The sequence below is a fragment of the Phragmites australis genome, chromosome 17 (genome assembly GCF_958298935.1).
Source record: "Phragmites australis chromosome 17, lpPhrAust1.1, whole genome shotgun sequence".
NCBI classification, from domain to species: domain Eukaryota; kingdom Viridiplantae; phylum Streptophyta; class Magnoliopsida; order Poales; family Poaceae; genus Phragmites; species Phragmites australis.
This window is the reverse complement of record NC_084937.1, coordinates 20819457-20889445: the sequence shown is the minus strand read 5'-3', so window position 1 is coordinate 20889445 and position 69989 is coordinate 20819457. Positions and strand designations below refer to the sequence as shown.

The window sequence follows — 69989 nt, the reverse complement described above, 5'->3', positions numbered from 1 at the left end:
GTTTACTTTTGAGGAAAATAAACTAAACTGATAAACTCGCTGAAAGACGTTTTTCTGATAAGTTATATACTGAAAAGCCAAAAAATATTGTAGAAATCAACAATCTATTTCAAAAATAGTTATTTTCAGACAAACCAAAGCATAGTTTTTTCAGAAAAACCTAAAAATAGAAATCTAAACAAACAAACTCTTAACTTATTTTTCTCAAAAACAAATTTCTAGCTTCTTCAAAAACTACTTCTTCAAAAATCCATTTATTCCGATTTCTGACAGTAAAAAAAGCAAACTAAAAATAAGAAACAAACATAGCCTTAGCTAGTTAAAAACAAAAAGGGTCTAACAGTTCGATGTGTTCTCCTGTACGTTCAACGTTTCAAGAGCATCTCGACGAGTTCATGTACTAACATTTGATGCATCAAAAAACTACAAAGCTTCTTCGTCGAGGAGGATATTGGCTTTAAGGTGCACGCTCGGTGTGTTCTCCTTCCAGTGACGGCGGTCCGTCGGCTGGCTGCTCCGTTTGCCGGGAGAACCTTGTAAGGACCGTGTTGTAATTGTTATATTCCTTAAGGGTGTCTTTGTAAGGAATGCGTTGTAATCCTTTGTAAAAAAGCAAGAATAAAAAAAGGAAGGACAACCTTATAATGGTTTTAAGGAATACATGAAATACAACCCGGTTTCTAAAAAAACAAAAAAACAAAAAGGGTCTGAATCTGAGCTACCGCTCCAGCTTATGCATCTCTTTTTCTTGCAAACCATTGACAGTGAAGCATGCATCGCTCATCTAAGCTAGATTAGTGCCTCAACATCTACTCTTCATAGGGAAGAATATAATTCATCAAGCCCTCTTCAAAGTCCCCTCAACAATCTCTTTTAACGAGAGAGTGATTGACATCAACCCATCATTGTTATCCAGACATCCATGTTTTTTGCAGAATTAGACACCTCGAATCCGAGTTAAATTCCAACACCAATATTGCGATTTTCGCAAACCAAAGTGGGTGGGGGGAGGGGGCCTTCAGTGCAAATCCTTCGGTTTAAATTGACAATGTGATCCCAACCTCCACTCCGAGAGCAATTCAAAATACCATCAGCCCATTGTTAGCGCTCCGTGACAGCCTACCAAGAGCTGCACACAGCACACTGTTTCGCTCAAGGCGAGCCCCCACTGCATTGTCATTGTTTAAGCAGGCCTTAACCACCAGCCTGAACCACTCAACAAGACAACTACTGACAGCCACAATCCCAGCGAAGCATCAGCATGTGAACGTCGCAATCCAAACAACCCGGCTTTTGCCATCTATCAGCACATGATTGGGGATCAAATTTGGCGTCGTCATAATAGCCGAACAATCCAATCTTTTCAGCAAGTGGCCCAGGAGACAAGGGAAACAAAGCGCAGCAGCTGGTTGTTTTAAGTGAAGAGATCAAGTCATAACCACTAGGCCTGAATGTCTGATCACTTAGCTCTATATTAAGATCCAATTGAAAGTCCACAATGCGCTACCAAATGAAGGAAATGAGCATGATTTGTAGAATTTAGCGATTCGCCGCCTAATTCCGAGAGACCATGGATCAGAATATGGTTTATCTAGCTATTCATTTCTTTGGTGGTCAATGTAGTTGTAAAAATGATTTGGTCAGTTGAGCACCCAAAACTGCACAAGAACATTGCTCGGTGAACAATTGCAACTTACAACAATTGGAAGAGAAATCCTCACTGAATTGAGAACCAATCATCAATCGAAACAATGCCGGCGAGCCGCTTCCGCCGCCGCCATTAGCCCATCAGGCCATCACACTAGTTCTTCCAGGCGTAGACGAGAAGGGAGAAGCCGTCGCCGCGCTGCAGCTCGGCCTCCTCGGGGCTAGCCCAGTCCATGATCGTCGAGCTACTCGCCCAGGACGCGGAGGATGAGGACGCCGACGACGAGGAGCTCGCCTTCGCCAACCTCCGCGCTTGCCCTCTCTTCCTCCGGTTCTCGCCATTGCTGCTGCTCTCGCTCCAGTCCCCTCTGCCCCACCTACCAACGTAGCCGGCCCAGCCACCGCCTCTCCCGGCCTTGTCGAGCAGCTCCTTCTCCTTGACCTCAGACGAGTCAGGCTCTTCGCCGCCGCCGCTGCCGAGCTCGAAGCGGAAGATGAACACGGCGTGCGCGGGCGGGGGAGCGACCGCGGCGGCGGCGTCTGGGGGCGACGTCTCGCGCGCGGGGAAGAGCCAGTTGTGGAGGTCCCAGGAGACCTGGACGCGGTCGCCGCCGCCGAGGTCCACCTTCTCGCTGCCGCGGAACTTCCAGCGCAGCCGGCGGACGTGGAGCACGCGCTCGCCGTCGACGGAGACTGACATGCCGACATCGACCTTGTCCCTCTCCTTCCCCTGACCCTGCCCCTGCCCCTGCCCGCGCGACACGAGATCCACCGAGATCTCCCGCTCCTTGCCGCGGACGGTGACGCAGGTCCTGTGCCCGCGGCCGTTGTTCCCGTCGCGCATGGACACATGCTCGCGGCGGGAGATGAGGATGGGGCACGGGCCAGGCGGCCGCCGCGCCTTCGTCTTCCTGTACGCCTCCTCCACCATGTCCCCCGCGACGACTGCCATCTCGCCGTCCACCACGACGGCGACGAAGTACCCAGACGACGGCTCCGGCGAGCCCGAGGACGGGAACCGCGCACGGGAGAGGTCCCACGCGAGATCCACCCGGCGGTCGCGCACGTGGAACCGCTTCGACCCGCGCCGCCGCCAGAGCAGCCACGGCCGTACGCGCACGGCTACGGTCGCCTCCTCCTCCTCCCCGTCGTACTCCACCTCGCCGTCGTCGTAGTCGGACGCCGCGGAGGGGGACGGCGCGGAGACGCGGAGCACGGCGCGGAGGGCGAGCCCGAGCGCGGCGCGCGACCAGGACAGCGCGGCCAGGCCTAGGCGCGTCTCGTAGACCGACGTGGCGAGGCTGGTCCCCGCCCCGGAGCCGGACCCCGACGACGCCGCGGCCGACGCCCGGCCACCGGGCGCCACCGCCGCCGCGCGGAAACAGGCCGGTATCGCGTCGGGCATCGCTTCGCGTTCTCCCTCCCCTTGCTGGGACGAATCGCAACGAAAACCACGAGATTTTGGGCTAAAACGCAGGCTTTTGGGGGGGGGGGGGGGGGGGTTCGGGTGCGGTTCGTTCGGCGTTGCGCGGCCTGGACTTGGACCAGAGCCGGAGGGTACTTATAGCTCTGACGCGGTGGGGTGGGGGTCGCTGCGAAGGGGCTCGGCTCGGGCGCGGCGGACGTCTGGACCCAGCTGGGGTGCGAGCGCGACACCTGCGGTGCGACTGCCGGCGCTCTGCGGCTTGGACCGGGTTCCGACGCTGGCGTGGGTGGGGTTCTCTTTCCGTGGCCTTTGAGCTCGTTTTTTTCGTTGTAAAAAAATTATTTTGACGAGGGAACGGGTAAAGCCGTGTTCATATTACTGGTGTGTGTGTGTGAGATTGGCGTTAAACGCATTCTTCAGGGGCGCAGGCCTCGTCGGTTAGTGCTGTGTTCGTTGTGGTATTAGCTACTCGTGCGCCCGGGTAGGAGGCTCCCCTCCCCCGGTGGATCCGCTCCTGTGCGAGGCAATGTTTTCCCAATCATAGATGGCACTCTTGTAAGAGTTCAGAGTCTAAACCTAGTTTAGATCTACTCATACACTAGGTAAACCATACACTTCACGAACTCGCTTATATTTTTTCATCCAGCTGCTAGCCCGGTTGGTAAGGACAGCGCTCGCACAGGCATGTATGGAACGGACGCGCACGAAGCGATCTCACTCGAAGGCGGTAGAAATAGATCCCACTGGTAAAAAAACTCGCTTACATTTTTGTCATTGTTTCGTATAAAAAGATTAACTCGAGATTGATAATATGAAATCTAGTAGCTTTATAAGTTGATTACATCCTTTCTCAACTAGCAATATGGTATTATTAGCTCAATTGAGCCGGATGTCACAACTCTTATCATTGTTTGCTTGGGATGGGATAATTATTCAATCTGTTGATTTAGCCTAGAGCTGAACATAAAAAAAATATATGTAAAACTGAATCTTGAAATTTCAAATGGAGGTTGATAAGCATAGCTTGCATGTAGACTTGTCATGTTTTGTGATATTACAATAGTCCCTTTTCTATATAAGAGCAGATATCTAGCGCCTCACCAGAAAAGATTGAATGTAATCCCTTTTCTAGTGTCATGTCAATAACTTGGCAAGAAGTCAACACTAAAGAAACGGAGTCATAACCGAACATATTAGCTATCAAATAACGTCAAAACCCCGCTAGAGATTTTTCAAAAACATACAAATGTCCGTTTCTTCCCTAACTGTGGCTAGGCCACCGAGGCGGCGAAGGAGCTGTAGCTGTGGCATGAAGATGTCATGGAGAAACTGCGGGGCAGCATGATAACGGTGGGATAGAGCAAGGCGGGAGCCATACTCATAAGTAGATCGTCATGTTACCTAGAAGTGTCATTTTCCATTATTTCAATTGTTTTTTTGTGTCAATAGGAAGCCAGACATGGATTTTATTTTATTTATCTGAACTTGTGCGAACCAGTAGCCTACCAAAAAGAATACAGTGCAATAGTCCATTGTATATACGCCGCTACAAAGTTCTGTTTTGATATGCACCATCTGGGTGGTGTCTTTGGAAAATGCCGTTGCGAAGTTACTGGAGTTTGTGAGTATCTGGCGCCTTGCATTGTAAAGACTATTGTAATGCTCTATTTCTTTATAATGTAGAAGCACAATTCTCCGGCGTATTATCACTGGGGTGCAGGAAGGCGAGAGACTGGCGGGAAGATGATTATAGATGAGCATGGATCGATCTGTAAGTGTCCGTTGATACACTCTAATTTAATTTAATTAATTAACTAGTTAGTTTAGTCAATTTAGTTCAACTTAATCCACGGATGCACCCATCCCTAGAGTCTAGAGATGATAAAATCTACAACGACATCCGTTAACCGTGGCGATGATCTCTTGGGGTGTGACCGTGGTGACAAGTGAGAAAAGGCCATGATTGAAACGGGGATGAGACAGGGAGGTCTCTAACTCTAACAGGGAGGCGCTCACGCCTGTCATGCTGGCGCAGTTGGTCGTCAAGGAGGCACAATGCTTGTTCGAAGTAGGTGTTAGTTGTCTAGGAGGAGAATACTTTGTATATTTCCTTTGTAAGTAGGTCCTGGCTTGTTTGATCGTGTATTTGGCTATGTAACTTGTATTTTTTTTATGTGTATTGCGCATTCTAAAAAAAACGACTCGCCGATGCCTGGCGTTTCCCGTTGCTGCCACTGAAACTCCATTTATTGGTCACAATACCAGCGACGAAGCTACGGTACCTCACCCAAGTGCACTAACATTAGCGAAGAAATTAAATCTCAATTATCAGTAATTCAATTTCACATCTTATGGATCACATTAGCTCCAACGGGGGTATGTCAGCTAGCTTGACATCGGATTTGGGCGGATGTGGAAGTGAGAGAAACGAAAAAGTAGCAAGTACTAGTGTGTGCAAGCCAGATAGGCTTAGAGCTAGTACCTTAGCAATCTGTGAACACCTGAGCTAGCACGTTAGGGATAGACACATGGGACCTATAATTTCTTTGGAGATTGTGCTAGAGCTAGCTAGTTAAAAAGGTAATTTTTACAGTCTTTTAGACAATGTGGAGATGACAAAGCAAACAAGATATAGCAACTGTTAGAACTGCTCTCGTATAATTCTAAACATATACACAATCTAAATCTAGATATATTGAAGTGTACACTTAGAATTTGAGAGCTCTAGCTTGGCTCCTGACAAAATACATAAGCTGGTATTTCTTCAGGAAAAAAATCCTCATTCTACGGTGGCGTACTATCTCAAAGCTGAGAACTTTGCGCACCTACTCTGTGGTCTCCGCTCATCATCCGAGAGGACGCTCCTTTTGCTTATCAGGCTTAATCATGAGGTGAGGCCTAATGATGGAACCTCGGTTTTTTTAAGCCTTAGGACAGGTACACATTATAATATCTTAAATACACGTCCAAACACACATTATATTTTATACATATACATCTACATTTTTAAAACACATGTTAGATCTGTAACTTATATATACACGTCTATCAAATAGATTTAACAAAACCTTAGAACCCATAAATATCATGTTACATTTTATATACGTACATCTACATATTTAAGACATATGCTAAACATATAACCTATAAATACGTGTCTATCTAAGAGATTTACAAAACCTAGAATCCACAAGTGACTAAGTACGTTACGCTCATATTATGATCTATAAGTGAAAAGACTATTCGAAAAAATCTATTTACAGGAACAAACTCGAGTGAGACAGGAGTGTTCGAGCCTTCGTGGGTAGGGAACGCCCAGCCGTTGTTCAGCTATCAGGCCGCTGTCCATGCAACCTCGATTTGTTCGCCTTAGATACTCCCCGTACGTCCGTGGAAAGAGACTACAGAGGAAACAGCCGGACCGGATCGTCGGAGTCTCAGAAAAGCGGAGAAGATCGAGTGCAGGTGCAGAGAACGACAAAGTAGTAGTAGTAGCGTAGCAATTGAGCTTAATGCCACGTTGATTCTTCTTCGTAGCCGTGGACCGGACCGAGGATCATCGGACCGCAGGTAAGACCGGAACAGTAAACAACAGGAGGAAAGAAAAGAGCAGCCGAGACAAACGGTCAAAGCTGGTGCCGGCAACTGCAACCTTTCGAGGGAGGGGACGACGAACCTGGGGGCTCCTCGGACAGACGATACAGTTGACAGTAGGACGCTTAGCTAGCAATTACCAGGGGCGGATCAGGGGCCCTCCTACCTCCGGACACACCTGGAAGTCCTACTGTTCTTTGGTGTATCTGGAAGCCTTTCAACCTCTCTTTTAATTTTTGGGCATAGAATGAGTAGGAAAGGAAGAGGAGCAGGAGGAAGAGCCCCCTGCTTAGTAATTTTGGATCCGCCATGGAGTAGTACTGCTAGATGAGATCGTATGCCGGACCACCCGCCCAGCCCGCCGGCGATCGACCCACACGTCGAGGGCGCGCGTCCAGTGGCAGTGGCGGCATGCACGTGTTTCTATTTCTTTGATCGGATTGGATTGGACTGTCAGCAAGGGCGACGACTTGGACCGTCTCAACCCTCCTCGAGTTTTAATCCTCACGGTCGCCGGCCGTGCGCATATGCTTCAATTCGGTTCAGCGCGCGCTCGCTCGTTTTCTTCGAGCCTCTTCCAGTCACGGGACGAGTGGGAGTGTCTTGGTTGACGAAAACCACGAGGATCAAACAGCCTGCGACAAAATGTCCGACATCGAATGAGCAAATTGACCTCGATCTCGGTTGAAAGAAGATGTCTACACAGACGCAATCATAATGCGTACATATACGTAAATGGAATGTACGTCAAAACTTTAAAAAAAAACAAGGAAGATGTCACGAGTATATGTCTACATAGACGCACTATTGCTATGAGCGGGCACGCAGCCAACAACGACGTAAAGCGAAGTACAGCGTGCCAGCCTGTGGCAGTGGCCGTGCGACAAGAACCCAACGATGCCATGCCACCGTCGAACACTCTTCATGATCGGTGACAGCGACCGGGCGAACCGACGCGGCCGAGGTCTTCCGATACGAATGAAGTGGCGCGATCGATTGGCCCCGCCTTGGCCGCCGGTGCGCGACCAGCCGGCACGGGCTTAAACGCTCGATCAGCTAGCTGTTCCTGGCCCAGACGGCCGGCGGTGCGCGAGCTGAGCATGCGGGCGGGTGCATGCGGTCCCAACCAGGAGCTGATTAGAGCGTGACGTGAACTGAGACGCGCGAGCTGGTGTGATGGGAAGCGGGTCTCCACGAGTTCCGGCCGGTGGATCCGTTTGGTTCAGTTCAGGTTGGCACTGTGGTAGTCGAGCTAGTTATTTTTCAAAATGGAAAAAACCCACTTCCATTACAGAATCACGAAATTAAAGTTTGTTACAATCAAGTATTTGCAGCACCAGGGTTAGACACGATAGTGAATAATAACTTGAAAGTGCGGAAACTCGAAGGAAAGCATAAAAACAATTACAACTAACAGTCTAGCCACGTAAAAAAAAGCATGGCACCTTAGTAGAGAAGAAAGTTTTTGTTATATATAATTATTATATATTCCATAAATGTTATATATCTTATTGGTGTAAGAAAACATTTTTCACAAACAAGTGCAGCGAGGACTCAAGTTTGGAAAAGAAGAAGAGATGAAAAAATACCGATGTATTTAAGACCAAGAGATTGCCCTTGACCTGACGGTCATATATATGCATGTATAGTGTTATTTAGGGTGTAAGTATATAAATATAATCTTACGGTGATAGTGATGCAAGTTTCTACCATGCTATCGGGACTTGAGGTTAGTCGAATTACATAGCCTAGGTTCAGGCTGAATACATTTACCTCTAACTAGAAGATATCATCTACTATAACAAATATAGTGGTGTACGTGACCCAGAGGGTGCGATACTCGGTCGGTCATCAATTGCGACACGACGCCACGCTGTCTCAAATGTCAAGATGACCACCACTTGCACCAGTATTAAATACCGGTTACTTACTTGCAGGCAGAGGACGGCTCATGGGTCCCCCTCTGGCTGATTTTTTCTCCAAGGCTTGATGACCCACTCCCCGGGCTTCAGAGAGCTTGCTCAGGTTCTGAAGGATTGGGGCTCCGAGAGGCTAGGGCTCCGAAAGGCTGGGGCTCTAGAGGACTTCGGATCCCGGAGACCTGAGAGGCCTTCAGGGACCTGGGATTCACAAGCATAGGCTGACGGTGCTAGGGACGTCGGGGGCCCTTAAAGATAGACCCCAAGAATCCCTTCCGAAGACCAGCAACTTCCCCTGTCTCAAGAGGCAGTGGCAGAGGGGTTCACAGTCTTCGGAAGCCAGACTTCCGGCTTAGGATTCGGAGCCCAAGGACTCCGAAGGAGCTCTTAATAACGACCCTTTAGTAATGTCTACAGGCTAGGGTATTTTCCTCCAACAATAACCCCTCATGCTGGTCCCAAGGTACGGAGGGATGAGCGGATGCAGAAGGAACTAGATCCAACCGAGCATCATAGTCAATATATCCTAATATAGCTTCTCACCATTGAGGAGCCTCTTAGTGGTGACTATGAGCGATGATGACGAAGCTTGATGCCGACAGTGTAATCTGGAGGAAACTGCGTGGTTGACATGTACTTTGAAGGAGGGAGTCCATGACCCTCTGTGAGAAATCATCCAAATAGTATTCTAATTAATTATCAGGAGGATCATTATTCGTAATCAAACCTCAATGATTAACCAGAATATCATCCCGATAGTCCTGACACGTGTTTTATACTTAAGATCGAAACACATACCTTTCCAACATATAACATCACAACAAGCCTTAAGAAAGAGCGAGCAATTAATCTTATATCACAAGTTCTTAAGCATTCAACTATTTACAACAGTTTACACAAAAGATTAGCTCAACTACGCAGCGGAAATAAAACTATATACAACAAAAGAAGAGTGGAGCCACATACCCTTAGATTCCACCCCAAAATCTTCGTCACTCGAGAGTAGTTGCCTACTCTGGTCCGCCACCAATATCGGCGGGTGTGAAATAGCAAAAAATGAGCTCATTCTCACCAAAAGTACCTGAAAGAGCAGCGTGAGTACGAAGGTACTCATAAGATTTAATCTATATATGTTACATATAGATAACCCGACTTTAAGGATTATGCATTGAGCCATTAGTAAGGAGAGAGTCATAAGGTTAAGTAAATTTATATGCGTAAACAACCTAGACATATATGTGTAAGTATCTATAGTTAACCAAACAAACCTTTCCAAACCTGTAAACAACATGAACGTAAATGTAAATGGAACCATCTCATGTAATCAACGACCATCGACAACCATACTCAATAAAACCATACCAACCATCCCAGATTTGTGACTCTACGATCGATGCAAATGGACATGAGTATGCTCATAACCAAGAGCGCGGCAATCCGAATTGTTTTTATACCCTGCAGGGGGTACAACTTTACTCACACGACACGAGGACCATACGACTCGAGTGATCACACAGACCCACCCAAGGGGTACCCATGTCAACCTTTCTTATACTCGAAACCATCTACTTGCAATGCCCCTATGGCACCAGGGTTACCGCGAGCGTGTTCTGGACACCTCCGGCTCCCCACCACTTCGCTTCTCCTTTTCTTTTTCTCTTACGCGTCGTAGGACCGCAAGACAAGTGTTGGCATGACGTATGATATTTGACTTACTTTACCATTAGATCAGCATGTGGTTAGTATGAAAAGTGCTAGATCCAACTGCACTGACAGATGGTGCTTAAACAATGCAAGCAGTCTATGGTGCCCGAGCTCCTCTCCTGAACTATCCCAAGAAACTCCTCTGGGGCAGGAGACACTCCTAGCACCGCCCACATCTTGCCTCAACCTCACCACTCATACAACTATCAAAATCATAATCAATATTTGTGAACAATAAGTAAGCGCTAAGCTCGTGAACAACGGATTAAGCATTGCTCGACTTCTACCGGGGACCTATATATTACTAAGCATTTCAATTGACTCTTAAGTTAGACATCGACAATGTTATCAAGGCTATAAGGATATGAATAATCAACAACTCAAGGTAGAGGTAATACATTAACATAGTTTCTACGCATAGACGTACAACATCAACTCACTGTATATGTAAACTTACATAAAGCATAACCTATCAAGTTAGACTTCACAATTCAATCAAATGGTGCATTATGCTTAGATGCTTACCTTGCTGCTCTGAGGTTTGTCTGATACTTCCTACACAACACTCGGAAAACTCTGAGAGGTTGGTGTCGCCTTCACTCGCTTAGATCGTTGGCGCAACGCTCTCTAAATGGAATAAGAATGCATTGCATAAATAATAAAAAATAGAAAAGTGCGCACATGATGCATGCTTGAATAATACTAGAGATTCGTGCTTCGAAAGTATTTGTAAAAAATCGCTAAGTGATTAGGGTTTTAAAGTTTGAAACCCCGGACAAGCTAACCTAAGTGCGCATAGCTTTGCCTAGCTGGTGGTCAGACTGACATAGAGGTGGCGGTCAGACTGTCGGCTTGCAGAGAGTTTTAGCCTCTGGCGGCCAGCCCGCAGGTATGCTGGCGGTCAGACCCCTGTATAGGGTTTTCAACTCAGATTCTTGGCCCTAACCGGTGGTTAGGCCAGTCTTATCGACGGTCAGACCGCTAGACCTTACCGGTAGCGCCTTTGTAGGATCACGGACGAGGACTCCGGTGACGAAGGGTACCAAAATGCTCTATTGGACTAGTTGAGTGCTTCTAAAGTGATTTGGACAATATTTATCGAGCTAAACTCAAAATACCCCATGGATTGGATCTAGGATAGGTTAAACTTGGATCTAAATGACATGAGGGTCGAATCGATCTTGGAAACAACGAAAAAATGGTAAGGGATACCTCACCTCAGAGTATGACAACTTCTTATTGGATCAATCCACTTCGAAGAAGCTCCGGTTTGAAGATTGGGCTCTGAGGTGGCGTGCGGGCTTGAGGTTAGATGAGCGTGCCTCTGGCGAGGGAGAAGAGGGGAGGAGCTCGAGGAAGTCCTCCGGAAGCTTGGGGAGGTTCCTACCATCGATCTCTAATCGTCGTGGATATCGAGGTGGAGCTCTCATTCTCTCTCTAAGGTGGAGTGGTGTGTCGACATCGGAATGCTTGCTTAGGGTCAGAGCAAGCTGTAGTGAGTCACGCTTGGTTCTGCGGTTTTGCCTGTAGAAGGATGGAGTGCATGTGGTATCATAGCGAAGCTAGCGTCGAGACTAAGCTGAGTCATGAAGGCGTCATGCTCATCTGATGGACGGAGAAAAATTCGGATAAAACTATCCCTAATGGTAGGTGGGAGTGTATTGTTATGGAAGGGCAATTTAGGGACAAGATTGTTTAAAAGTTAAGCAAGCCCCCTTGCCTATAAATAAAGAGGTATGATTGGTGGTTGAGAGAAGCCTTTGAGAGTTTTTGAAGAGTTTTGAGAGTCTTCTACTTGTGTTGTGTGGAGAGAGAGATGTGTGCTTAGCCTATATTTAGGTGAGAGTTTTTGTGAGAAAAATATTTTGTAATCTACCAAAAAAGGGTGTTCCACTGAGTTTAATGAAGAGTGTTTTTGCATATGCTTGAGTTTATCTCCTTCTAGTCTTCTGTTTTTAGATCTCGTGTTTTGGTGCAAATGTTTGGTGTTTTTTTTGTTGATTTTCATTTTCCTTTAGAGTTGCTCCTTTTGTGTTGTATAAGAGATGTTCTTCCTATTGCCGGAGAGTTAATCTTCTCATATAAATTGGTCTTGAATTATTTCAACCATCTGGATCTATCAACTTGAAGAATCTCTTTTTCTGGTGGCTAGTTCTCTTGTATTTAGAAGTTTTTCTTCTAGTTAATTGTTTTTTTTCCGCTATGAATCTTGATATGGTCTTAAATAGAATCTAGAGTTCTTATCCATCGAAGAGGAGTATTAGTTTTAAAAGTCTTACAATCTATTTTTGTCTCTCTTTCTTTCGTATATGTTATTGAGGAACGTTGGATTAAAAAATAGTAGAATACTATCAATTTTATAAGAAAATTGTTTAAACATCTATTCACTCCCCTTCAATTACCTTTCTAGGTCCTACAATCTCAGGTGAGATAATTAACGCAAAAGCTTACTACCATAAAGGTGCTTTCTGATGACCCTGTACTTTTTTACCCATTCTTTTCATGCTTGTTTGCATGTTTATATTTCATTTCAGGGCGGAAAAGATGCTGCGAGTCCTAGGTACATCTTCACCAAATTGTCACCTATCACTTGAGCAATTTTCTATTCTTCTTAACTATCTAAATGAAGATGGACAATCAATTGAACCCACCTGGTAATATTAGCCCTTAGATTATCCATTCTCAATTATTGCAATTAGATACTTATATAAGTAGCTAAGACAAGCCTCCTTCACTTTAGGTATGTGCCAATCCTTCCCATGGTTTTGGTCAATGGAAGTAAAGGAATTGGTACTGGATGGAGCACCTATATCCCAAACTATAATCCAAGAGACATTGTTGCCAACCTACGATGGTTGCTGAATGATGAGTGCACTGAAGCAATGCACCCTTCGTACAGGGGGTTCAAGATCGGTACCATGAGTCGGTTCGCACAATTTTGTTGCTCTAAAATGTTGTTTTATAAAAGGAAAACTAATGGTTGCATTGGCACAAATTTTCCATTCACAAACAACAGGGCTCTATTGAGAAGACAAGTACAAAGGCAGCTGGTGTCACGTACACCATCACTGGTGTTATAGAGGGCTGTTGACAGTACTGCACTGAGAATCACTGAGCTGCCAATCCGACGCTAGACTCAGGAGTCAGGACTACAAAGAATTTATTGATTCTTTGGCTCCAGACACCAATAACAAGGATAAAATAGCATTTATCGAGGTAATTGATTATAGAAAACTCTTTCACTCGGGTTTATGATAGTTCCCTCGGGTTTATGTTCTTCAATCACAATGAATTTGCAGGGTTACAAGATGCAAGGTGATAGTGACGATGTTTACTTTGAGGTCACACTAGTGAGGAAAATATGAGCATCGCTAAGGAAGAAGGACCGGAGAAGAAGTTTAAGCTGACAACAACAATTGGAACGACAAACATGCACTTGTTGAACTCAGATGGTGAAATTCGAAAGTATGACACTCCGGAGCAAAGTACGTGTGCCCATCTTATTTGTAGCTACAGAACCCTTTTTGTGTCATTTTTTTAGTACATCGAATTCTTTAAACTGAGGCTTGGATTCTATGAGAAAAGAAAGGTACATGTGTCACATTTTGTTCTCTTCAGAATATTTGCTGAACGCCACAGTAGCTAATTTATGTTGTGCAGAAAGCATTATTGGAAAATATAGAGCTGGACTTGAAGAAGCTTGATAACAAAGTTAGATTTATCAGAGCTTTTGCTGACGGAAAAACCAAAGTCCGTAACAGGAAGAGAGCAGAGCTGTTCCTAGAGCTTCAGCAGAAGAATTTTGATCCTTTCCCGAAGCAAAAGAAAAGGGCCGAGCCAGCTGCTGTAGGAGCTACAGAAGAGGACGACGAAAATGAAGAGAGTTCTGAAGCTGCACAAGGAATTGCTGTTGCAAATGACTACGAATATCGCCTCTCAATGGCAATCGGCACCTTGAGTAAGGAGAAGATCTCAATGCTGAGAAAGCCAAACTAAAGAATGAAGTTGAGGAACTGAAAAAAAAACACCATCAAGATCACTTTGGTTGAGAGACCTTGTCAACTGTGATGCAGGTGCTTGATCAAATGGATGAAGCAGAGGCGGAGGAAAGGATATGAAGGAGGAAAGAGAAAGCCAAAAAAGATGGATCCAAAGCAGCCCCCAAGACCAAGAGACAACCCAAAACGATTACAGCTAAATCTCGAAAGGCGGAAAGTGCCACAAGTAGAGGTGGGACTTGGGCCGGGTCGGGCCAGCTCGACCGACCCTTTCGGGCTTCGGGTTTTTCGGGCCGTGCTAGGATGACCCGATAAACTATTCGGGTCGGGTCGGGCTGACCCAATCCTCCTTCAGCTAGGTTCAGACTCGGTCCGAATGCATGATGGGCCTTATCGGGCCAGGCTGGCACGGGCCCAGCACCACCACACTCCACCGCGTGTGAGGTGCGAACCCATTTTTTACCGGGTCAGACCGCCCATTGGGCCCCATATCAAAGCCCGGCTCGGCCCATAAATCGGGCCGGACTGACCCGGCCCATCAGTGCTCGGGTCGGGTCGGGCTTAAGCTTCACCGGGCCGTGCTGGGCTCGGGCCGGCCCAAAAAATATGGCCCAAAGTCCCAGCTCTAGCCACAAGTGATACTGCAGGTATCTGTTGTTACTGAAATGGGCATGGATTTTCCATATTTCATTCCTGTGGGATGAATTAGCTCCGTTTAAGCCATAGTTGAAATAGTTTGTTTGTCTATTACAGGGAATGCTGCTGAACCAGTGGCCACGAAGCGTGCAGCTCCACGGAATAAACAAGCCAAGAAGGTTAAAATTGTAACATGCAAATCTTAAGTTGACTAGCTATTCAATCGCACCCTACTGACAAAATAATTATAATTTTCAAGGCAAATGGAGCTGGGTCTGATGATGAAGACTATGTAGCAAAAAATGCAAAAACTGGACCGCAAAAGAGGAAACAATCTAAAAAGGCAAGTGCACCTGTGAGTGATGACGAAGAGGAGGACGTGCCCGCACTAAAAGAACGTCTGGCAGCTTTTTTTTTTTTTAAGACAGGGGTTGCCCCCTCCGGTTTCTATTAAAGAAACCAAGTGGAAAAAAAATCTTAAGCATAAAAAAAATCTTGCAGATACATATATAAAATTAGTAATCTGCAGCCATCTACAAACTATCCAACAGCCGCTCGCACAAGAACCGCTCCATCATCGAGGATGGCTCGAACGCGGAGGAAGCCTCCATCGCCGGAGACTCCATACGAACCACGCGGCGGCAATGTGGTCACTGGTGGGCTGGCAATGGCGGCGACGGCTCCGCGAGACCAACGACATTGAAACCCATGCTGCACTGCACCGTACCGCCCCACTCATGTGGAGGTTGCTGACGCTAGCAGCGTGAACCGGCTGCCGACGCTCGGATCCCGCCGGCGCGCCGATGTCCCGGCGGGCTGCATCACGCCACTCAATGGCCGACGACGGTGTGACCCTGCAGAGAAACATGGCAGCACGAAGGCCACCGCAACAGCACATACACACAGCACGAAGCCACCGTAGCAGTCGCCGGAAGCCCGCGATACCATCGCCAAGGTCGGCACCGTCTTGAAGTTGTGTGTCGTCTTCACCACGCCGACGACCAAGAAGTCCGTAGGAACCACACCTATGAGCCACTAGATTGGCTCGCCAGTGATCCCTGTGTCCACCTCGAGCACTTCGGCGAGAAAAAACCACGGACCTGACGGATCTGAGCAGATCCGCCACCTCCGATCCCCGCGTGCGGCCCCAATACGAACACGGGGAACTCCACCGGTGAGAGCGCGAGCACGTGGTTCCACCCCAGGAAACCAGCTACGTATACGCCTTGGAGGCGGACTGACCGGCCACGCGAGGAGCACGGCGGCGCCGTGAAAGGGGCGGTCGCCACGAAGAAGACCGTCCCTGTGCGGAAATCGGTGATGGCACGACGGATCTGGCTACCCCCGCCCGGATCCTGCCGGTGAAGCCAGGATCCGGCCGCGAAGCCAGAATCCGACCCCCTACACATGGATCCCACCGGAGAAGAAGCGCGTCGAGCCGGACGATTCCATGCCAACGCACAGCAACCCTGTGGGGGGGAGCCCCGCCGTCACCATCCTCGCCGTTGCACGGACTTCCGGCAGCCGGCTCTGGCGATAGCGAGGTAGAAGGGAGGGGTTGGGAGGGGGTGGCGGCGCCGGGAGGTCGAGTGTAGGAGGGAGGTTAAAGAGTGTCACAAGAATTCGAGCTCTAAAGTGGCTTTTAATATTAATGACTCCTCTCCAGATCATTCTGGTAAGGCCCAAGTGTAAATTTGTCAATTTGTTGTTTCAGAATGAGAAAAAGGTCTCAGTCTCCATTTCAAAAGTTTAAGTAGCTGATGATCTTAAGAATTTTGCAGCCATGGAAACTGAAACAACAGAAGAACAGCAGAATGAAAACAATGGGAGGAATGGACCAAGCAGAAGAGGCGCAGCAAAGAAAGCCTCGTCATCTTTAGCAGCGATATCTTCAGATGATGAGGACGAGGATGACGATTTCGCAACGGAAGTCTCAGAAGTCCAAACTCAGAAGAAAGGTAGAGGAAGGAAGCCCACTGCCGCCGAGAAGCCGAAGGCTGCTACCACGAGGAAGAGGGTGCCAGCTCAGGGCAAGGCCATGAGGCAGAAAAAGATAGAAGAGATGCTCAAGCCCGGATTCGTATTCTCTGGCTTTGCTTAAACCGAGGTGCTACAGTAATTCGCAGTTTGTATTTTTCCCGTCCGGATCGTAGTGAACAGTCAGGATTTAGTGCTACAGTACCATTTTCGACCGTGTTTTCGCAACAGTAGCTGCTACAGTGATAAACTGCATTTTACTGTTCATGCACTCACGATTTGCTGTAGCACCTCTGACTATGCTTGAATCCGCTCAAGCCCGCAGAGGACAGCAACTCCAGCGCTCCTTCTCCCGAGCAGAAGGTACGGAAGATGAGGGCCTCTCCCTTCAACAAGAAGAGCGGCTCGGTCCTGCAGAGAGGCGCGACCGCCGCTTCGACAAGCTCCGAAAATACTGCTGCTGAAACTTCACCACCCTCTGGCAGCTCCGCTGAGCCAGCCGCTGCACCGCAGCCAAGAAGGACAGCTAAGGCGACCAAGAAGCCAGCTGCCTACGTTTCTGAGAACGAAGATTCAGAGGAAGAAGTTGTGGAGTTAACCGACGATTCTGAGTTCGACGTCGATGGTGCCTCCGAAGACGACTGAATCCGGTAGCTCTGGTCCATGTGCCATGCGTAGTGTATGACAAACAGTACCTAGTTGATGACTCAGTTACAGCAGCTAATCTCGTGAAGCATTGGTCACGATGGCATTTGGGATTCTGGAAAGAATTAGCTCGTGCCGCTTATATCAAGATTTTAAACTACTAACTGTCAAGTACCCAGAACTGCAAGGATGAACGATAAATGTCAAGCAAACGTCACCGCATTGATATGGACCCCAGAAATCTCAAACCATGCCCAAGCCAAAATGACCGTTCATGGGGTTCATGGCCTAGTCGGATGGATCCATAGTGTTATGATGTTGTCATGGATCTTCTTCACTGGGTGTTTTACAATCCTACTAGACTAAGCTTGCTCTGATTTTCCCTAAAGCTTCTCTAGACTATTGGGTTTGATTGACTTCTCTAGATTTCAACTCTAGATACATGTCTTGGAGGTAGCCCTCTTCTTATAGCTGAGGAGAGGTACTCATATCCTATTCGAACTCTTACCAATGTAAATTTTTCAGATTATACCTCTTCCAGATATCTGAAATATTAGCACATGTCTTATTTAACCTAAGATGATTATAAATCCTATTGTAACGGTTTAAAGAGACATATACAATAGATATCCATTATAAAGATATATTATATTTATAATAAATATATAATCATTAATTATATGTTCCTTGTTAGAGGGAGATCCACAAAGGATGCTTCTGTTTACCACAACATAGCAATAAGTTCAGATACACAACAGTCACGTGTAGCAAGTACTTCCTTATCCTCTCGCTCCCTGCTATAGTAGCAAAGGAGACTTTACGACGATTTCTTTGTATCTGGCGTCGATCTGCCTGTTTCCTCTCCTCCAGCGGGCTTCCGCTTCCGAAGTGAGTGAGGAACGGGTGGATCGACGCCGGGAGTGGCTTGTTAGCTAGTTAGTAGGCTATACATTTGTAGCTTTTGGTGTTTTGGGAGATGTACAGTAGGGCTCCGTGACGGCCCCTCACCGGCAATGGCATCATTGGGGCTGGCCTGGCAGTTTTGGCGGTCTCCGCTGGTGACTGCGGTGGGAGCACGTGCGGCGACACGAGCGCGTGCATCTGCGATGCAGGGATGTGGTGGGCTAGGGAAAATTTCAAAATTAAATAACATACATGAACGTATTTACTAAAATAAATAATATATAGTCGTATTTATTAATTTAACATCCGTATTCGGCACATAGTGTACTAAAAATAGATTTTCGGTACACTGTGTACCGAAAAAGTTATTTTCAGCACATGGTATACAGAATACGGCACTGTTACCTGTATTCGGCACACCGTGTGCAGAAAATGAACTGTATTCGGCACACGGTATGCATAATACGGGCAACAGTGCCGTATTCGACACACCGTGTGCCGAAAAATACTTTTTCGGTACCAACATGACCGTGTACCGGAAAGCAGACGCGATATAATCGTGTACCAAAAAAGTTTTTTAGCACATGATGTGCCGAATACGGCACTGTTACCCGTATTCGCTACACCGTATGTCGAATATAGTCTATTTTCAATACATGGTGTGCCGAATATGGGCAACAGTGCCGTATTCAGCACATTGTGTGCCGAAAATGTCTTTTTGGTACACGGTGTATCGAAAATTCATTTTCGATACACCGTGCGCCAAATATAGATGCTAAATTAATAAATACAACTACATATTGTCTATTTCAATAAATACTTTCATATATGTTGTCTAATATTGAAATTTTACCGGTGGGCTATGGTGGTCGTCTGCGCCTCTAAGTGCTGTTGCTTCGCATGCGCCATCGATGCTCGTCATCTTCGCCTAGGTGCGCGTGCCCACCGCATTTGGCTGGCGTGCCGTCCGCTCGTGGCGTCACCGGCGCGTCGCGGTTGTGAACGCGGTGATGCTCCCAGGGTCAACTGTGATGCTACATATGCATTTGAGTTTGTGTACATCTATGGTATGTGTATGCGTACTGGTCTGCGTATGAGTATGTGTTTGTGTATGGTTTAACAAATCACCGGTGTCGTGCCTGTGGTGCTGGTTTCTTTTGCGAGGGGTTTGGAGTTCATGCCATCCCGCGGCTGCAGAGGAGTGTTTTACGGTACTTGAACTGACGATACAACTACCGATACTCTTTCAGTGGTTTAGATGTGCTTCAGCTGTGAGTTCGTAGCGCTGGATGATGCGGTGTCTCCAAGGTTTGGAGTTGGTCACCAGTCTCGGTACGAGGAGGATTACTCCAGGATCGTGCAGGCAGGTTGGGATCATCGGAGCTAAAGGCGGTGCAAGGACCTGGATGGGTTTCATCTTATAATACGATATATTAAAGCTCCAAAAATTGTGGCCATTCTAAGGGTAAGACACTGTAGCTACTGTTCTTGTGGGTCATATATATATATGGATAAGGATATGTATATATATGTGTATGTATGCATATATGTATCAGTATATTTACATGTATAATATATTTTTTTGAAAATTCCAGAAAAATAGCAAAAGGTAAAATAATTATATTGATAAATCGGCTAAAACAATCTAAAATGCACAGAAAAATATCTAAAACTCAAAAAAAAATATGAAATAACTTTTATTATGTTCATATTACTGTCGTCTACATATTAAAATTATGTGCATACATAAAAATAATATTATATTCCTATAATTAAATGAATGTATTAAATATTAATAAATTCATAAATAAACATTGAGATGCTAAAATTGATGAACCTAATTTTTTTTGTCTTCTGTGAAAAAAAACAGACACGGCGTAGGCACGTCAATCCACCTAGTATATCCTTGTTCTCCAAGGTTCTTTTTGTACTTTCAAAAAGTGGGATGTATTGTGTTCCAAATTAATATATTCCCTTTCCCCTCGCAAAAAAAAACAATAAGTTCAGACACAGATAAGCATCACTGACCAAAGGAGTACACTATCTGACCCTAGGTTGAGGGGCATTTGTACAAATGGCAACGGAAACAAGGGTTGATCAAAGCAGCAAAACTGTAGATAAACGCGCTACTTGGGACGCATCTGAAGATTACTTGGCATGTCCATAGCGCTCAAGGCACCACAATGCCCCTTGAGCGGCATGTTCTTGCGCAGCTTTCTTCTGACGCTTGGGATCACCGAAGCACTCCATAACAGTGTTGACGATTCCATCCACATGGACAGTTATCTTGCATGTGAATCTGCAGAGTTCTCCCGGCATCAGTTTATTCCCATTTCTGATCCTAATAATGAGTCTAACTATCGTCTTCGAATAAGCAACTAAGTAACTAACAACAGTACAGACTGAGGGTGGTCAAATGTAACAAAAAAATGGGACAGCGAATGCAAGAACACCCAAGCATGGTCGTATGTGAAGGTGATAACTTTCACGTTATTCATCTGCTAAATGCAGCTCAACATACACTGACTTATTATGGACAGTCATGAATTATTCGAGGAAAAATCACGTAAAAGAGAGACGATGACCGCTAATCAAATTTGAGTCAATTCAAGGGTGCTACTGAAGAGTCACAGGTAAGCATCAAGATTAGGATACTGCAGCAAAGGATTTCCTGTAACTGGAAATTTCGGAAAAAGTTCGTCAAACTTTTTGTAATTCTTTTTCTTTTTGGAAAACCAGGAATGCAGCCTGGAAACAAGTAGTAGTAACAAGAATAATAAGAACAACAACTTCTACTACTTCTCAAAGCAATTTTATTCTCACTTCTCAAATTTACCATACTAAAGATGAATTAGTTGGGTTTTTTCAGAAAACCTTTTTTTTTTTTGGAATATTTAAGTAAACGCACAGGGTTCAGGCATCTAGATTCGATAGAGCTTTATATTGTTGACATGCCACTATCTATTTCTTGTGATAAAAGACACAAACGTGTAGGTAGACTGTACTTATGAAACTCGGTAAAATTTCCCAAAGCATTTTGACTTCTGGAGCATTTCTGGGTATGTGAATTTATGCAGCTATGGTACTTTTCAATGACACTGCCAATCATACATTCTAATATTGGCATTATAATATCTATCGACATTAAATGTCCATGAAAAAATCTTGTATACAATAATACGATTCGTTTTTTTTAAAACTACATGAAAGGATATTAGGTCGAGGTTATAGCATTTTTCGGTAACATAATGCACAACGGTGTTATACGTGCTGGAAATGCATGACTACTAAATTTAATATTCACTGGTTAATAGAATGGTTTTTGCTCTTCAAAGTCCATGTTCTTTGGAGCATTTTTCGGTAACTTACAGTTTGTTATGGGGAGGTCCTTGTTCTTCAAATTCATATGATGGTTCTTTCCAGCCAATTGCAGTGCAGATTTTTGGCAGTCTCGACCTTGCTGATTCATTGCCTGTATGGCAAATGAATATTAGCAAAACAATAGCTTACAGAAAAATAATTTACCTTTAAATGTGAGATTAAGGATAAAGCAAGAACACTAATGCACATATACTCTCTTTTGGTGAAGTTTCAAAAAGAAAATAAAAGAATGCATATAATGCCTGATAGTATCAAATGCCGTTGCATCCATTAGCCCGTGCTCTAATCACCTGTAAAAGAGATACCAGTAACATGCTGAACATGTCCCTTACTGCAACCATTTGCTTCACCAGAGATCTGCACTGCACAATCAGTGAGACCATCCCTGGGATCCTTGCCAGCAGAAACTTTGAGCGATAGAACATCAGGCACTTTGCTCTCTGTGTCAGAGACTTCAATTCCCTGTTGTGGCTGAACAATGGACCCTGAAAATTTAGCCCTTTTGTGCTTAACTAACAAATCCTACAAGACAAGACATTAGCACCATCAGAAATTCAGAATACAGACACATAGATTTAATCTGTGGAGGGGAAAAAGAAACTCAAGCATGTTGTTGTGTCGTATTTAAAAGGAAAAATGGAGAAAAAAAAGTGGATGCAAGAGATTTTGGCCATCTTTTACCTTTTCTTCTTCTAACTCCACTTCCTCCTCCGATGGCATGATAGTGGACTTATGCTTCATGGTATGCGCCGTAACCACTAAACAGAGAGGAGTGGCCCTAACAAATTGTTACTAGTTAGTTATATGTTATTATCATGACAAAAGTGTATCGAGCATAGCTAAGTTCAGTGATAAATAGAACAAGAGCATTCTTCTATAAAAATGTATTCAAAGACACAATTTGTTATTGAAATTGTTTATTATGATAGCAAGATAATCGGACTTCATTACGGTAATGATACATCATCAATACAGACTAGGTTAATTGCATGTTCAGTAGCAAATGGTTCAGAACTATTGCTCCAAAAGGCATATAGGGGGTGTTTAGCAGGGCTCCAGATCCAGGATCCACGATGGATCTGGGCGAAGCCTTGCCAAACAGGGCGACTCCATGATTTTGTAGAGCAACCCGATAGATGGATCTCCCCACTTCCCTGTGCAATTATGTGGAGCGGTCAAAACGTTGATCCAAATGTGGATCCGCCCTATGGAAACCAATCAGCCCACCGAGTTGAGGGGATATTACCCGTTTTTGCCATCGGTCCGCTTATGGATCTGCTCCACTGTGGATCTATAAATTTGTGGAAGATGGAGCCCTGCCAAACAGCCCCATACTCTACGTCATAACCTATTCAACATAAGGTATGGTTATTGTCATTTGGTGTGTTCTGAATCAATAGAACTAGTACAAAAGTTTTTGTTCAGAACGTGGGTAAGTTTTGCAAGGATTTCACAAAAAAGAATGTGCCTGTTATGAAATCTATAACTAAACTTTGAATGAGTTTTGTCAACCTTATAAACCATGGGATAAAAAAAAGAGTATGTGCGTGAGTGTGGGGAAGGGAGGGCGGGCGGGCGGACTGCTAGTAATAGTAGCGAAGACTAAATAAAATATGGAATAAAAAAAAGACAGATACAGTAACACAGTCAGCCTTTTAGGATCCGTACATATTAAACCGTTGCAAGCTCTATTGGACAAAATATTGCACTTGCGGGTAACTCACCATTTAGTTCAAGCTGGCTACAGAACAAAAACCATTTCTAGCAATCCAGCGGCAATTATTCACTGTCTTCAAACCCCAAAAATTTTCTAGTCTAGAAACAATCAAGCTGTCTGCTCACTGTCATATCGTGTTACGTCAACCCGGGACACTACTCTTGTTATTCGAAAAGAATTCTAGTCACTCGCACTGAAGTTGCATATGACAGAGCCATGTATCGAACTATCAATGGGGCATTTGCAAGATCAGAAATGATGTACAAAACACAGCAGAAAAGGGGGAATATCTCCAAGGCTAGATTACACTCCTGATCCTTCTTGAAACTGAAAGGGGGGGAATACCTCCAAGGCTGGATTAACTACGGGCGGATGGGGTCGGATTAGTAGCGCACCACGCAGCGCACAAATCATCCACAACCGACTGAAACGGTGAGAAAGAAAGGGTTTCGAAATTGATTGCTCACAGCCATAGCAAAAGAAAAGGTCCAATCCGGAAACGAAACCCTAGAACAATCCGTCCAAGCGAGCTTGCGTTGCTTACCAACAAAAGAAGAAACCAATCCGAGTTCGGATTGATGGGTCTCCACTCCCAGCAGAGGGCGAGGAGGAGGAGGTCAGCGACACCTCTCGGCGAGAGAAGGCCTCGGTGGAAGGAGGGCCCGGTTTGCTGTGTCAGGTCGACGGCGGCAGAATGGGGAGAAGAGTGGGCGAGGGTTAGACCCACGGCCCACGGGTCCCTTCGGAGTGCTTCAATTTTTCCTCTTTCCAGTTTTGCCCCTGGATCCACCGCAGAATCACGCGCTTAACCCCAGCGGGCCAATCCGACTCGGAGCTCGGATCTGATTCCAACGCGCGCTTCACGGATGTATATCCGCAGCGCCCGCCTCCGCTTCGCCATGATCTCGTCCGCGTTTCGCACGCCGCGCCAGTGACAGGCACACGAAGACGAGCATCGCCGCGCGCTCCGGCGGCCACCACGAAGTCGATCAGCTCCGCGCGCACGGACCCGGTCCCCCGTGTCGGGATGGCAGCGTTGTGCATCCGGCCCACGGACTGCCTCGCCGGCCGCGCCTTCTTCGGGGGGCACCCCGGCGTGCGTGCCACGCCCGCTCCTCGCTGGCCAATGCAGCAGCAGGACAGTCGGATTCCAGCAACGGTTTCCCCTCCTGTGTCCAGGCAGTCGCGGCCGGCGCGTGGACAGCCGAACGGGCGACAGCGCGGGCGGCGGTTACCCCCCGAGAGCGGCTCGCCGCCGCACAAGCGCGTGATGGAGAACGTCGTGATTCTGAAACGCGGGGAGCAGATCCCGCCCGAGGTCACGGCGATGCTGACGGTGGCGCCTCCAGCTGCGGGCAGAGCGGCGCGCAGGCGGAGAAGGCTGAGACTGTGGCGGCGGCGGACCAGGGCGGCGCGTGTTGGCTAGAACTCGAAAACTCAAATTCACAAACACAGAGTCAATTTGGTGCTCGAATAACCAGCAGCGTTTTCTGTCCATTTCTTCTCCTTTTATTGTTCATCCCTAGTTCGTGTGCCCGGCCATTCCGCCATGCCAGCGGGGTTCCGCACACACCGCGCACGACGCGCTCTACGCATGCGAAAGACTCGGCCAGCTCCAACAGAACGAGCGGCTCCCACCTACATGGAAAGATAACAAACAAGCTAAAGCAAATAACTAGATTAACTAACAGCGCGCAGGGGGAGAAGGCCGAGACTGTGGCGGCTCCGAACAAGCGCAGCCTGCAGGCGGAGAAGGCTGGGACTGTGGTAGCCTTGGAGCACCGCGGCGCACAGACGAAGGGGGATGAGCCTGTAGCGGCCGTGGGCCAGAGCAGCGCGCAGGCGGAGAAGGCTGAGCTTGTAGCGGCTGCGGACCAGCGTGGTCCAGACACGCAGGCGAAAAAGGCCGAGGCTGCAGAGCACCGGGGCGCAGACGCGACGAAGGCAGAGCCCGTGGCGGCCGTGGCCGCAGAGCAGAGCGGCGCACAGGCGAAGGAGGCCGCGGCCGCTCCGCTGGCCGTGTACTCGGGGCCGTCGTTTGTTGTCCCGCCGGAGCCCCGCGCGCTGCCTATCCCGGAGCTCTTGCTGAAGCGCCGGTCGGCTGCGCGCGCGCGATGACCGCGCGGCGCCGACGGCGGCGGCGGCATGAGTTCGAGCACGCTCGCTTCTTTTCACACTTCCTTATGATCAGGCACCTGAAAATCGCAAGAGATTCAGTTGATGGTGTGAATACTGAACGCTGGCGACCCCGAGGTTAGGGTTCACCGGTGACCTCAGGGATTAGAGGGAGGCTGGGGCGGCGACCAGACTGGCGGTGGGCTATAGCATGACGGTGTGGTGAGACGACGATGGAGGCAGCGGTGCTGTGGGCAGCAAGCAGGTGATGAGCAGGGTTGGCAACGGGACGATGGAAACAAATATATTAGCGTGACAGCAGGCAATTGGTGCAGATCCGACGGTAAAGACGCCACCAGAGACAGGTAGTGTAGGTGAGCGCATCACGGCTTCATGGGAGAAAGAAACAATCAGCGCTAGAAGGAATAAATGGAGGAAGAAGATGAACGGTACCCGCTTGGTTCTAGACCATTGGGTTAGAATCGAGAGTCTAATGTTGGTTGCGTGATTTATTTATTTTTAAGAAACAGACGTGTGAAGTATAGCAACACCTTTTTTTCATTCTCTTTAGCATGCATTATTGTGGCTTTGTTGATATGTGAATAGCTGAGGTCCCTTTGTAGCTTACTACATTCAGGATCGTTAGATCTTAAGTGTAATCAATAATTCTTGACACTCCTAGTCTCCTCCTCTGTTTCAGATTCTAGCTTATGCCAAATTAACTACTCCATGTCTTCATTCTTAACTGGGATCCCAGTTGCTAATTGCTAAATAGGTCATAGATTCATAATTTTGGCAGTCTGCACTACAGACTTCGATGCTGATGCACCTCGCAGATATTTATTCTGAAGTGTGAACCACACGATCCCTTCTACAGTAAAAAAACACGAAAACTCTGAGGAAGAGAATGTCTGAAGATGCAAGCCACAACAATACAAGCACATAATAAAATGCACATCGAATTCACACAACCTACATATGATAAGCATCCTGATCCTCCTACATGGCATTGTCCTCATGTTGTAGTACAGTCTATGAAACCATGCACACTTCACTTGCGATTGCTGTTGGCAGGTGCAGCGTCGTCCGCTGCTCCCCAGCCATCCTCGAGCGGCATATCCGGCATGACCTTCTTCCAGAACCAGTGCTTCCTCCAGAGCAGCACCATCTCCTCGATGGGCACGCCCTTGGTCTCCGGCAGGAAGAAGTAGACGAAGACGGTCATGACGGTGATCCACCCCGCGAAGAAGAGGAAGATGCCGAACTTGAAGGCGCACAGCAGCGACAGAAACGCCTGCGCGATGGCGAAGGTGAAGAGCAAGTTCACGGCCACCGTAATGCTCTGCCCCGCCGACCGCGTCTCCAGCGCGAAGATCTCACTCGGCACCGTCCACCCCAGCGGGCCCCACGACCACCCGAACGCCAGCACGAAGAGGCAGATCACCGCCACCACCGCGATCGAGAAGCTCCGCGACAGCTGCTTGTCCGTCCCGAACTTGACGCCCAGTATCACCGCCACGATCACCTGCACGCATGCATGCACGTTCCAAGAACACTTCAGTCCATGCAATGCGAATTATACGTACATTGTGATCGCGATGCGTAGTGAAGTGATCGTCAACCTGGCAGACGACCATCTGGATGCCGCCGCTGATGAGGAGCTTCCGGCGGCCAAGGCGGTCGACAGTGCCGATGGAGATGAGCGTGGAGGAGAAGAGCACGGCGCCGGTGAGCACGGAGGAATAGAGGGACGCGTTTCCGCCGAAGCCCATGCTCTGGAACAGCACGGGCGCGTAGAAGAGGATGGAGTTGATGCCCGTCAGGATCTGGAACGCCGGCATGCAGACGGCCATCGCCAGCTGCGGCCGGTTGCGCCGCTCCAGGATGTTCCGGAACGGGTGCTCGATGGTGTTGGCCAGCTCGCTGGCCTCCACCATGTCCGTGAACTCGGCGTCCACGTCGGCGGTGCCGCGGATGCGCTCCAGAACGCGCCGGCCCTCCTCGACGCGCCCGCGCTCGATGAGGCTGTTGGGCGTCTCCGGGAGGAACAGCCCGCCCACGGTCATCAGCAGCGCGGGCACCGCTGCGAGGCCGAGCGACAGGCGCCAACCCCACGGCTTGATGTTCTGCGTGCCGTAGTTGATCAAGTTCGCCGTGAAGATGCCGAGCGTCGTCGCGAGCTGGAACATCATGTTCAGCCCGCCGCGGAGGTGAGCCGGCGCCATCTCCGACAGGTACAGCGGCACAGCCTGCGCCACGCCACGCCACCAATAACACACTGTTAGTCAGAGCCCACGCACGCACTAGAATTTTAGAACACCGCCATTGTTCTTTCACCAAGCGATCAAGAACTCTTCATCTCACCTGATTGCCGAAACCGATGCCGACGCCCAGCATGATGCGCCCGAGGATGAGCATGGCCAGGTTCACGGCGGCAGCATTGAGCGTGGCGCCGATGAGGAAGCTGACGCCGCCGCAGACAATGCTGGCGCGGCGGCCGTAGTTCCTCGTCACAGGGGACGCGGCGAGGGTGGCGACGAGGCCGGCGATGTAGAGGGAGGAGGTGAACGCCGCGAGGCCCTGGTTGTCGTACTTGCAGTAGTTGTTCTGCCTGCCGGAGTTCTTCCTCCGGAACACCACCGGGAAGAACTTCTCCAGAAATGGGTCCATCGAGGTCACTCCTCCTGCAGCATTTGGTTTGGCCAGTCAGATTCCCAGAGCATTCCAGGTGATAATCCATCGTTAAATAGCCACTTCAGAGTTCAAACATGGTAAATTTGTTGTTCTCATGGCATGTGAAATTCTAGCAGTGGCACCACGAACGCGCGTAATTCTCCAGATTAGTTTTTGTTGGATCAGTGGAGGTATAAATCCTTTGGTAGACATGCATTACGGCGTGGCTGATAAAATCTTCTTAAGCATCTTCAATACAAAGATTTTTGCTTGGTTTTATTATGCTCTGCTGGACTAACAGAGTGTTCACCTGATCAACTCTACTACTTTTTATTATTTTCAACAATGATCGCCTCTACCTGATAATATACATAGACAATTCCATTTTAGTTAAAGAGATTTTTTGTGCTTTGAACAATGCAATTCTCACCCTAGGTGTGTGCGCAACCATTTCGAGTTTGCATACTTGTGTTCTCTAAAAAATTCTCACAAAGTTCATGATGGAACATGATCGCCTTTAAAAATCTGGGAAAAGTAGATCATTTTGAGATTAAAAAAGGAAAAATTATGCAACTTTTTGCAGGTGAACTTTTCTCCTTTTAGAGCATGTACAATGGGGTGCTTAGAGGCGATGCTTATAGAAAAAATCGGATTTTTTTTCTTAACTGCAGTAGCACAGGTGTTTAGAGTGAGGGTAAGGTGCTTACTTAAGCACGACGACTTATATTAGTGCTAACAAGATAGCTAACTATATTTAAACACGTGTAGTCTTTATTTGCATTAAAAATTACAATTTTTAAACACATGTGGTCTTTGTTTGCATTGAAAATTATAGCTTTTATGTAAGTATTTAACACTCTCTTTCTTTAAACAACTAGCCATAAACATCTAGCATTGTTCATTCCCTTATAGAGCTCACAAATGATTCATTTTTCCACACTTCCTAAAATCCAAGTGCTTGAAATTTAGGAGTGGCGATTTGGCGATTTGGTGAAATTTAGGACGGCCACGTACGTCATCGCCAGCAAAGGTTTAGGATTCGGGGAGGGGATTTTCGGGATCGTCGATGTGCTTCCCAGGCTTATAGGGATGCCTGGAGAAGTAGGTCGGTCAGACGGAGGAGACGAGTGTGGGGGCAAGGGGGCGCCACGGACGGCGAAGGATGGCTGGTGGGCCAGTGCCGGGCGGGAGAAATAAGGATGCCGTGTTAGCATGGTGACGATGGATCCAACGATGGACACAGTTGGAGAAGGGTAAGAGACGGGGGAGCAAGCATGGAGCCAAGGATAGGAGGCGGATAGAGGTTGAAGATGGCTGAGTCTAACAGTCTTTGCTTGAAAAATAAGCAAAAAAACATGTGGTTGATATATAGCATCATCTTTTTTTCATGCAACTATGTTCCATTATTTCTACAGCCAAGAGTTTTATGAGAATTTTTTTAGAACTCACAATATGCAAACTTGAAATGTATGCACACGTGCCCAGGAGAGAAATTTGACCCTATCATGTTGAGGTTTGTTAAACAATAATAATGATAGAGCTAAGACGTTCGAGGCTACTAAAAATATCGGACGCTTGGCTACACGTCCACGTCTTATAGGTTCCAACTTCCAACGAGTTATGTGCCCTTTGCCCATTGCCCCTTTCCCGTCATGTGCACGCCCTCGCCCACCAGTCCCCATTTGTTTATCTCTTCCCCGGCACACCAACCGAGCTCGGCTTGCTCAGTCTGCTCGTGCCTCCTCTCTCCCACGGAAGCAAATTCTATAAGATCCGGTCCTACAAAAGACTCTTGCTCTTGTGATGACACGTGTCCACTCCCTCTCTCTCCTCTTCAGCCCAGCCATTGAATCACGGGATGGATGGATGGATGAGGTCTCACGAGGATCTTTTTGAACAGGATACTATAAAATTTGCTGTCCTCTCACATTGCAGGGCCTCAAGGAAGGCTACAGAGCAGTAGGGTGCTCATGGGGGTGATGGTCCCATGCGTGGAGACGCCAGAGCTCCATCGATATGATGTCACCAGGGCTAGAGCTCACTGGATTTTGCGAGATCCAGATCTCCAATGAGACGGTGCTCGCGGGTTGATGCTCCCTATTGCGTGAAGATGTCGACGCTCCCTCTATTTGACTCCACAGTGGCCGAAGCTCCAAGCTCATCAGTTGGAGCACAACAGATCCATCACTGGCATAAAATAAATTCATTAACTGAGGAGGAAATTGATGGTGAAAACTATAACATGTGATTATGAGGATGTTGTATTTTTTGATGTCACATCTTATTTAAGATGTTATGATTAGTGTTTTTTGATATTGTAATATGTGATTTGAGATGTTTTTTTTTTTGCAAGATGTGATTTGGGATGGTGTAACTGATGATTTCGGATGTTGTAACATGTGATTAATGATGTTGCAACAGATAATTGGATATGTTACTATACATGATTTGGTTGGATTGATATTGTATTAGGTGCTTTGGACGTTGCAATATATATTTTGAGATGTTGCAATAGTAATTTTTGGATATTGCAGTTGTTTAGAGTGGCTGATGTTGTATTTAGAGGTGCGAAATTCCATTTTATATATTAAGATCTTTTTCATGCTATTTTTTATAGGATTAGTCATAGAGTAGATCTCATTTAAGATCTGTTGTGTGAGCTTAAGGTCATTGCGTGCAACATGAAGTGATATTATGATGAGAATTTTCTTCTGAAATCAGATGCATATTACGAGTTATTTTATTACATGTTTTTCCATATTACAGACGTTAATTTTTAATGTTGCAATGAACCGTTAGAGCGTCTAATAGATTGAACGTTCGGACGCTAGCAGCTTTGGTTAAACAAAGCCCTCTCGAGTATATTGTAATGGCAATATTATACCGTACTTATCAATGAAGTCAAGGGTCGTACAGGTGTTTTTGACTTCTGAACATAACCTCTTTTGAAAACATTTTTAAAAGAATAGGATTGGTTTTTATAGTTTTTGTCCTCAAATCGCCCAATCGTTCAACGCTCCAACTATCCCAAAACTTAAAAATGAGAAACACAAGGTTTTATCACCATGTCGCGATGTCTCCAACCTTTTCTTTTTCTGTTTTGCGGCGAATTGTGTACTGACAAGTGCGGCCACTGGTTGGTCTGTTCGTCAGCTCTCAATCGCAACCCGTGTTCATACGACGCGAAACTTTGATATGAAGATACTAGCACGAAATTTTTCAGACTAGTTGAAGCGCCCAATAAGCACTAGCTAAAATCAAAATTGATGGTGATGGGGAAGGAGTTTGAGCGAACTGGCCCGCTATTAGATATTATATGTTACGAGATTTATATCTATACTTGTATCGAAGTAAAATACAAAGAACATAAACGCAATAGTTTCTTGCGCTTGAAGTGGCCTAGTCGTCCGTCCTTCCTTCCCAAACCAATCATCCGCCGCATCAGGGGAAAGGTCCTTTGGAGATACCATGAAATCCACCTCTCGAAAAGCCTCGATTCCATGTGCGATGTACTGACGCGTACGTGCCAAACTGTTGCGGGAACGAGACAGACGCCTCGCCCAGGACGAGGGGACGGGGCCAGCGCTGGTACCTACCACTAGTGCCGCCAAATCCGACCGGGGCCACGCCAGCGTAGCAAGACTAGAAGAGAACACGTTACCGCAAGCTACCTGCGGACCTCCGGTGGCTCGTTCATGGCTGAGGAGCGGCCACACCATCGGACGAAAGCACAGCACGCGGAAGAGTAAGACGAGAGCAGAATGATTGTGGAGCGTACCGGAGATTCCGATGTCGTAGCCGAAGATGGCACCCCCGACGGCGGCGACGAGGCAGGTCATGGCGACGGCGAGCGTCATGCGGCCCTTGTACTGCGCCGCTCGCTCCTTCTTCACCCCCAGCGCCGCCACACCGCTGCCCGCCATCGCTGCTCCTCCTCTGTTACTCCCGCTCTCCCCTGCTCCCCCCTCCCCCTCCCAGAACTCAACCAAGAACCGAGCTACACACCAAGCAATGCTCTGACCAGCAGGATGCTAGCCCACAACTATAACTAGGAGCAGGACGTAGCCACTAGTCTCTCCCTTCATCCCCTTGGCCTTGTCCTGCTTCTTTTCTTCCCTCTAGGCTGGCTGGCTCTCGACCCAGATACGAAGCGAAGGCGCGAGTGCAGTGAGCAAGTTGGGGGATGGGGCTGCGCTGCGGTTGCCTTGCCTACATAAGCAGAGAGCAAGCGGACGGATAGAAACACCACCCCACGACCGTTGACCCATCTCTTCTCCCGCGACTCGGGCAGCAACTTGGCGAGCGATGTGGAGGGAGTTGAATGGGATGCGTGCGCAATAAATAACGAGGAGACGGAAGAAGACGGTGACGCGCGCGGCGACGAGCGGAGCAGTGGTTGCTTCCCCCGCCTCTCCTCCGCAGACTCATCGACCGTCTCAACACGGCCAGTCAGTCGCCTACGGTGTTTGGAGTGGGAAATGCAAGTCGACGTGTAATGACGCATGATTTATTTCAGTCTATCTATTTCATTAGTATTCATCTGTCTGTCGATTTTTCATATTTATTATATATATATATTTTACTAGTATTTATCTATCTGACGATTTTTTATTTTTTTCACCTATCTCTCTAATACGAATCGCAATGTAAATAAAAGTTACAATAAATCATGTGCGCGAGAGCTAGTGAAAAAAAATCACATTCTTAGTACTATGATAACAAAAAGACTGCGTTTTTCATTGTCATTTCTCTCGTTACTGGGAGACTGCAATTCCGAAATCCGTCTGGATCCAGTCAGCGGCGGCTATGTATTAGGGCCAAAGTTTGCTTGGAACGTAAAAATTTCACCGGAAAACGGTGCGGTTAAGATTTGTGATCAAATAAATATATTGTAAGATGGTTCTACAAATTGATTATATCTCACCATTTCGAATGCAGTGATGTCTTCGATCAGTTCATGTGGTTGCACGGAGTCGGCACCCGTTGAGTTTCGGGGCCAACATGCCACCTTCCAAGTTACTAATTCATCTAATCTTATCCATATATTACATGTTCATAGACTAGGATCAGTGACGAACTCAAAACAAAAATGATCAGATGTTCAAGTATTAGATAGAGGTTTGAATGTTCCATTTGTTAGATTAGAGGGTATGTTCGCATTACTAAAATCGAAAAATTATTCAGTATCCTGTACACTTTAGTCTTAAACGGGAGTCCGCCCCTGACTGGGGCCATTTGCCCATTCTGTACATCTGGTGCATCAATGTCAGTTGCCAACTTGCCATTGCTTGCACTTGTATAGCTCTCCCACAAATACTTTGGGACCTAGCATCTTCATCTCTCTCTCAAGACATGCCACAAAACAAAACAGTGGCAGGTCACAACTGTACATACACACTGTTCTTTTTAAAAAAAAGTTGTCCATAAAAATAAGCTACTGTAGGTCGCATCTGTACAAACTCATTGTTCTTTTCAGCCAAATGTATATCCCTCACCGAAAGCAAAAGCATGGACCAATCTGGAATTTTCGGTGGTGACATGCAAACTCATGGAGACTCAATTGTGTGACTAGCTAATTATTGTACCAAGCGTGCAAGCCTGCTTTTCGACTACACCTTCCACTTTACTGGTGGATCTCCCCTTTACTGGGAGCCTTTTGGTTTGGAACTTCGCAAGCCTACGAATTACTCGGTAATAGTATATAATCTCGCTCTCACATGCATGAGTAAGCTCTGATCTTTTTTACCCACGCTTCCTATACTTTATACTCCCGTGTTATAATATTATATAATCTCACTCTCACATTTATAATTACTTACATATCATTTTTTATCCACACTATCTATATTTCAGACGTCGTGAATGTTCGTGAGGTTTTCAGTTTGATTTAGAGTTCTTTGTCGTCAGGTTTAGAGGAGACTTCAAGGGAGATAGATTGGTCCAATGAAAGAGACAGATCGGCTCGGCAAAGGACAACCGGTGGCTAAGATAAGGTGGGAGTAACGGCTGCAAATCCAACAGCAAGAACACCACTAGAAACGACTAGAGGTGGACGGGACCTAAAGATGGCTGTGAATCATTCGCATTTTCATCTTAAAGCAAGCCAACCCCTTTACAAAGCCGTGTACTCTCTCTCTCTCTCTCTCTGACTGTGCCATTCTGATGATATCATCTGATGTATAAACAGCAAACTCTCATCAGCTCCCACAAAAGTAATCTAGAAGAAATGAAAAGCAAAGCAAAGCAGCTGATGCAGTGCAGCTCGATCAATCATGTCACGGCCCGCCGCGATCACGTATCACCGAGGCTCGCGGAGTCGGTCTCCCGAGGTGCTCTCCATCCGCTACTACACGCCTGACGCAAGGCGGAAGGAAGGAATGAACGGCGCTGGTAATTACCTGCGCCGCCGTGCGGCGGGCAGAGCGTACACAAGTCAGTGCGAAATAATCTGCTGCCGCCCGTGAGCTGAGGAGGGGTTGCTGGCTGCCATTCGGGCCACCGATGTGCTAAAATTAGAGCAGCGATCGCAGCCATGCAGTGCGGGCACGCGTGGACTTGACAGGTCTGGGGCAGCAAGTCTGCGGCGAAGTGGAACGGTCTCCGGTCTCCGAAGAGCCTGCGTGAAGTGTGCATGGGCTGTGATGACGACCTCAGTAGACGGATATTAGTAGCGCTGTGATGACAACCTGCCCGTGGCCTTCTGCAACGCAACCGGCTCGCCAAGGCAATCCCCAACAACCTTGGTTGGCAATGACCGTTCGCATCAGGGGCAGAACCAGCCTTAGGTCAAGATCTGGTTCATTCAAATTTAGTTTGGATCTAATTTTTTTTAATATTTTTATAGTAATTTCAATAAAAATCTGGACTCATGGCTCGGATTGAAGCCCAGCCTGCTATGGTCCTGGGTCCTCCCTTGATCCGCATCCAGCCATTTAGAGCCAGGCTTCTCCACTTAGGCCGTGTTTGTTTGCTGCTTCTGAAACTGCTTCTGCTACTGGCAGAAGCCAGAAGCCAGAAGCCAGAACAAACGAGGTTCTGGAGAAGTGGCTTCTGGAGAAGTCAGAAGCCTGTTTCTGAGGAAAATGAACTAAAGCTGAGAAGCTCGCTGAGATGTGCTTCTCTGAGAAGCTATGTGCTGAGAAGCCAAAAATTTATTGTAGAAGCCAACAACCTATTTCCAAAATCAGTTTTTCAGAAAAACCAAAAGCACTGCTTTTCAGAGAAGCTCAAAAGCAGAAGCTCAAACAAACACGGCCTTAGTTCAGCGCTATCCACCGGAGCGATTTTCGATTTATTTCCTATAAGAGAATGGTTTCTATTACTTTGGAGGGGAAGGAAGCCCCAGAGGAGGCAGAGCCGCTGAAATTAGCACTCGCAGACAACCGATTAATGAGGATGAGGACCAAGCAGGAGCTAGCATCGAATACTTGTGTCACAATGGAGTTGTAGAAGGAGAGCAAAGGACAACGCAAAGCTCATCGGCACAGCATGCCCTCCACCGGTGAGGGGAAGTATGATACCGGCCTGAACGTGTCCATGCCCAGCCGAAGCCTGCCCTCCCCAATAATGGCCATAGGCATGCCGCACTCCCACAGGCATGCGGATGTGGTCAGTAGAGTAGATAGAGGGGGACAATGGCGGGCCCACATTGAGGCGTGAGTGTACATCTATACACCTTTTAAAAAAATGAAAGCCATATGTAATAACAGTAGATGTTACAGTATTTGTTAAAATTTCAGAATTATTTATTGCATTCTGATTCAACACCATCATGCTCCCATGAACCTTTTCTTACTACCGTACTCTACTATTTTAAAGCCTAATTAGCTCTTATGACCCATTTTTTAAGTCATGTATACCTATTGTTAAAATAGGCCCATACTCACCACCGTAGGGAGAGGTTGTCGGATGGTATGGTAGAGGCTAAGGGGATCACGCCATATTAGAGCCACAAAAGCCAACAGAAGCACAGAGCTGGCCTTAACACGTTTAAGGATGGCAGTGGGCCAAGTCGAGTCAAGGCCCCGTGGGTTTTAGACATGACGAGAGTGGGTTCAGGTGTAGAAACCATCCCGCGTGGCCATCGGGTAGGGGCCCAATCCGAGTCGGGTTCGGGTTGCACTTTGCACCCGCGGGTGCCTCATGGGCCCTGAAATCCCGAGTCCCCAACTCCTCGATGGTGTAATTTGTCTTGTATCGTTGCATTGGCTCCAATTCTCAACTCCAAAACCCCCTCGTCGAACTCTGCCTCCTCGACAAACCTTTCATCGCCGCCGCCCGAATGGGACCCTCCCCCGCCACGGGTGCTAGGCCTACGGTGGAGACGCGAACGATGGACTCGGTGGTGTACCGCATCCAACTAGCGCTCCTCGACGGTGTCGCGCCCTATAATGAGCCCCTCCTCCACGCGACTGCCTCTGCGCTCCTCTCCAGCCCCGACTACGACGACGTCATCATTGAACACTCCATCACCGATGCATGCAGCCACCCCACCTTCCCTAACCCTCTACCCCTAGTGGCGAGCACCAACTTGACGCAGTTCCACATCGTCCCTCCCACCCGAGCGACCCTATAGGGTCCCACCAGAGTGGCTCGACGCCATGGTCACACTTGTCGAGGGTTGCGGTGGGGATAGCTCGGAGCTAGGGTTTCGTGATGTGAATGGGAAGACGAGTGGGGACTGTGAGTTTGAGTCTTGAGGAAGACGACGCGACAGATTTGGAGCTACGACAGGTTTCGGGTCCCCTAATGGGTCTCGGGTCCCCGTCGAGGCCGATAGTCGTTTTGCACCCGGTAACAATTTCGGGGTTAGGTCGGGTTTGAGGTCTCAGGTTTCATGTCAGGTACGTTTTCACTCCACCCGCCCTTGACCCGACCCGTTACCACCCTTAAACACATTCGTTGGGGCCGGGTGGAGCACCTCCCCGCTTGCACCCTCTCGCAACTTGACCATCGACATCATAGTCTTGCCAAGGGAAAGCTAACAAGCAGGACCGTGCAGAGATGCGGCACGACGCTCTCGGCTGCAACGTCTATAGATCTCAAGCCGCTCCGACTGCATTGCCTCCAGTAGGACCTACACGACGGCCGACCAGCACGGACGCGCCCGATCACCTCGACAAGGAGCAACCTGATGGATCAGGTCGCAATGGCCACATCCACGCAGACATGAACTAGCAGCGACGATAGCCCCAACTAACGAACTTGGGGGGCTCGTGGTGCAGGGGACTATTGCCGCATGTCACCAACACCCACCAATGGAAGGTAGGAGGTCAGAGCAGAAGGGGCCAGACGAGGCAACCACAAAACCTTCATATCCAAAGGAAAAAGAGAAGAGAGCTGCATGCAAGCAAGGAGAGAGGGATGGAAAAGCAGGAGAGAAGGCGCGAATGATTACACCGCTTGGTGCCCCTGCCGCCACCGCTGGATGACGGTGGTAGCGGGCAATGGATGGGTAGCGAGGGGTAGTTGGGCTGGAGAGGAGGAGTTGTGTTTGGATCACCGGTTAGGAAAGATCTTTTCTTGCTTGGGCATGTTTTACATTGGCAAAATTAGGTGAATACCATCGTAAAAGTACTCATATTAAAAATACCAGCAAGGATATTTTACGATGGTACCCAGCAAATTGCCCAGACATTATGAAGTGCTAAAGATTCCTAGTTTTTAGGGGCAATGTATAGCTTGCAGGGGCTAGAAAAATCTCGCCTAGTGAGGAGAGCCAAAACGGCTCGCTCTCATCTGCAAGAGTCACGGTTGGTGGTAGAGGTGTAATCAGATCAGATACGAATGGATATAGCTCATTATATATCATATCCTATATTTTTTAGTCAGAGTCAGACACGGATAGTGCCGGATAATTATTTCTTTATCCTGTATCTTATCCTATATATTTTTTCTCAGAGTCAAAGTCAGAACGGATAGTGCTGCAAGCTTTCGGTTAGTCGGATAGATGAAAAAATTTCACTTTATTTGCATCTCCACGTAGCACATTAAACAATATAAGGTTGCAATCAAAATGAGCACAAATAGATTGATCGCTAAGATGTGTAGCAATATACCTATATATTATCATATTTTTAAGTGAAATTATAATAGTTTTTCTTGTCATATCTAACATTCGGATATTTTAGATGTATATCAGTCATCTTGTATTATATTTTATATTTTTTTCTTCTCAAATTTAAAATTACACATAAATAGTATTAAATAATATCAGATAGCTATCTTTCATCCTATATTTATTTTACAAACCCTATATTGAGAATGTTACGCGGAGATATAAGTCCCGTATTCACCCCTAGCTGGCGGAGCTATCGATGCGTCACAACACAATTACGGCAAATTTGGGAATTTAGACAATATATGCGACCGTATTTACGAAATTAGACAACATGTTGGCGTATTTGTAAATCTAGCACTCGTATTCGGTATCTCAAAATCCGAAATTTGGATTTCGGTAACTCAAATTCCGAAAACACTCCGGGCCCACTGAATTCGGCAACTGAGGTGCCGAATACGGCCCACAGTGCCGTATTCGGCACCTCAGTTGCCGAATTCAATGCATCATGTCACTTTCACGTCGTGTCGATGCTTTCGGTGCGTGCCAGTGGGGGTTGATGCTGCTTTTGCGCTTAATAAAATGCCCTGGCTCGCAGAAGAGAGAAGGGAGAAGGGAGAAGAGAGCAGCAAAGGAGAGAAGGGAGAAGAGAAGAGAGCAGCAGTGGAGAGAAGAGAGCAGCAGTGGAGCAACGCTAGGAGAAGCAGCTCGAGCAGAGGGGGCATCCGGAGAGGATCAACGCGAGCAGCAGCCGCGCTCAATTTCCTTAAGGTAAGTTCTTAGATTACGTAGTTAATTAGTAATTATAATTAGATTTTTCTTAGTTCATTCAGAAGTATATTAGTCCTTTCGTCAGTATATTGTTAAATTCATTCAAGTACATTTGATTAATTATATTATTTTGATAAATTAGAGTATTTAAATTATTGATTTAGTTGGGTTATATAATTTTTATTAGTAAGTGTGATTAGATTCTTTACTTAATATAGTAACATGAATTTACGTGATTTAATCTAGGTAATTAGTTTTATTAAAGTAATATAATTAATCAATTAACTTGATTAATTAGTTTAATCACTTAGGTTTGGTAGAACCGTTGAAGATAGTGTCCAGTAGCAACAAAGATGCATATTAGTTGTATATTGCACTATTTAATTAGTATTATTTTTGTACTTATTATTTATTACATGTACATTTATTTAGGAGATACGGTATGATTTTCCATATTTATTATGGAGAAAGTCCCACAGTTTTGCACGGGAGACTTGTAACAATTCAGAACTGCCAGCACATAGAGAGTTCGGTTGAGATACCTATTGATCTAGATGGCCTGAAATCACATGTTATGCACCTTTTGCGTGTGAACCAGCAGTCCCATATTGTTGTCCTAGAGGGTGTACGGCCGCAGCTTGTTCCAAATAGCTCGGTCGTTATCCATACGTTGTTCGAGATGAGTAGGAACAACGCATGGGCTTTGTACTCACGCAAGGCATTGGAGGAGAACTTTGATATAGCGGTGTACGTAAACATAGTGTCACGACTGGTGTAAGGTGATGTAGTGACCACTGTGGAAGGCTCAGGCCAGCAGGTGATGCATGAAGAGGATGGAGGGCATGTCGGGGAGGGCAGTTCCAGTAGAGAGGGAGGTAGAGTGGACCCTTGTGAGGTCGATGCAGGATGCATGGATAATGAAGACGGTGGTAGCGGGGATGAAGAAGCTGCTGACAATGATGACCCGGTCCCGGCGATCCAGTACTTTCGTGGTACTGGGCTCCTGGAGTGTGTCGTCGTTGAGTATAACACCTTATCTAACTGGGGATACCAGAATAGTGACATTCAGGTCGGGCAACAGTTTCGTAACTGAGGGGAGGTCATCCACTTTATTAGCAATTATACTGTAATAACAAGAAGGGACCACAAGTGCGCCCGGTCTAACCCTACGGAGTATGAGGTCAGGTGTACCAAGCACCCGAATTGCCCTTACTTTGTACGAGCACATCAACCAAAATATGAGAACTATTTTGTGATCAGTAGACACACCCCACATACATGTAGCGAAGAGGCTATTAGGAATGTGAGCCACGCCGTTGATGCGAGGTTCGTAGCCCAACTCCTCATCACGTTTATTGGCACGGAAATTTGTTTGTCGCCAAAATCGATTATGGGGGAGGTGCACACTAAGACTGGCATGCTTATCAATTACCACACCGCGTGACGAGCGAAGCAGAAGGCGTTGAAGATGCTGTTTGGAAGCTTCGAAGAGTCATACAACAATGCTCCGAGGCTGCTGCAGAAGATTGCCATGACGAATCCAGGGACTCAGTGGGCCATGGCGGATGAGCCTATCAGGCTAGATGATGGGTCATATAGCACCACTGACCGATACCTCATTAGGTTATTCTGGTCCTTTGGACAATGCATCGAAGCATTCAGGCATTGCAGGCCGGTTGTATGCGTGGATGCCACATTTCTGAGCGGCAAGTTCCATGATACCCTTATGACAGCAATGACGGCGGATGCAAATAATCAGATCATTCCTCTCGCCTTTGCAATGGTTGAGAGTGAAAACAATGATAGTTGGCTGTGGTTCCTCACCTTGGTGAGGACACGTGTCGTGGGAAATAGGGAACGAGTTTGCGTCATCTCAGACCGCAACAAGGGCCTTCTGCATGCGTTGGACGTGCTGCATGATAGCACAAACTGCTCCATTGCATGGCCTGATGTGGAGAGAAGATGGTGCATGCGACACTTGGGCGCGAACCTGTACACAAGGTACCGCAGCAAGTCGCTTGTAAAGAGATTGAAAGGGCTATGTCTTCAGAACCAGCAGGCGAAGTTCAACGAGATATGGAGAGAGTTAAATGAGACCACTCGCAAGATGATGGCAAACCAGCAAGCAGGGGAGGATCAACTGCGGGCGCAAATGGTTGGGGGCCAAACTATCGTTAGTCGTTCACGTGGGACATTTAGCCAGTGGATAGCAGGGAAGCCGGCGGAGCGTTGGGCCCTTATCCATGACACTCATGGTGCCATGTTAGCGCATAGAATTGTAATGATCATATTGTACCGATTCTTATTCAAATAGCCATTCTAAAATTACTGTATCCCATATTAGGTACTCCATCATGACAACGAACATAGTGGAGGCGTTCAACAATGTTCTAAAGGGAGTACGGGGCCTCCCGTTGTGTGCCATTATTGAGCTCACATTCTACAGAATGGCGGACTACTTTCGAGACCGTGGTAATGCTGCTATAAAGTGCAGCACACGGTTTGCACCTAAGGTGGAGCAAATCATATCAAGAAGGAGGAGCAAGGCACACTTTCATCGGTCGAGGATCTACGACCTGGCCAACAATGACTTTGAGGTCATGTGCCACCATAGGTATGCTTCAGGGTATAGCGCCGGGGACACCGTGCAGCAATGTCAACTTGGGCCTAACGAGGTGAAGTGCACATGCAATAAGCCAAAACTGCACCATATCCCGTGCTCGCATGTCTTAGCCGCTTGCAGGGACATAGGTGGCAATGACGGATCACAGTACGTATCACCGTACTTCACGATCAATGCATTGAGGAGCACATGGCTTCCAAAGATGCGGTCCTTTAACATCGAAACCAACTACAAATCAATCGAGGGGCCTAAGTGGGTACCTTATCCACGAGCACGACGCACAGATCCTGGAAGGCCTAGATCTACGAGGCTGCAAGGTGACATGGATGAAACAGATGCTGTTGATGGCCTACGCAGGTGCAAACTTTGCAAACAAACTGGCCATGACAGGAGGACTTGCCAGACCCGTCAGTAAACTATCAGCCCACTATCGAACTGAACTGTCTTAGAGACTTTGCATTTTATTTTGTTCTTAGAAGCTTTCCGCAGAAATGGTTTGTATTGTAAAATGTTATTCACCTGTTAGTTGTACTACTTATTTTGCATTATGTGGTTTGCACTGTACCCCTTTAGACAAGACGTGACCACACGGCTCTGCTTGAACTATGAAATGATAACACCTCTAGCAATAACCATTGTATTGTAAATGTAATTTTATTTATTTATTTCGTGTTTCTTAAATATTCATGGATCCGTGTTTTGATGCAGAGACAGAGCGTTATAGTGAGTGAGCAATAAATCTATGGTAGGATCCTCTAGTACAGGCTTTCCATGGACACCTTCAATGATCGCTATAGCACTTAATGCCTCCTTACAGGTTGTGCGTGAAGGAAACGATGATCCCTTAAAGGAGAACAACATAATCCAAGCCGTGGAAAAATTGCATGCAAGACCCATATGTTCCAGGTTAACCGGGCCGCTCCAATGTGTAACCACCGAGGACCTTAGGGCCCTCTTGTATCACCGGCGTCAAATGTATCTGAGGGTCCGTGAACTGGCCGACCATCCTTCTGTGATAGGTTTCTCTAGGAGGCACAGAACGATAGTAATGTCGCCGGACCAGTATGCATCCCATATTCAGGTATGTCATATAAACATTTGGTCACCCTACTTATCTTATTTCCATTGATTCGAATGGTCCTCTTCTGCGTCAGGCTTTTCCGGAAGACGAACAGTTGATCAACAAAGAAATCTCACACTTCTTGGCGATGTATATGCTCTTCAGCGGGGGTGTGATGCCTGGTTCGCGTAGAAGACGACGACAGTCATCGAACCAAAGGGTTACAGAGGCGACCTCTACGAATCATCCAGATAATGACGAGGACGAAGACGATGACGATTTCATGCCCCCCATGCCTAGACGTTCCAACATAAATACAGGAGAAGGTTATAGGAACACTGCAAGAGGACGTTCACGCACAACATCGAGATGCCATACTTCGGAGAAACCTCAAGATGATGACGACGACGACGATTTCATGCCACAACGACCCCGTCCTCCGAGGCTTCCATCTCCGGAGGACACCGATGACCCTGAAAATGATTATGGATTTGCTCGTACTCATTTTTACAACTTCCCAGAACCACCTCGGAGACGACAACCATCTTACCCGGATAGCTTTGACCATCACACCTGGCATTCTTACGCTAATTTGCGTCGCCACTTTCCTTCGCCCTAAGCATCTATTGTAACCCTGTATATTTTATTCCCTTCAGGCATGTATCGGGTTCCATGCTACTTATGCTTTACAACTACTATTGTTTCCTCTGTACTGAGAATTTTTTACATTAACAATACAGTGAATAGGTCATAATAGGGATGACCTCGACATTAAAATCAATATTACATGTATCATGACAAATTGCACTGGCTACTCAACGGCAACGATGCCTCACACAATCCCCAGGAGTGTAAGCGTCTGGCGGGTGTGTGGCTCTCATCCCAGTAGCCTGCACAGGCCCCTGCCTTGCGTGCCCTTGGTCGTCTTCATCATCATCTGCCTGCCCTGTGGGAACCTCACCGAACGTGTATCCCGCCCCGCTAACTCGGCCCTGCATGTACCATGCCGAAGGATCCTCGTGCGGAAGTGTGGACGGCCCTAGAACGTGCTCAGATGGAGTCCAGTGTGCCGAAGGCTCGCCATGCTGGTACCAATGTGACCTTCCAGGTTCATCGAGATCTTGGGAGGACTGTCCGCCGAGTAGATCAGTGAAGGTGGCGGACGCTTGCATTGCACCAGCCCAGTCAAAAGCATTAGTGTCGCTCCAGCAAGGGGTCTGCTGCGTGCAGTTAACGACGTCCTCCTGATGAGTAGATGCTGCAGCCGGAGGTGCTAGTGAACCCAGTGTAAACTGCTCAGGCGTAGGAGGCTGCGTGCACTCCTCGGCCTCATCACCGGAACATGACACATGACGCGCCGAAGCTGAAGATCTATGTCGTGATTGTGAACAGACAGGTTCGTCACGGGCAGCCCGGTCAGCATGGCCACGTCCCTCAGTGTTACTGCCATCTCACCAAAAGGAAAGTGTGCGTCTCAGGACGCTAGCGGTCGACGAGACCTGTGAGCAGTGCCTCATCAATTGCCGGCAGAGGTGTCCTACCACCGACCTCCATGGGAGCTCCGGCCATCATGAGAGCGAAAGGTAGTAGTCCCGCCCGTGCGAGTGGCTCGTGGAATCGAGGGTTCAACTCCTTAATTTTGTGCACACTCCAGGCTCGTAACGGACCCAACTGCATGAGTTATCCAATACATGTACATCGTTAGTTCAAAATTATCGTAGCAATGAAATAACACATATAAACGTGGTACCTGCTGTCCCGTGAATATCATCCTTCCCCTATGGTTCTCGTCGTACCGCTGCTGAAGAAGCTCGGGAAGACCACCATGAGCCATGATAATGATTTAAAGCTTCATGGTTCAATAAATAGGTGAACAACAGATTAGAATAATCTAAGTACTCTAATTAAATAAACTAATTAATATAATAAATAATCTAAGTACTCTAATTAAATAATCTAAGTAATATAATAACGTAATTAAATAATCTAATTTGTATAATCTAAGTACTCTAATTAAATAAAGTAAGTACTCTAATTAAATAATCTAAGTAATATAATAACGTAATTAAACAATCTACTTCCGAAAGAACTAATCTATTTTGAAACTAACTAACCAAATAAGCTAATTACTCTAAATACTATTACTAACCTAAGTATTAAATAGGTAATCTAATAACTAACCGGTACGAAAGTGAGTGCTCTCGAAGTATTAAACTGCCGCTGCTGCTGCTCGCGTTGCTCCTCTTCTGCTGCTTTCTATACTCGAGCTGCTGCTCCTCTGCCGCTCCTCGCATTCCTCCTCTGCTGCTCCCTTCTCTGCTCTCTTCTCCTCTAGCGACCTCCATTTATTCACCTCTCCGCGGGCCGTGCCAAAACATGCATGCATCAATAATTCATCGGCTGGCCGAACGTATCACGGGATGGATGGAAAAAATGAATGACGTGACGTGAAAATGATTGATGTGATGTGGCAAAAAGAAGGATGGGATGCCGACCGGCTGAATTCGGCAACTGAGGTGCCGAATACGGCACTGTGAGCCGTATTTGGCAACTCGAATACACCCTGTATTTGAGTTACCGAAATCCAAATTTCAGATTTTGATATACCGAATACGAGTGCTAGATTTACAAATACGCCAACATATTATCTAATTTTACAAATACGGTCGCGTATATTGTCTAAATTCCTAAATTTACCCACAATTACACAACAAGCCTGGCTTAGCTCAAACGAGCTAGACTCGGCTAAAGATTAAAAAAAAAACGGGGTCACCCTGAGAGGCGACGCCGAGGGGTGTGGGCCCTCTGAACCCATGGAGCTAAGCCTCCTTGGACAGTTGGCACAGTTGGGTAGGACGAAGCAGTTTGTGGAGAAGGCATCGAACTCAGTTTGTGGAGAAGGCATCGAGCTGGCTGTGTGGCTAGCGAGTTCGGTTTATCTCAAGCGTGATATTTTGAGGTGATTGTTTGTTCGTATAAATAAATTTAGATTTGATAAATATGTATAACCTTATATATATATATATATGTTTAGTTGATTATATACATTGTTTTAATTTGATTCGACGGATATAAATGTATATCTATAGTCTGATCTGACGGATGCAGATAGCTGTATCTGTTCATTGGGACGAATCTATTTATCGGTATTACAAAATCACCTTCATATAAACAATTAATCGAAATCTTAATTTTTATAGTTACTCATATCATCTTTAATTTAGTTAACCAAATAAAACTCAGCTCAATCTACTAAACAAATATAACCAATAAATATTATTCTTTTCGATAAATATAATTTCCGTCCATCTACTTTCACTCATACTAGTTATACGATCATACGAACTACAATCACACGCTTTCGGGCAAGAGGGTGACGGACGCCACTTGCAGATTCTCTCGCTGAGTAAAGAATCGAACACGCAATAGTTGGATCAAGTAGGAACGGCCGATGGTCTGGTGGGCCCGTGCGCCTCCCGAGTCGCCGGCACACCAACCCCCGTATCCCTCCGGTCCATACGCCGCGCCCACGCAGCCCTCCTCCCCTTCCACTCCGCTACTGTGCCTCTGCTTCTCCGCCGCGCCCAAAGGTCAAATATTCCAACCGATCAAACGCCAGCGAAGGATCTCGAAGCCCGGAGGCCGGGAGCAGAGAAGAGCGCGCTCGAATCCGCCTCCCCCCCCCCCCCTCGCTGCCTCGGGCCTCAGGTAAGCCGCCGCCCTGTCTCGTGCCGTCCCCAACCCATCTCCTACACGGCGCATTGCGCGCCCGCCCGCCCGCCGGGTCAGACCCCTCTCCGGTTCCGCTCGCCGGGGAGATCCATCGCGCGCAGCTTAGTTGGTTGGGGGTCGTGTGCGCGTCGCCGACACCCGCGCGTCACACGCCACACCTGTGCCGGCGCAATGCTGCTCGGCTCGCGCGCCGGCGTGGGTGTTGGGGGTGGGGGGGGGGGGCGGACTCCTCGCGCTGGGTGATCCGATTCGTTCGGCTGCAAATGTTTACGGGGGCGTGGGTTTGGAGAACCCGCGGATTGACTGTGGATTCTGGAGTCAACACCACGACTGCAGTCTACTGATTACTTTCGCGGATGATTCGGGGTGTTCGTGCTGCGCTTTAGTGCTGCTCTCAGTACCGTGTTTTTCTAGTTTCGTGAGTTGCTGCGTTTGTTCATCAGGATGGTCATGGATGCTGTTGGTTAGAAAACGATTTGTTCCCTCTCGGTATCCGAGGTCGGGATCAAGCTAACTAACCTTCTGGGTGTTGGATTTGGCTTTCATACACATAGGTGATCATGTGTGTTCAATTGTGCTTTCGTAGTACCATATGTAAAATTTGGCTTGTTTCGGCCTCTCTGAACTCGCTAGTTAGGTGTGTTACAGATTTTCCCCCTAGGGTCGCCCCTGGTCCCATATGGGTATTACAGACAGCTGGAATTGAGGCTGAAATGTAGCATTTTATTGCTGGAGTTTAAGTAATCAATTAGCCAGATACAGGTAGCCGTTGATCTATAGATACACTAAGGTTTCAATTTTTACGAACTGCCGGTGTGTTTGGTCATGCAGGTGTTGTATGTTCAGTGTTAAGATACTCAGATAGGTGTGTTTGAACATGGCTGCTGTACACTACAGAGATGAATTTATTGTGTTTCTGTCATAGGCGATTAGAAAATAACAACTGAGCTAGTGACAAGCTATGTATTGTGCATCCACCAAGTCTCTTTAGTCTTGATTGACTGGAACGTCTCATGATTTTAGCAAAGTTATGCCATGAGATTTAATTTGAGTTACTATCCATCAATCGTATTAAATTTTGATTATTTTTCTATAAGACTATTAGCATCAACTCACTCTCAGCATACTAAATTTCTGCTGCAGATTAGCGGGTACACAATAATCTTTCATGTCCTTATCTGGGATGGCTGTTGCGTTTAAAGCAAGTACGAGTTCTACTACACGGCAGCAATGGTTGCATTCAACAAGGGACCAATGCCAGTATGGTTTCACTCACTTAAGTGAGCGAAAGTGCAGAAAAAGATCTGCGGTACTCCGTGTCAGAGCTATTTCTGGGAAGTTAGACCTAGATTTCAGTGATCCTTCTTGGAAGCAAAAGTATCAGGAAGGCTGGGATAGGCGTTTTAGTTTGCCGCACATTACAGATATATATGATTTGAAGCCAAGGCTCACTACATTCTCTCTTAAGAAAAACAGGTTCTTTCCTGTTCTAAACAGATAAAACTGTAGCTGGCCCTTTTTCTTTTAATAGATCATCTGTTGCTCTGACAGAACTCCCGTGGGTGCTGGTGATGGTTCATCAGCTTATATGTGGAATGGCTATGTAAATAAGGATGACCGAGCACTTCTGAAGGTCAATATCAAATACAGCTTATGTGAAGTGTAATTTGTTCAGCATTTCTAAATGGATACATAAAATGAGGCATGGTCTTGACTCTTGAGATTTACCTCAAAAATCAAGATCGCTGATTGAGATTGTCAATTCAGTGTACAGAATCATTACCTTAGTCAATTGTTGGCCTTTTTTGACTTGCATAATATTGATTGTATTGTTCGCAAGGTTGGATTTGCAAGTTTTGTGGCAAACTATCTGTTTCCTTTGAACTTCTGTACTGCTTAACGTTAGTTTAAATAACACCAATAATACAGATAATATGAGTATGCACTTCAATAAAATTCTGAATCTCAAGGAAAGAAGTTTCGTTTTTCCTTCCTGGTGTATTCTGCACTTAACGTAGTATGCTTTTTTAGGTGATAAAGTATGCCTCTCCTAATTCTGCTGGAGCTGAGTGCATCGATCCTGATTGTAGCTGGGTGGAACATTGGTATGATCTCATGTAGCACATAAGTCAATTTGTCTTTTTTTCTGGAAGGAGTTGATTTCGTCTTCTTTATAATGGAAGTATGCTTATTTCCCTGAAATGCTCTGTGTGATGTTAACTTATGTCATTATTCACCTTTTATTGTATCATGAATACAACTAAAAAAGAACAACTTATAGCCACTATAATCTCATAATTGTATCTTTTAAGAATGGGAAATGTATAAGGCAGTGGTAATTGCTTTCTACAGGGTGCATCGTGCAGGCCCTCGTAAGGAGATATATTATGAACCTGAAGAAGTGAAGGCGGCCATTGTTACCTGTGGTGGGTTATGCCCCGGTTTAAATGATGTAATTAGACAGGTATGGGCCTTTTAGCATTCACGTGATTTTACATTTTCTATAGTGTCACTGTGTTGAGTTTCTGACACAATACAATATCCTGGCATTTACAGCACATTTACACTTGCAAAGGTTTTGATGAATTTAGGAGTAGGACTGATGTTTATGAGTTATGCTATAACCATTTGATCTGATACCAAAAAGAAAGAAAAAGTGGGAGTCTAAATGCATGGGGAGTATAGTACAACTTATTGAATGTTATGTGTTAGTGCTTATGTGTTGAACTTGTGCACATTATTTGAATTGTGGATAGCTCACTTTTATGTAAATACCGAATAATTTGAAGCTGTTAGGATGTTTGCTTATCTTGAAGCATAAATGCCCTACATCAAATATCTCATTTGACATGTTCCATGAATAATCTGGCGAAAATGGACTTTATTATATGCTTATGGTTTAAATTAATTGCGTATTGTTAAGAAGATGATTTTGGTTCCATGTCTAACCGGCACCTCCCCTATTACATGAGCAATTTTACTTATACTCCAGATAGTATTTACCTTGGAGATCTACGGGGTGAAGAATATTGTTGGAATCCAGTTTGGTTACCGTGGATTTTTTGAAAAAGGCTTAAAAGAAATGCCGGTAAGGATGCTTTTCTATTAACTCTCAGGTGCTAAAGGGAGTTAATGATCATGATGTTGCTGACTTATTGTGGTGGGAACCTTCAGCTTTCACGTGGTGTGGTGGAAAACATAAATCTTTCTGGTGGAAGTTTCCTAGGTGTCTCTCGCGGAGGAGCTAAAACTAGTGAGATTGTAGATAGTATACAGGTAAGCAACCTGAAGTGAAGACATCATATTATGTGTTGCAGCTTTAATAGTGTTTACATGATCATCTTATGTTTGCAGGCAAGAAGAATTGATATGCTCTTTGTAATTGGTGGAAATGGTAGCCACGCAGGAGCTAATGCTATTCATGAGGAGGTTGTTACTCTCTTCATTTCATACTTCTAAGACTTTTGGGCATGCTTGGATGAGTTAGATTTAGTTCAGTTCACTACATCGTAGTAATCAAATTCATATATAACCTGATTGCACACCTATATTGTCATGGTCGGTCTCCATTATAAGAAGAAGGGCCGGCATCATCCCGTGGCCGGCTAGGCACACGGCTAGGGTGGGACCCATCCCTGGTCCCACATCATTATTTCAATATATGTAATTCTTTTGTTTTCTAGAAGAGTCTAGATAAGATTGTAATCAGATTGGATTCCATTTATAAAATCCAATCTGATTTGGTTCCTTAGGGGTCAAGTAACCTCATCAATATATAGAGGAGGTGATCTATCAGTAAAAGGCAAGAAGTGAAGTAATTAGAAGGGAAATTCTCTCTCTCTCTCTCTCTCTCTCTGCCACCCAACTACTAGGGTGCCGGCCTCCCTGGCCGTCGCCTCCCTCATCTTTCCTTTTTCTCAATCTCCATCTGGGAGGCCGTCGCCTCCCTCATCTCTCCTTTTTCTTAATCTCCATCTCCTCCCCTTAACCCATTGCGTATATATGGAAATATCTGGCTGCCTACAGGGGTAGCTGCTACCCACCCCTTAGTAATTTTTACTCTTCTGAGTTTAAGGATAGTGAGTTTCTTGAATCCAAAGTTGACAAACTTGATTTGAAATCCTGTTTTGTTGCTAAAAAGATGGGTATTGAGACAACTAAAACAAGAATGTCTTTTCTCTCATCCACAGAGATCACTTGTTACCAAAGTATTCCAGTGGGTGTGATTATTTACAACTTCCCTAAACTAAAAGATCTTATGTTCTGTGCACCACATTGGTTAGGATTCAGGAAGGATTCCAAGGAATCATCTACACTCAAACACATATTGCATGTTCCATGGAGTGTGTTTACTCATTCATTGTTTATGTTCATGTCTTTTTTCTGGTTTGCAGTGTCGTAAGAGAAAACTGAAAGTTTCAGTTGTAGCAGTTCCAAAGACAATTGATAATGATATACTTTATATGGATAAGACGTTTGGTTTTGATACAGCTGTGGAGGAAGCTCAGCGTGCTATTAATTCTGCCTATATAGAGGTAGGCTGATATTGCTCACTTATCAGTGTGTTTTAAAATTTATAGTCAAATGAAGTTGAATTCTACGTATGGTTTACTCTTGCTTTAGTTGATTCCTTCCTTCTGTCTCTAGGCACGTAGTGCATACCATGGAATTGGGTTGGTCAAATTAATGGGAAGAAGCAGTGGGTTCATAGCCATGCAAGCTTCTCTTTCCAGTGGACAGATTGATGTCTGCCTAATACCCGAGGTTTGAAACACTTAACACTGATGAGGGAGCTTCAAATTTGTCTTTGTTTCATATCTACTGAAAGAAGCTTACTATATTGAATGAAGATATCTTTCACACTTGACGGAGAACATGGTGTCTTGCGACACCTTGAGCATTTACTAAATAGAAAAGGATTTTGTGTGGTTTGTGTTGCTGAAGGTGCAGGACAGGTAAGATGGCGTAGTGGCTTTATGATTTTTCCTTCTTGACTGCTTCAAAGGCTCTATTATATATGAATGATTTATGGAAATTGAATATGTATTTATTGGACTCTTCACACAGGATTTACTGCAAAAATCAAATGCAACTGATGCTTCGGGAAATGTGATACTTAGTGACTTTGGTGTCCACATGCAACAGAAGGTATGCTCATTTTAAACCCCTTATGCAAATGGATTTCTTATCTAGCATCTTTGAAGATTGGTGTATGGGTTCATTGTAACCATCTGGTCCACAGACAGAGATAGATAGACCCGGTACCGGGGATTCGTCTGAAAGTAACACTGGAGATGTACTACATATCAAAATATAGATGAAAACGTTCAAAAAGTGTGCCCCATCCTTGCGGCCACTGTGTGGGCAGGCAGTGAGTTGGGTTGGTTGGGGGTGTGGAGCTCTCTGGTTTTCAGTGGAAACCGACTGAGGTTTTACTCCCTGCCTAGTATACTTGCTAAAATCAAGAGCCTTTCTTTGAGGCAATTATATTTGTGATTTATGCCGAACTACTGATTGCCACCAAGTTTCAAATGAGGGAAAAACACCTTATGGCCCTGCAAAAGAAGACTGACACTTATAGGCCTGATACCATATTTACAAAGTGCAGACCATAGTCAAGGTCATCAGTTGTTTCTTTCCAGGCCAGTACATAGTTTACGGAACTTCTTTGCCCTATACAAATAAAAAAATAACTAGTTTTTTCTGTTCTCTTTTCCCAATACGTTTGAAAAATTAGCAGCAAAAAAAATGCTCAATTGACTATGAAACGGAAGTGTACCTTCTTTGAACTGGCAAACCGATGTGCCGTGACCCTTTCTTCTGTATGGTGCTCCGACATTGCTATTGTTGCGTTCCTTTTTAGATTTTCCCCCCATTCTACATATTATTTAGTGGCCGTCGGTATCACCTTTCAGATTAAGAAGCATTTCAAGGACATCGGTGTTCCAGCTGATTTGAAATACATTGATCCAACATATATGGTTCGGGCCTGTCGGGCAAATGCATCTGATGCTATTCTGTGCACTGTGCTAGGACAAAATGCTGTAAGTTTATTTCTTTTCATTGTTTGCTAGTATCCATTTAACGTAGGAGTAGGATTTTTAGCCACTTAATTTGTTCGACTGTAAGAAAACTGTATGAATGTATTTCAGGTCCATGGAGCGTTTGCCGGGTTCAGTGGCATCACATCAGGTATTTCGAACACACACTATGCCTACCTTCCCATTACAGAGGTGATCACGACACCGAAGCGCGTGAACCCCAATAGCAGGATGTGGCACCGCTGTCTCACGTCCACTGGCCAGCCAGACTTTCACTGACTTGTTAACCCTAAATGGTACCAAGAGAATCGTCAGTAATGTAATTCTAATAAGAAACTTGAATAGACTTGTGACACCAAATTTTGGGTATGAAGTTGGACGACCTCACAGTACATTTTCTGGAATCATTGGATTCCCCTTGATCATTCAAATCTAAAGCATGCTTGTTCTCGGAAGGGAAAATTCAAAATATGCGATATTTATCTTGCTTTTCTGAAATGTCAGTGCAAATATTTTGATCATAAATGCCACCGCAAAAATATTCACCACAGAGAACTACGGGCTCAACCAGAATACCGGATGCTCTGCTGGCTCTGCCTTGAGAAGTCGATCTATTTGACGGCTACTCACGCTGTGATAAATTCTGCTTCGTGCTAGCAGTGAACTGCAACAACAGTGCTATAACCAGACGTTTTTCCCAGCATTATTCAGGTGGTACCTATATTTATGTTTGAATAAATTTCACAGAAGTACACTACGATTGGGAAAACTATAGCAAAACTCCAATTTAATTTTTTTTCTTCACAAAACTACACTTTTATTGACATATGTATCACAAAACTATGAAACTACATTTTTAGGAATCAATTTCACAAAAACTGCACTTTTATTGTCAGTTTGTCAAAACTACACAGTTAGCTCATATAGTATCGCAAAACAATTCTTTTTCATGGCTTAAAAGTAGTTTTGTAATACAAAATGGCAACATATGTGTAGTTTTGTTAAGTTAATTCTTAGAAGTGTAGTTTTGCTTTATACTGCCAATAAAAGGGTAGTTTTGCGAAATTAATTCTTAAAAGTGTAGTTTTGTAATAGTTTTTCCAATATTAGGGCAGTTTTGTGAAATTTACTCTGTATGTTTTAAAAAACTTGACTCCCTGTTCTGTAGATTACTGATCGCAAAATGGTAACAAAATAAAGTTCACAAGTTACACATCCAGGATCAGTACGTCGATCCCGTGAGATATTTTCAAGATAAGCAAGATATTGAACAGACTAACCAGTTCACACTTAGAGCGACAAATGAAATTACAAAAATGTTGCAACATTATACGGCCGCAAGCCTGCAACTATCATCAGCAAGCACGGAATCCTGGTTGCTTCAGTGCTACCCAGGGAAGGAGAGAAGGGTAGGCGGAGGGCATTTTCCTTGTGACGCGACGACTTCCTAAGCTAATTGATGCTCGTCAGGTCAAGGATGGATTGCAGAGTTCCTCGTTAGAAACTCGGGATTGGACTCGCTTCAAGCTGCAGCCGTCTGGTTTCCACCAACCCAATACTGCTTCACGGCATACAAGATCTTCTCGCGCACGAGGGGGCCGTCCTCGTGATCAACCAACTTGGTGTTCCATCTCATGCCCTGAGCAAGCCTATTCACCTTTGTCAAGACATCGACATAGTCCCGCATTATGACGGCGCCTTCTGGCCTCAAGATGCGGTCCATTTCCAGGAGAATGTCTTCCATGTTACATCTGTTGTTAGTTTCAACCAAAAAAAATATATATCAGCACAGGCATTTCGAGCAATGGATCAAATATCACAAGACTATAGTAGCTTACTTGTTTTTATACAAGGTGAAAACACCGCTAGCATGGATAAGATCATATGTCCTTGGATAAGTAGAGAAAGCTTCACACCTAGCATAGGGTTGCGTCGAATTGTAAGTTCATGATCACCAGCACACTATTTTACCAAGCACAAGATTTAAGAGTAAAATGGCATACCAGTCATGGTATATGCCGATCAATCCTCGCTCATAAACAGCCCCTAGGGTTGATATCTTCGCAATAGTCGGCACAACATTCATCACCCAAGATTTTGGGGACTCTATTGTGGCAGCGAATCCCCCAAAACCTGCATTCATGTCCATAACATTTCTGTATCTTCCTGTAAGTAGATACTTGTTCACGGTGCTATAAGCCTTCACGTGCTTCTTCCACATTTTATTGTCTTTCTGAAAGGCCTGAGATGAAACCCCTGGAATCAAACCATTAGCAATTCTTGGAGGAACTGCATTGAGCCTGCCTGGGAAGGGCTTGATTGCTCCTCCAGCTACTTCACTTTCATCTTTTACATCTGGAAGGGGTGTCACACAGGCCTTCATCTTCTTGTACCTGATGTAGAAACAGCAAGTCAAAACAAGGATAAGAAAGGGATATATATATAAACGAAAACATTTTGTTCAAAGGATTTTTTAACAAAATTACAGGAATAGCATACCAGACATCATCTGGGTTTGTTGATTCACACATCTGCACAGTAGATTCGTCTTGCCTAGAAGGGCAAGACCCGGTGTTTACCCTTTTCCTCCATATTGCCATCTCACCCTTCTCTGAGACTTTTTCCCAACATAGAAGGTCAGCAATTTCCTCTATTCTTCTCTGCTCTGCCTCGAGATCCTTCTTTGTGCGCTGCCAACCCTTGTAGTTCACCTTCCAATTAATTGGAGGACCAGACAGAACCCAGTAGCCACCAGGCCTTAGAACCCTATCGACTTCCATCATGTACATTCCATCTGCAAAACATGAAAATGGTTATGAGTTGTAAAATAAATGGCGTGAAAATATAGGATGAATATTCTTACTTCTAAGTATTAATGGTAGCCGAAATTCCCACAAAAAGAATATAAAAGGATGCATGATCAGGCTCACCGTTTGCTCCCCATGGAATCAAACACCTGGAACAATGGGCCATATCAAAGGCCCTTGATGGATAAGGAAGTTTTATTGTACCAAGAACACCAATAACAGCTGGAACGCCTCTCTCCAGAGCAAACTGCACTTGTGCCTCATGTGAATCTCTTGGTGCAAACGACATGGCCAAGACATTCCTCTTCAACAAATAGGCTCCCCAGCTAGCCACCTGAAATAGTTCCAGCGCATTAAGACATGTACTAGACTTTGTAACCAAGCCTAAATTAGCAACAACAAGCAATACACAGTTTGGCATTTGCTCTTACCCCACAACCAGTGTCAAGTGCAGTCCTGACAGTTCCATTGGCGATCGGTATGACTGATGCCAGCTGATCAATGTACTTATCTGCTCCTTGCGGGAATTGTGTCCCTCCACCGGGGAATCTGAACACATTGCCCTCATATTGAACCCAGTTCTGGATGGCTTTCTCGACTGTCAAGCTCTTATACGGACAATTCGCGAAAGGAACAAAGTCCCGGCTTTTAGGCCATGGGAACGGAGCTACATATCCTTTCGGCGGCGGTACCAAACAGTGCAGCTTTTCTTTCTGCAGCGGGCAATGTCTCTCTCTGTAATTCATGTTCTCCCGAGGGAACTTCATCGCCCTATTCTGATCTTGGCACGGGGTATAATCCGTGTAGCGATCAGGGCACGGCTTGAACTTCTTCACCGGCGAAACAAGATCGCCAGAGTTACCGGCTTTAGAATGGTGAGTGTCGAAGCTAAGATTCGGCAAGATGGTGCAGTCCGTGCGTTTGGTAATCTCCAGCGCGATGCTGTCCCCCTTTCCAAACCCGCTCTTCTGCCAAGCTCCGAGGATGTAGAAGAAGCAGCACATACCGATCACTATGCATAGGGACACGGTGCTTCTGGTCCTGTTGTCTACAGAACCCCCCTTCAAAGCCATGGCTTATCCTGCGGAATCAGACATTCAAAAAAGATAACTTTTAAATTCCTAGTAGTACTAACTATGGAGGGTACATAGAATGCTAATCGATTGGAAAAGTGATTAAAATCAAATCCAAGGAATTCCCCCTGACGGCTGACGCGTTCATGGATAATATCAGAAAGCGCGTGCCATTCATCTATCACATCACTGCTTCCTAACCACCGAACTTTGCCGAAACTGTAGAGTCATCAGATCTCTAGGTGCCAAGAGGAGAACGGCGCCAATGAAGCACGAGCACTGCCGGTAACATTGTCTCCACAACAAATCAGAGCCCCGCATTGCAGATTTCGATAAACCCAAGAAACCAACGCGGCAAAGCCAAGCGCGCGCCCAGCAAAGCCTTAAAGCGACCACAAAAGCTCCGGAAACAAACGAGCAGCAGCAGCACCGGATCTTAGCCATGAGCACCACGAACCCATCTAAAAGAAGCACTAGGAGGCAAAGGAAAGAACGGCTCACCGGATGGATCCAGGAGACCAGGGCAGCAGACAACACCTCCTACGCGAATGCCGGCTTCGCGGCGGCTGGGCTGCGAAATCTGATGCTTCGGGCGGGGTTCAGCTGGGTTTTGCGATTTTCAGGGGAGGCAGAGTGGGGGTTCGCCCGAGCCGCTTTACAGTTCGGCTCCCACTCCCCTTCCTCCACCGACGGACGAACAGTGTGCGCCGTGGATGGGGATGGGGAGAATCGCGGGGAAATATTTAGCGCGGGATTTCCGAGAGAATAAAGCGAAAAAAAGGGTTAAAAATTTGGGCTTTGGAGGCGGCCTTGCGTGTTCCGTCCACAGATCTAGCTGAGCTGGCTGGCTGGCTGGCTGGCTTCCGGGTTTGTGGATCGGGTCGTGGGTTACAGGAGTATGAAATTTCTGGTGGCATTTTAGGGATTGCAAGTTGAAACAATTGCATATCTGACAATAAAGGCGCAAAGGAGCCTGCTCTTACTTCCTACCGCTTGCGCGTGACATGCCTATATTGCTAATGGCTTCTCTTACCGCCGCAACCACGCAGCGAACTAGTCTAGCCTTCTATTTGCATAGGCTTAAAAATGTTCTTTTATGAAAAAGGCAGTAGCTATCAAGTAGCTAGCTTTTGGTCTTGATTTTTATGATTTTTAGTTGTTTAAGAAAGCGGTTGTGATTGAAATGAATTAAAAACTTAGAAGCAGGTTAAAATGAGTTTTTTTGTCTTTTGGTGTGCTGAGAAGCTAAAAAATTATTCAAACATGAGTGAAAATATTGTAGTATCATGGTAATTTTTCATGCAAATAGTATCATGACAATGTGTATTGTACCGAGAGATATAGTGGTAGCTATCTTGGACTCTGCTGAGAGGCTAGCGTGGTTAATGTGGATAAAAACAACACCGCAGTGCAATGGCGGGAGGTTAAGTAGAATTATAGATTTTATTATTATTTTTTTATGACATCTTATTTTCATACAGTAGCAAATATGTAATTAGGTATTTTCTAAGGCCAACATAACTAAATACAAGAAAACCTAGATGGCTTCCTTCGTTGGGTTTTTACTTTGCTTTGCGGGTCGGGTTTTCTCAACGGAGAATGTCTTACCCTGGGCTGGGATTGGAGATATTTTTTAGGTGAGGACAAACATTCGGCCCGGCATACGTGCCAATGATTTTCAGAAGAACAAAACTGTTCTGGATACAAATTGACTTGCACAAGGCTTCATCTTGCACAAAATTCTGAAGAAAATTCTATAAGATCGGATCATTCGAAAGATTTTCTCTTCCAACATAATACATGTCTTTCTACTTCTCTTCTACACACATTAACTAAAAAAATCGCATGAATCAAAATCTCATTTCTATAAAATTTCCTTTCCAAAATTCTCGCATACAAATTGACTAGCAACGCACCAAATCGCGTGAGGCCCACAGGCAGGGGTTGGGTGGACTCGTACTTATGATGTCACATGGCTGGCAAGTGGGTCTGGTCATGGAGCATGAGCGCACGGCTCGTGGGATGGGAGGGTTGAATGCGGAGGCAGTACGTGCGGATTGGAGTTGACACGAGTTGTCCAGAACGGTACAAATGCACGACTAATGTTTCAGCTGGTTTAGGTTGTGATGCATGCAGTCGTGACATTTCGGTTAGGGGCGCACCCAAACCGAGTTAGTTCACGGTGCACCGACGGCTCCGAGAACCGTTCCACCTCAAGACTTCAGCGGATGTTTTCGGTCACGATCGGGGACCCGTCCATCAGCGTTTGTCGGATAATTGGACTCGAAACTGTAACCTCAGGAATCGAATTAGCATGATTTCTAGAACTTGGACTGGTTCTTCTAGACTTACGATATTCATTAATCTAGTGGTATAGATACATATATAAGCAGTTCCTGCGAGGTGTCGTCACGAGCGTGTGCCCTCTCATAGGTTAGTCTAGTCTCTTGACTCCGACTAGATGAAGGTGAGTTGAAATTGTGTTGCCGTGTACTACTCATCTGAATAGTAGATCTTGCTGAGGTTGAGGTTTTTGCATATTACTGCACATCGGCAATAGTCCCAATAATGTATTTTAACCACCGCGTCCTTTTTGGAGTATCTAATACTATCTTAGATGGATTGTAGACTAGAGTTCTCGCACTTTATAGATACTGAGCCGTACCAGAGACAAACTGTTCACCATTGCCTTGTTAATCTAATGAACCGGATATTAAACGGTGAGGAGATATCTCTTGATTTCTACAACGTTGATCTCCACTGTGATCGCCGAATATGGGAGTTTTGATGGACTCAAAACCCTTCGTGGAGCATTATCATCACTTTTTGTGATAGGACTTTCATGCTCAGGGCTAGCATCTGTCCAGTCCCCTAGAGTATCAGTAGAGAGGGTATTGATCTCGTAATCCTCCACGTCTTCTCGGTCTTTAGATGCATCAAATTCTGAGAAACGAGGTTGATCCTTCGGACTCCTTTATATTGATCACTACTTGGTAGCGAGAGCTAACGAAAGTTGAGGCTATAGTCGTGGTCAGGTTTTCCGACTAACAAGCCATATAATTACATAAGTGATCATCTTGACTAGCAAACTTTAGTCAATAAAAAAATTGCCATCGGAGATCGAGGAACTTTCGCCAACTCGTCAGACTTCATGTAGATGTTAGGTCTGAAGTCATCATAGAACCCATCATCGGAGTAGCATATTGCCAGAGACTTGATACGCTTAGTTGACGAAGACATGTCTTGTTGTATCTACACGAATGGAGCCAGCTATCGATGATTTGTAAAGTTGATTATGCAAATATTTGTATAAAGTAGGGATACCTAGTCCTTAATCATACATATAAAAAAAGAGGCATAAGATTTTATACAGTTTAAGCCCCCATAGAATAATAGTCATGTGTCTTTGTTTTGAGTTGATTAATCTCAAGAAAAGATAATTATATTGGGATGTGTCTAGATCTAATATTAAGAATCTCGATGAGTTCTCTCGTGTTCTAAATCCTGAAGCCCTTATAGGATGAATCTCATCGTTGTATGACTCTGTTGTGGATTTCAATAGGTTATCTCTACTCCTATCCTATTGAGCTTGCTCTGTATTGCTTGTCCAACTCCTTAATTGTTGAGATTTCGATTGCTTTGCTTGGGCTCCAATTTGGCTCAAGATCTCACTCCCCCCTCGATGTACCCTCTCTCCCTCTTTATATAATTGGGGCAGAGAAGTCGTATCATACATGGAAAATCCGAGTGTAATCTTTTCAAATTGTATTACTTTCGAATATCTAGAAGACTACTTCATAATATGCAAATTATTTTTGTGTATAACATGATAAACTACTTGAATTATCGGCTCACGTCTTATTCATCTCGTAGCAGTTGTAAAACATATCATATCGGGTTAAATGCACATGAACGATAGATGATATCATCACCACCGAACAATGGCCATGACAACAGGTAGGACACCTAACATTCGAGTCCTTTGCTACTGGATAATATAATCAGTAGTAGGTGTTAGATCCATCCGAGTATCTGATGACATAAAAATGTAATGAACTAATGATACTGCCCTAACCAAGATATTAGATAGCTTACAGCCTCGTAGTATACTCCATAAAAGGAAAAAAAAAACTTGAAGAAGAAAGGAGCTACGCAAGTTTACAATCTGCGAGCAGAACAAAAAAAAGATAGGGAAAAATCATGGACTTTGGCCCAGGCCGTAGGTTGCAAGCATTTTAGCCCACGCCGACGCTCCTCGTTAGAGGCCCGTGGAATCGCCCCGGCGTTGGCCCGCGCGGCTGTTTCCCCCGGGGATAGGCAAGGCAAATCACGTCGCCTCTCTCTCCCGCGCGGTCTCGGGCTCTTGGCGGGCATGCAAAAGCGAAGCGGCATTTCGGGTGCCGCGCGGCCTGCCCCAGCCGATATGGACAACCAGGAAGCGGCCCAAGCTTTGAGCGGAACTCTTTTGATGTGCTGTGCTTTAGGGTCTATTTGGAATATAAGTTGTCTGTCACTTGCAATCCTACAGGAATCTAGAATAAAAAAACTTCCAGTGGACTATTTGGATGAAAAAAAGGAAAAACATAGGAATGAGAGAAGAGAAATAGAACCAAAGTAATTTTTTCATGAGGTTGGACCTCATGCTAGAAATCCTCTAAAATTCCTATGAAAGAAGCCATTATATAGGAATTTAATAGAAATTCTAGCGGTCCAATCCTTTGTTCCAAAGGGCTCCATAGGAATTTTTCCAATAGGATTCAAATCCTTCAAAATTTCTCCATTCTTCCTTTGTTCCTAATGGGGCCTTAGCGAGAATTTTTCGAGGTGGCTGATGATACAATGAAGGGTTTACAGTGGCATTGCCAACAGCCAGACCTGTTACATACATATAACCACAGGTTCTGGCCGTGCTAAGCAAGCAGTGGCATTAATCATGAACTAATCAGGAGGCAAAACAATGCGCCGTAGCTTGATTTAATTTAGACAGGTATAGTTCTGGTTCTGCCAGATGAGCAGAATTGCAAGATGTGTGTGTGTGTGTGTGGAGTCGATCTGTCTCCTGTTATTCAGGACGTGCGCGTTGGGAGCGGAAACCTTCCTCTCTCCTCACGGGCACTTGGGGCCTCCGCGCTTGGTCTTCCAGTTGTTGTAGCAGGGGCACTCGCCCTTGTTGCCGTAGTACCCCGACGGCACGCAGAGGCAGGCGTTGCAGCACTTGTTGCAGAAGAAGAGGCACGGCTTCTTGTACTGCGTGTTCGCGCACCGCCTCGCGCACTGCGGCGAGCACTCTGCATGCATGATGCATTCAACACCACCGATCCCGTCATCAGGTTAACCCATACAAACCGTGCAGAGTGTGTCCTCGGTTTCATCGACAATTCACAGATCTAGCATTCTAGCCGGTTTGCATTTGCATTTGAACTTTGGTTGGTCATTGTTCGGTCATCACTATGTTGATATGCATGCAGTTTCACAATGTACTTTGGTTCTGCAAGACCTGTACTTGGTAGACCAGCTGTGCTGTGCTGCTGGTCCGCCATGTGAGCTATTTAAGTTTTGAGAGGCTCACTACAACTAACCTAGACACTTACCCGAGACATGAGTCCATTAAACTTTTTCATCTGTGTGTGTGTGTGTGTGTTAATCTGCAGATTTGATGTGTGACTAGATGGTTGAACAAGTTGCAGAAGAGAAAGGAATGTAAAAACGAATAAAAAAATTGGTGGAAGAGCGGCTTACGGAAGCTCTTGAGACTGCCCTGTCCTCCCTGTAAAACGAGAAAAGAATTTGCAAGAACGCGCATCAGCTACGGATCGGCTAAATCCATGAAATTCGTGAACGAGAGCTGGAAAAGTGGACAAAAAATTGTTGCCGAGGAAACAAACCTTGCTCACTCGGTACACATTGTCGTCATGCTCCTCAGTTCCCCTGGCCAGCACCTAATTCGAATGCAAAATCCGCATAAGCCACAGCAACTAAATAATTTGGGCAGCCAAGTCCACTCAGCTGAACATGAGCTAGATCTCACCTCGTGCTCGGCCATGGAGATGGCAAGAAGACTAGCAATGGCGAGGAGGACAAGCAGCCTGCCAGCCATCGCCATCTCTGCAAGCTATGTGTATGATGACGAGTGAAGCAGAGCAGCTGGGACTTGTGTCTGCGACGAGGAGTGAGATGGAAGATGCGGACATATTTGTAGGCTAAGCTAGCCGTGGATCCCAACTTGTTTCAAGATGCGGTCGCTGCTCTATTTTACCTTGAAACAGGGTAGGTTGGTGGGAGCGAGCAGCAGAGCAGAGGGCGTCAGGCCAACATGCGTCAAAGTGTTACACCTGATTTTTATGAGAATAAATTAGATGTATTTTATATATATGCTATGATCAAATTTCTATACATACAGGAACATCATCAGTGATAACATAACTATGTCATTAAATAACGATAATATTCATTACAAAAGGACCCGCATGTCTAAAAAAAACACTAAGATAGTTTTCAGCGGCAACAAGTCTTTCATTCATCCACAATCGTTGTCCGGGGTAGTGTCAGCCTATGACATGGTCTTCAAGTCGACGTTTTCCTTCGTCTAGAACTTGACTCCATCATCCGAAAGATCTTCGAAAACTTCACCTTCTGAGCAACATTCAGAAGTTAGGAGAAGGCAAGCGTGAGTACATAGTGTACTCAGCAAGTGTGAAAAATATAACATGTAGGGTTTAAGGTAAGAAAAAGCTTGACTCAGGCCGACTGCAACTATACCAAACTAATCTAGGACCCAAAAGACATAGCAATCTATTTACTAGTGATGACTCCAACATTAAAGGAGACAACTCATTGGATTCCATCCGACTACCAGACTCACCAGATATCTCATATCCGGCTACTGACTCATCGGGGTTCCACTACCCGATTACCCAAAACCAACTATTCAAGATCTTCACTAATTATAAAGAAGTCCAAGTCCGCTCTTAACCGTGAGCACGATTGATCGATCAGTTTTACACTCTGCAGAGTTTGCACACTTTACCCACGAGTCGTGATTCCCGTTTTGCTTTACACTTCCGGGGTATAGAGTCGGGGTCTCATACAATGTATTTACAAAGCGTCTCTAAATCCGTATGCACCCGCTAAGATTTCACTGCTAACAGGGATTTCATCCACTGCAAATGCCCTCTCTTGTGCCACTTAACTGTCCACTGGTGCGTACATAATATGAAGGACATCTAATTATTTGGCCAGACCGTACCCATATAAGCCTCGTGGTTGCGGTGATATGCTGGGTAACAGGCTTCACAAACCGGTCCTTAGGATCCCCCATAGGAACAACCACAGACCTGCTGTGCAGCACCACCTCAAATTAACCATCCAGTTGGGATCCCTATACCATGTTACTACAAGATTACCATACCCAAATTCTTGTTGTATAAACATTAGTGCAGATTAATCATTACCACTACCATAACAGCACTAGCACATCTACCCTTTATTTTCCATGACTCATCAATAGTTACAAGGAATGTCAAACAAAATCTAGTAAAACCCTAATCATGAGATTCCATATTAAACAAGAATGCATCTAAAAAAATAAAAGCAACATTGTTCTACAATAGGGTCAAAGTGGTCAAGGACCCTTGTCTTCGAATACGGGTTGATCAAAATCCTCGAACGTCTGGCCCTGCAAGCTCACACATTGCTCGTCTACTAAAGCAATCACGCACACCGGAAACAAACAAACAGTATACAAAACATCAGCAATGCACTATAAAAAGGTTACTAATGGATAGTACACGCTGCTACGATCACGGGAGCGCAATAATCGCCTAAATCGGAGCTCGTATGAAAAAATTATGATGGTTTTAATCTACAAGGGATTTTTTGAAAAAGTACAAGGGCTAAATTGCAAAAACAGAAAGTTCCAAGGACCTATATGTAAAATTTAGGGACCTATTTATAATTATACAAAAGTTTAGGGGTTAAAAGTAAAATATAGTACTACCAGGGGCATATTTGTGAAAATAGAAAAGTTTGGGGGCCGAAATGTAAAATTAGCTTATTTCAGAGCATAAGATAATTATTTTTTGTGTTGAAAAACCTATTTATTGTGTCAGCAGGTTGACTGGGCTCGGGTGGGCTGACGTGGCAGCTTACATGACTACTGACTCGGATCAGGAGCTGACGTGGCGCCTACGGGGCTGCTGACTGGGACGGTGGACTGGCGCCGTGGACTGAGTCCACTGGTCCATGGTAGACCGAAGGGGTATGGGTTTGGCCGATCTAATCTGGACCGTCTGTGGAAGATCTAATGGCTCACGGCGGTTGGGGAGGTTTAATGGCCAGCGGCGACAAAAGGACGGCGGCGCCACCTCGGGTTTCGCCGGAGTATCGCCGGAAGAACGTGATGGGAAAAGGCACAATTGAACGAGATGATGATGGAGATTCTCACCGAGGGTCTTTCGACGGTCGGAGAGGTCTCTGCGGTGGTCGGCGACAGAGAAATACGGCGGCGGAGGTCGGAGCTCGACAGGATCTCAGCTACGGCGACAAAGGAGTGAAATTGGCGGGCGAGGAAGCTTCCACGGGGTCCTGCGGTGCCGAACAGACGATCAAATGGGCGCGTGATGCATCGGTTAGGGCTGTCGACAGTGAGGTGGCGGCGGGACTTACTGGTGCTCAGCGGGAAGGCGTGTGTGGCGGCGGAACGGCGACGATAAGCGCTGAAACGGGAGCCTCGTGCTTTGGCGAAGCTGATGGCGGTCTCGGGTGTGCTGGGGAGGGCTCGGACGCGGTGGAACGGCGCTCGGCAAGCTCGGCGAAGGCAACAATGGCGGCTTGGTTTCTCGACGAAAGGAAGTGCGAGATGTAGGGTAGCGGCGCACTGCAGAGGCGGTTAAGTAGGCATGCGTACGCGTGCAGTTGCGGGGTTTGTGGGCGCGGGAATCGGGGCGTGCGCCGACGAAATCGGGCAACGCGGTGCGGCGGTTGCGGGCGCGAGCGGAAGACGATGCTGACAAGCGGGGTCCGATTGTCAGCGAGAGAGAGGGAGATGGACTGGGCTGCGCTGAAGAATTGGGCTGGGCTGGCGCTAAAAACGGACGTCACACAAAGGGAATGCTTTCATTCACAGCTGCGCATGTTCGTCCCATCTAAACCTTTTCCATAGTCTATTGGGGAAATGGTTCTATGCTTAGTTTAAGCTGTGGATCACTGAGATATTTGCCAGGTTTTGAATTGTTCAAATTTAAAGCCTCGCTGAAACTGCTACTTTGGCGTTGCAAGGCACAGTAATATGTTATTTGAAAAATGGATGGTAGAGCTCCGAAGACCGTGGCACCAACGAAACAATTTGACGTCCGATTCCGGGCAGAGATTTGGCCGTGTTCCGATCCCAAATTTCTCTGCTTTGCCGCACGGATGGCAGCTAGTGCCGGTAGCGACTAGCGACCCACTCAGGTCCTCAGTAAACAAATTTTATAGGACACAGTCCTACAAAAGGTCATCTTCTTTATAATAACATGTGTTCACATACTCTTTTTATGATATAGATAGAGTCTCACGAGAGTCTTTTTTAAAAAAAAAAAATCAATAAAATTCAATATGATATGGACGGTGCTGGTGCGTGCGAGTTAGCTTTGGAGCTTTGCTATAGCTGCATGCACTTTGCCAGTTTGGCGCGCGAGCATGTGCCGCTTCACGTGGACGCACGGCCAACCCGGGAACACTCGCATGCCGGCCCTGCACGAGCGCATGTCGGGAATTAGCTGGATGTTGAAGATCACCCCTCCCACATGCGTACGCATCGTTCCGGGTTCTGCCCCCATCTCAGCAACTTATCGCTACATGCTCTCCATTAATCTCTTGATTGGAAAGCGGTGCTAATGGTAACAGATTAAGCAAATCCCACGATTTGTTTGGTTGATGAGCACTGTAAATGCAGACAGACGACGGGTAGGGTGTGGATGGCCACGGCCCATCATTTGAGACGCTTCGACGGGCTCGTCAGTCATCGCCGGAGTTCATGGTTGGGCGGCGCGTCGGAGTGGACCTGGCCGGTGGTGCCTTTCTCGCGGAGCTTGTCCTCTCTGGATCTGGAACAAAAGCTTGGAGAAGAAAGATTGGAAGGACAGGGAGAGGGAGTGGCGGCGGGTGCTCCTCACCGGCGAGAACGCGACGAAGATCTCACGGAGACTACAATGACACGACAATGTTCAGCGTGTTCTGAAAAAAAAAGGATCTTGAGGTTGTTGCTGGCGCGCTCGCAAAGAGCCGATCAGCCAAGTCGAGAGGGATAGCTTTGCACTAGGGTGCCCGGTATGAGTTTTCTATAGCCCGGTAACTGTGACCCGATTACGGCCCAGCTAAAACAAACGGGAGGTGACGATATTGGATACCATGTAAACAGATTACGATCCAAAACAGCTCAACAAACACCCCTAGTAAATTATACTGAAGATATATCCTGGCACTTTCAATTTACCTGAGTCAGGTCCAGATCGTGCTGGTAAATAAATTATGCTGAAAACTGACCATTGCTGTCGAGTATCTACTGGTAATCCAGTACTTTCTCTTGTGAGAGCAAGGTAAATCCAGTACTTAAGTAGCAGTATACCATCTCGTGGTTTTATTCCCTGCCTGGTCGTGGATTTCTTCATATAAATTCGTCCTATATAGTAGTACCACGTAAGCATGCTCATTACACTCTACATGGTGTTCGTCTCAAGTGTTATGAACAGATAATTTTTGACGTAACCATATGATCAATTAATAAAAGTAGTGTCTGTTGAGAAAGAGTGTCTTTCTAATATATATGTTCTTTTGTCATGTATAAATATGTAAACACCCCGTATATCAAAATAAGAGTTCATTTCTATCTACTCTCTACTGTATTATACTTTCTACTCTTATTACGTTATCAGCACGAATGCTCTACGATCGCTACTCAGTCAAACCGATCATCTACGACGATGGTAGCCTCACCATAGCACTTGCTTGAGTTCATCCGGTGTCCGGCATCCTGCATCCAGGTGACGAATCGGCCTCAATATTCAACCACGGTTAGCACGATGGCATCACCGATCCATGGAATACACGGCAAATTGCACGAAGGCGGTGCCAGAACACACAACGTCGACCATGGCAACAAGGCGCGTCATCTTCTGCGTCGTCTTCCATACCGTCGTCAACATGACGGTGACAGCCAGCCTTCATCGTCGTCATAGCCATCCTCCGCGTGCATCAACTCAAGACACAACACTCTAGTCAGGCGAAGACAAACAGCAGACGAAGAAGTACAGAAGGTGAGCAAAGGAGCATACGAACCTTCATCCACTGCTTCTCGCCCACGACGACGATGGATCTAATTTGATCGGATCAACACGCCTCCTGCGTATAGTTCTTCATGCTGTTCATCGTCAGCATCTTCACGTCTCGATCAAGAACGCCGTCATCCACCATCGGACGCCTCCGTGCTCCCTTGGCTGGTGCTCCACTCACAGCCTTGCGTCGTTCACCTCCGTCGAACGACGATCGAGGCAGCCTATAGGCACCCTGGCCTTGTGCGTCGCCCCTTGATCTCCTCAACCGAGGAGGTCACCCTCCTTCCTCTGATGACGTCGAACACCCAAGGAGAGGACGGTGGCGCCCACCGGCGTCGCTTAGATGCCCAGCCTTGATAGATCCGCTTGAATATCTTAGAGCCGTGGCTCTATAGATGCGGCCCCCAACGTGGTGCGGCGATGCACCCTCATCGGAGCCGCTCACCACGCCAGCATGACCTCTGTCTTGGCAGACTTGGATGCACGGCGTGACTCTGGGTCAGCTTCACGGTGGTCCTTAGCGGCCGCTCCATCTTCCATCGGCGGTAACCCTCCATGGTCGCACCAGATCCGGCGGCGAGCCGATTGGCCGGAGGTAGCGCCCGACCTCCACCTGGCGGCTCCTCGCCCGCCTGGCGGCGATGCCTCGAACCGACCTAGCGGTGGTGGCGGCCCACCTCCACCTATCGACGGCACCTGATGTGCCCCTCTGCATTCTGGTGGCCTCCTAGTCGTCCGCAACTACCCTCAGACAGTCTACTGCCGCACCTCCTTGGGTTGCGGTCATGCCTTTTTGGCATCATCGCCCACCCACCCAACCCTCGCCCCTCCGGCAAAGAGCCCCCCTCCAGCTGCACCACTCTTGGCAGCGACTAACTCTCATGGCAGGGCAACGACTAACTCTCATGGTTGGCTAGCGTCATGACCCAACCATCCGGCGGCTGCTGTGCTCTGTGAGGGAGGCTGAGCGGTTGGGGTTCCAACCCTAAACTGCCGCTCCTTCCTCTTATACATGGGGCGGTGTGAGGGAGATCGCTGGGCCGAGTGGGCTGGAAAGGCCGCCTCGGCCGTAGCCCAGGTTGGCTGAGCCCATTCAGCCAGGCCAAAATGCACCGAGCTTCAGGCCAAATTGCAGTAAACCCCTGGGTTTCAAACTTATTGCCAGATCGTCCAACCGAATAGTACTTTGTATCTAGTACTTTTCATGTTAAGGCCCTTAGTGTTTTCAGTAATTGCACATCGTGTTATTTACTGATGTTAAATTACATTCCCGACCTTGTTTCTCTGGAATATTGTGCAATGTTCAATGTGTTTGCTTTGAGCATTCCTTATAACATGCAGTTGAATTAACAACCATGTTAATTTTGCAATTGAGAATTTTCTTACAGAATTACATATTAATTCACCTTAATTAAACACAAAGAGCTTTTATGCCCAAAAGTGCTTAATTCAAGCAGAATTAATATGTAAATTTTTAAGTGACTACCTCAATTAATAACGGTATAACACAAGGTAGTGGATGTTATGAAATCTACTACAATATTTACAGATTATGCTCATAACAATGAATTACTCGCATCACTACTGTGCGGTCTACATCATTTTTGGTGACTACCGTTAAAGTTTTAAACCATTAACATGCGCTCTACACCATTTTTGGTGACTTCCATCAAATGGTTAAATCACTACATTTGAGGTCGACTACCATTTTGGTGATTACCTCCATTTAAATATTTGTGAAACACAAGGTAATAGAACTATGACATCTACTGCATATTTGCAGATTATACATCATTACTATAAGATCTATATTGTGTCATCTTGACTTAATGACTACATTCAACATGTTCTTTCAAATATTCTAATTAGCATAAAACAAGGTAATAGGAACATAAGTGTCTACTGACAAATGTCAGATTATGCCTCCTCCTACTGCGAGATCTATACCATATTTGGTGATTATCTTCAACATGTTAGCTACATAATTTGAGGTCTACACTATATAATTCAAGTCTCAACTTGACTTTACAAAATTTTGCATTATTATTACAACATTACCATGATGATTTTTAATTTGCATACTATAAATCAATCAAATCTATGGTCAAAATCTATGTACGATACAATGAATGGCAAAGAGTTCGATGAACTCACACTCAATGGTCATAATTATCCAAT

General features: G+C 46.0%; 6 protein-coding genes and 1 pseudogene across 9 annotated transcripts; 2 read left to right on the top strand and 5 right to left on the bottom strand.

Moving 5' to 3' along the window:
• Positions 1 to 619: 619 nt before the first annotated feature.
• LOC133897641 (uncharacterized) lies at positions 620 to 3137 on the bottom strand. The gene has a single exon (XM_062338432.1). It carries the CDS (start codon positions 3050 to 3052, stop codon positions 1802 to 1804), a length of 1251 nt encoding a protein of 416 aa, XP_062194416.1. The 5' UTR covers positions 3053 to 3137; the 3' UTR covers positions 620 to 1801.
• Positions 3138 to 12492: 9355 nt separating this feature from the next.
• LOC133896957 (DNA topoisomerase 2-like) lies at positions 12493 to 17546 on the top strand (annotated as a pseudogene).
• A 2851-nt stretch (positions 17547 to 20397) lies between these two features.
• Positions 20398 to 24290, bottom strand: LOC133897348 (endoribonuclease Dicer homolog 4-like). 4 transcript variants are annotated; one of them, XM_062338050.1, is made up of 7 exons: positions 24092 to 24290; positions 23893 to 23971; positions 23077 to 23178; positions 22512 to 22608; positions 22121 to 22352; positions 21819 to 21921; positions 20398 to 20748 (listed from the first exon to the last, which is right to left on the bottom strand). In XM_062338050.1, exons 4-7 carry the CDS (start codon positions 22569 to 22571, stop codon positions 20598 to 20600), a joined length of 546 nt encoding a protein of 181 aa, XP_062194034.1. In that variant the 5' UTR covers positions 22572 to 22608; positions 23077 to 23178; positions 23893 to 23971; positions 24092 to 24290; the 3' UTR covers positions 20398 to 20597. The 4 variants fall into 4 exon arrangements, with proteins under 4 accessions (XP_062194034.1, XP_062194033.1, XP_062194032.1 ...); XM_062338049.1 differs by lacking the exon at positions 23077 to 23178 and having other exon boundaries at positions 24092 to 24289; XM_062338048.1 differs by having other exon boundaries at positions 22512 to 23178; positions 24092 to 24286.
• Positions 24291 to 26574: 2284 nt separating this feature from the next.
• LOC133897082 (sugar transport protein 7-like) lies at positions 26575 to 32773 on the bottom strand. The gene is made up of 4 exons (XM_062337652.1): positions 32114 to 32773; positions 28027 to 28346; positions 27285 to 27911; positions 26575 to 27187 (listed from the first exon to the last, which is right to left on the bottom strand). Exons 1-4 carry the CDS (start codon positions 32256 to 32258, stop codon positions 26714 to 26716), a joined length of 1566 nt encoding a protein of 521 aa, XP_062193636.1. The 5' UTR covers positions 32259 to 32773; the 3' UTR covers positions 26575 to 26713.
• A 13584-nt stretch (positions 32774 to 46357) lies between these two features.
• LOC133896567 (ATP-dependent 6-phosphofructokinase 5, chloroplastic-like) lies at positions 46358 to 53376 on the top strand. Its single transcript, XM_062337164.1, has 14 exons — positions 46358 to 46554; positions 47722 to 48054; positions 48130 to 48211; positions 48610 to 48683; positions 48931 to 49042; positions 49571 to 49666; positions 49753 to 49854; positions 49933 to 50007; positions 50973 to 51113; positions 51226 to 51342; positions 51429 to 51533; positions 51646 to 51726; positions 52494 to 52622; positions 52731 to 53376. Exons 2-14 carry the CDS (start codon positions 47747 to 47749, stop codon positions 52896 to 52898), a joined length of 1590 nt encoding a protein of 529 aa, XP_062193148.1. The 5' UTR covers positions 46358 to 46554; positions 47722 to 47746; the 3' UTR covers positions 52899 to 53376.
• Positions 53377 to 53819: 443 nt separating this feature from the next.
• On the bottom strand, positions 53820 to 57386 carry LOC133896566 (probable methyltransferase PMT2). Its single transcript, XM_062337163.1, has 7 exons — positions 57001 to 57386; positions 55858 to 56507; positions 55550 to 55760; positions 55119 to 55413; positions 54623 to 55012; positions 54458 to 54535; positions 53820 to 54370 (listed from the first exon to the last, which is right to left on the bottom strand). Exons 2-7 carry the CDS (start codon positions 56497 to 56499, stop codon positions 54142 to 54144), a joined length of 1845 nt encoding a protein of 614 aa, XP_062193147.1. The 5' UTR covers positions 56500 to 56507; positions 57001 to 57386; the 3' UTR covers positions 53820 to 54141.
• A 3719-nt stretch (positions 57387 to 61105) lies between these two features.
• Positions 61106 to 62782, bottom strand: LOC133896568 (gibberellin-regulated protein 6-like). Its single transcript, XM_062337165.1, has 4 exons — positions 62528 to 62782; positions 62385 to 62438; positions 62239 to 62266; positions 61106 to 61787 (listed from the first exon to the last, which is right to left on the bottom strand). The coding sequence occupies exons 1-4, from the start codon at positions 62600 to 62602 to the stop codon at positions 61606 to 61608; spliced, it is 339 nt and encodes a 112-aa protein (XP_062193149.1). The 5' UTR covers positions 62603 to 62782; the 3' UTR covers positions 61106 to 61605.
• Positions 62783 to 69989: the final 7207 nt, after the last annotated feature.

Coding starts and splice junctions, on each gene's coding strand:
- LOC133897641 (XM_062338432.1), bottom strand. CDS start 3,052: ATGCCCGACGCGATACCGGCCTGTTTCCGCGCGGCGGCGGTGGCGCCC.
- LOC133897348 (XM_062338050.1), bottom strand. CDS start 22,571: ATGAAGCATAAGTCCACTATCATGCCATCGGAGGAGGAAGTGGAGTTA. Junction 22,353..22,511: donor TGGAGTTAGAAGAAGAAAAG/GTAAAAGATGGC, acceptor CTTGTCTTGTAG/GATTTGTTAGTTAAGCACAA. Junction 21,922..22,120: donor TACTGGTATCTCTTTTACAG/GTGATTAGAGCA, acceptor TTTGCCATACAG/GCAATGAATCAGCAAGGTCG.
- LOC133897082 (XM_062337652.1), bottom strand. CDS start 32,258: ATGGCGGGCAGCGGTGTGGCGGCGCTGGGGGTGAAGAAGGAGCGAGCG. Junction 28,347..32,113: donor CTACGACATCGGAATCTCCG/GTACGCTCCACA, acceptor CAAATGCTGCAG/GAGGAGTGACCTCGATGGAC. Junction 27,912..28,026: donor GCATCGGTTTCGGCAATCAG/GTGAGATGAAGA, acceptor GGCGTGGCGCAG/GCTGTGCCGCTGTACCTGTC.
- LOC133896567 (XM_062337164.1), top strand. CDS start 47,747: ATGTCCTTATCTGGGATGGCTGTTGCGTTTAAAGCAAGTACGAGTTCT. Junction 51,343..51,428: donor ATGTCTGCCTAATACCCGAG/GTTTGAAACACT, acceptor TATTGAATGAAG/ATATCTTTCACACTTGACGG. Junction 51,727..52,493: donor GTGTCCACATGCAACAGAAG/GTATGCTCATTT, acceptor ATCACCTTTCAG/ATTAAGAAGCATTTCAAGGA.
- LOC133896566 (XM_062337163.1), bottom strand. CDS start 56,499: ATGGCTTTGAAGGGGGGTTCTGTAGACAACAGGACCAGAAGCACCGTG. Junction 55,013..55,118: donor ACAAACCCAGATGATGTCTG/GTATGCTATTCC, acceptor TTTCTACATCAG/GTACAAGAAGATGAAGGCCT. Junction 54,536..54,622: donor ATCGGCATATACCATGACTG/GTATGCCATTTT, acceptor ACCCTATGCTAG/GTGTGAAGCTTTCTCTACTT.
- LOC133896568 (XM_062337165.1), bottom strand. CDS start 62,602: ATGGCGATGGCTGGCAGGCTGCTTGTCCTCCTCGCCATTGCTAGTCTT. Junction 62,439..62,527: donor TCTCCATGGCCGAGCACGAG/GTGAGATCTAGC, acceptor CATTCGAATTAG/GTGCTGGCCAGGGGAACTGA. Junction 62,267..62,384: donor ATGTGTACCGAGTGAGCAAG/GTTTGTTTCCTC, acceptor CTCGTTTTACAG/GGAGGACAGGGCAGTCTCAA.